Consider the following 60,948-nt stretch of genomic DNA (forward strand, 5'->3'; position numbering starts at 1 on the left):
TATCCTCAAAAAATAGGAAGAGCATCTTGTCTGCATCATGAAACATTTAATAACACGTTTCTCATCTGTGATTAATTATCTGCTATGCAAGTCTGATTGTGTGCAAGACGAAAATGAAAGTAAAAGATTGCCTTCTCAGAAAGTTCCTGGGGTACTCTTTCATTGCTTTGTGGGCTGCCCTTCTCATGGCAGGTGCTTTGCTAGGTATGAAAAATGTGAGGAAGGGGGCATCTGAGTGGCTCAGTCGGTTGAGCATCCAACTTCGGCTCAGGTCATGATCTCGCAGTCCAGGAGTTCGAGCCCCACGTCGGGCTCTGTGCTGACAGCTCGGAGCCTGGAGCCTGCTTCAGATTCTGTGTGTTCCTCTCTCTCTGCTCCTCCCCCACTCGTACTCTGTCTCTCTCTGTATCAAAAATAAATAAAAACATTAAAAATTTTTTTTTAAAAAAAGAAAAATGTGAAGAAGAATTTTTGTCCTCTCAGAACCAGTGGGGAATACAAACCAGTGATGAAGCAGTTGCCATGTTGTTTAAGTACTACGAAAGGTCCCCCCAGGGGAGGGGATCCAGCCCACACAGGGCTTTCTAAAGTTTTCTCCAAACTGATCTGAAGGGTCGGTTGCAGGGCAGGGTGGGGCCCCGGGGTGGGGGGGGGGAGTTGTTGTGGAGCACAGGCAGTTCCCGGATGTGACTGGAAGCATGGAGTTGGAGAGGAGTTGTGGCAAGAGATGAAACCACGGAGGTAAGTAGGAACCAGGGGTCACAAGTTCTGTGAGGGTAGTGGGGAGCCGCTGAGTGTTGTAAGTAGGAAGTGACAAGTGGATTTGTATCTGATGATGGTGACTGACTACTGTGGACTGAAGGGGCATGGCCTGGGCCAGCAGCTGGGAACTACTGTGACAGTCCAGGTGACACATTTGGGCTCCTGAATTAAGAGTGCAGCTAGGGGATCCAGAGGAGTGAGAGCTAGTGGGAGGCTGAGGGGTAGCAGTGGAGCATGAAACCTGCCACCCTTTCCCATCATGTGTAACCTGTTACAGAAATAAAGGTTCTGTGATCACCAGTGTTTGGGAACTCATGTCCCCCTCTGGAGATTCTGCATGCTCCAAAGTGTATTAAGAGCTCCAAGAAGCCCTGCAGTGGGGGCGCCTGGGTGGCTCAGTTAAGCTTCCGACGACTCTTGATTTTGGCCCAGGTCATGATCTCATGGTTTGTGAGTTCAAGCCCCGTGTTGGGCTCCATGCTGAACGTAGAGCCTGCCTGGGATTTCTCTCCCTCCCTCTCTCTCTCTCTTTCTCTCTCTCTCTCCCTCTCCCTCTCTCTCTCCCTCTCTCCCCAAAATAAATAAACTTAAAAAAGCCCAAAAACCTAAAAGCTCCAGGAAGTCCGGCAGTAGAGAAACCTGTTTCCCTGCCATTTTGTGAGCTATTAGTGTTCGCTGTGGATATTGGGGTATTTGTCATGGTTTCTGTCTACCAAGCTCCTATTGAGGACCCTTGCTGGGTTTGGGGAATCCCAGCCAAGTCAGTCCAGCTTCTCCCAGACAGCCCAGAAAACTTCCCTGACTCTGCATTTGGGACGCGGGCACGTGAGGAGGCTGTCGGCTGCGTTTCTGCTGCAGGTGCTCGGCAGTGCTCCTGGGGGGCACCAGTTCCATCAGGCCCGTTTCATGGCAGGAATGTGTGCACTTTTCCCAAAAGTTTAGTCTTAGACTGGTCTCTCTAGGCCTCCCCCAAATTCTCTGAGGTACCCAATGTCCTTTAAAGAATAGGTTTTTTTGTTTCACTACAAATGGAAGTCAGCTTCCATTACTCGCACCTAAGACCCTGACTTACACAGAAGCAGTGTTCCAAGGAGCACACTTTGAGGAGAGTTGATCTGTGCGAGGGACGACAAGGGTGCTGCTTCAAACTAAGCATGACCTCATCTGCCAGGTAAGGGGCTTTGGGCCCTGTGTGGTGGAAGAGACCCTTCTGGCAGACTGACCAGTTTATAGTCCTGGTTCCTCCATTAGCTGTTTGGGCAGGTGACTCATTCTCTCCGAACCTTACTGTCCTCATAGCTATCTTGCAGAACTAAAGGACTAAATGAAATTATTCTGGGTATTTTTGTTACAAACTACTTGTCAAGCCCCTATCTGAGTCTTTGTCAAATGTGTATCTTCAGTACCCAAGAGCACCTGGCAAGATGCTCAGGGACTATCCAAAGAATGAATGAATCTTGACTTTGGTGCTGAAATTGGGTTTGGACATAATTACACTAAATTGTAACTTCTCTTACATAATTTGCTTATCTAGTTTTGGGAGAGGTTCTTAAAATAGAAGACTAAATGCTAAATTTGCCTCTTTTTTTGCTTTTTAATTTTATTTTTTCTAAACATCACTTTAATTTTTTTAGTGTTTATTTATTTTTGAGAAGGTGGAGAGGTGCAGAGAGAGAGACAGGATTTCTAAAGCCGGCTCCGTGCAGACAGCAGCAAGTCCAATTCAGGGCTCAAACTCACAGCAAGATCATGACCTGAGCCAAAGTCGGATGCTCAACCGACTGAGTCACCCAGGTGCCCCTGCCTTTTTATTTTATTTATTGTTTAAAGTAATCTCTACATTCAACATAGAGCTCAGACTCACAACCCAGAATCAAGAGTCACATGCTCCACCAACTAAGCGAGCCCCTAAGATTTGTTATTTAAATAACAGTAGGGGGGCACCTGGGTGGCGCAGTCGGTTAAGCGTCCGACTTCAGCCAGGTCACGATCTCGCAGTCCGTGAGTTCGAGCCCCGCGTCAGGCTCCGGGCTGATGGCTCGGAGCCTGGAGCCTGTTTCCGATTCTGTGTCTCCCTCTCTCTCTGCCCCTCCCCCGTTCATGCTCTGTCTCTCTCTGTCCCAAAAATAAATAAACATTGAAAAAAAAATTTTAAATAACAGTAGGAAAACTAAAATAATTAAGTTGATTATAACTTCATTAACTCAAAAGAGAAATATGTTTTTGTTAGAAGTTGCTTTTTTTTTAAGTTTATTTATTTTGAGAGAAACAGTGCAAGTGGGGGAGGGACAGAGAGAAAGGGAGAGACAGAGAATCTCAAGCAAGCTCTGCACTGTCAGTGTGGAGTCCACTGTGGGCCTCGAACTCATGAAACTGTGAGATCATGACCTGAGCCGAAACCAAGAGCACGACACTTAACCAACTGAGCCACCCAGGTGCCCCAGAAGTTGCTTTTTAAATACTAAGTTTTCAGGGTACCCGGGTGGCTCAGTCGGTTGAGCATTCACCTTCAGCTCAAGTCACAATCTCATGGTTTGTGAGTTCGAGCCCCCGCATCAGGCTCTCCCCTGTCAGCATGGAACCCGCTTCGGATCATCTGTCCCCCTCTCTCCTGCACACACACCCCCCCCCCCCCCGCTCACACTGTCTTTCTCTCAAAAATAAATAAACACTTAAAAAACATTTTAAGGCACCTCAATGGCTCAGTGGGTTGAGGGTCTGACTCTTGATTTCGGCTCAGGTCATGATCTCACAGTTCATAGGTTCAAGCCCTAAACACATGTAAAAGTTAAACACATGTAAAAGTAGTGTAATGAACACCTAGTACCCATCACCTAACTTCAGCAATTTTTTTATGTAATTTTTAAAAAGTTTATTTATTTATTTGGTGTGGGGGTGCAGGCAGAGAAAGGACAGAGAGAATCCTAAGCAGGCTTCGCACTGTCAGTGCGGAGCTTGAACTCACAGAACTGTGAGATCATGACCTGAGCCCAAACCAGGAGTCAGACGCTTAACCAACTGAGCCACCCAGGTGCTCTGTAACTTTAACAATTATCAGCGTTTATGTAGCCCATCTCACCTATGCCCTATTTCTACTTTCTTTCTCACCCCCGCAAAAGATTATTTTAAAGATCCCAAGTACTTTAGTTTTCACATGAAAATACACCATTTCTCTGAAAGAGAAGGATATAACCACAATCCTGTAGCATACCTAAAATATTAATAATTCCATACCATAAAATATTCAGCTCATACCTCCCCAATTGTTACATAAATGTCTCTTTTGTAGTCGGTTCGTTTGAATCAAGATTCAGATAAAATAAACTTGAATAGAAACAGTTTGGAAAAACAATGCAGGAGCTGGGGCTGGGGTTCTGAAACCACTTTATTGATTGATTGATTGACTGATTTCCAGTATAATTAACATACGTGTTATACTAGTTTCAGGTGTACAATATAGTGATTCCACAATCCCATTCATTACTTATCATGATAAGTGTACTTCTAATTTCATTCATTACTTAAGTGCTCATCATGATCAGTGTACTCTTAATTCGCTCTTTACCTATTATATCCATTCCCCCACCAACGTTGCCGTGAGTAACCATCAGTTTGTTCTCTGTAGTTTGACTTTTGGTTTGTCTTTTTTTCCCCTTTGTTTGTTTTGTTTCTTAAATTCCACATATGAGTAAAATCATAGAGTATTTGTCTTTCTCTGACTCATTTTGCTTGGCTTAATACTCTCTAGGTCCATCCACATTGTTGCAAATGGCAAGATTTCATTCTTTTTTATGACTGAATAGTATTCCATTATATGTATATAACACATCTTCTTTATCCATTCATCTATCCATGGACACTTTGGCTGCTTCCATAACTGGGCTATTGTGTTTATCATGCTGCAATAAACATATGGGTCCAAATAAACATATGGGTCCATGTATCCCCTTGAGTTAGTGTTTTTGTATTCTTCAGGTAAATACCTAGCGGTGCGATTACTGGATCATAGGGTCATTCTATTTTTAACTTTTTGAGGAAAAAAGTTCTACACTGGAAACACCATTTCCACAGTGGCTACACCAGTCTGCATTCCTATCAACAGTGCATGAGGGTTCTTCTCTCCACATCCTCACCAACACCTGTTATTTCTTGTGTTTTTGATTTTAGCCATTCTGACAGGTATGAGGTGTTACCTCATTGTAGTCTTTTTTTTTTTTTTTAATTTTTTTTTTTTCAACGTTTATTTATTTTTTTTGGGACAGAGAGAGACAGAGCATGAACGGGGGAGGGGCAGAGAGAGAGGGAGACACAGAATTGGAAACAGGCTCCAGGCTCTGAGCCATCAGCCCAGAGCCCGATGCGGGGCTCGAACTCACGGACCGCGAGATCGTGACCTGGCTGAAGTCAGACGCTTAACCGACTGCGCCACCCAGGCGCCCCAACCTCATTGTAGTCTTAATTTGTATTTCCCTGATGATGAGTGATGTTGAGCATCTTTTCATGTGTCTGTTGGCCATCTGGATGTATTCTTTGGAAAACGTTCATGTCGTCTGCCCATTTTTTAATTGGATTATTTGTTTTGGGAGTGTTCATTTGTATAAATTCTTTATACTTTGGATACTAACCCTTTATTGTATATGTCATTTGCAAATATCTTCTCCCATTCAGCAGCTTGTCTTTTAATTTTGTTGGTTGTTTCCTTTGCTGTTCAGATGCTTTTTATTTTGATGTAGTCCCAATAGCTTATTTTTGCTTTTATTTCCATTGCCTCGGGAGACATACCTAGAAAAATGTTTCTATGGCTGATGTCAGAGAGATTTCTGCCTGTGCTCTTCTAGAATTTTTATGGTGTCAGATGTCACATTCAGATCTTCAATCCATTTTGAGTTTATTTTTGTGTATGTGTATGAAAGTGGTTCAGTTTCATTCTTCCGCATGTTGCTGTCCAGTTTTCCCAACACCGTTTGTTGAAGAGTCAGTCTTTTTCCCATTGTCCATTCTTGCCTCTTTTGCCGAAGATTAATTGACCACGTAATTGTGGGTTTCTGGGCTTTCTATCCTGTTCCATTGATCCATGTGTCTGTTTTTGTGCCAGTACCACCATATTGTTTTGAATACTACAGCTCTGTAATATAACTTGAAATCTGGGATTTTGATACCTCCAGCTTTGTTTTTCTTTTTCAACAAAATCGCTACGTGAAAATTATATCTGATTACATTCGTAAACTTATGCTTATGGAGTATTTTTCCCATAAATACTGTAGAGTGACTCCTGACATGAGCTTTCATAGTAAACGGCATTATCATAGTGACCACCACTACTGTCTCTCCAAGTCCTAACTAACAACCACGTAGGGAAAGGGGAGTCCAACACAGAAGCCACAGTGAAAGTCCAGAAGGACGGCTGTACAGCATCCTTAGCTCCCAGTCCAGATAACAGCAGGAGGATAGGAAGATCACAGGGAAGAAAATTTAATATGTTTGAACACATGGACTCTGTTGTTGATAGACAAAGATGTTGGGATTTGGAAAGAAGTAATGACAGGGTGCCTTAGTGGGTTAAGCATCCAACTCTTAATTTCAGCTCAGGCCGTGATCTCACAGTTGGTGAGATCGAGCCCCGAGTCAGGCTCTGCACTGACATTATGGAGCCTGCTTAGGACTCTCTCTCTTGCTCTCTCTCTGCCCCTCCCCTGCTCACGCTCTCTCTTTATATCTCTATCAAATAAATAAACTTAAAAAATAATAATGACAGATTGCTGGGAAACCAGGATAATGGGGGCAAAAGGCAATTATTCAACGTTTATTTATTTTTGGGACAGAGAGAGACAGAGCATGAACGGGGGAGGGGCAGAGAGAGAGGGAGACACAGAATCGCAAACAGGCTCCAGGCTCTGAGCCAATCAGCCCAGAGCCCCACGCAGGGCTCGAACTCACGGAGCGTGAGATCGTGACCTGGCTGAAGTCGGACGCTTAACCGACTGCGCCACCCAGGCGCCCCAAAAGGCAATTATTAACTCCACAAAAAACGAAGGGGGTTGTCGAAGAAAGGAACTGTGGTTCTCATGTACTTCCTAGTTCAGCAGTGAGCGATATTTGTGTTGTGCTAGCACTTTACACAGCGACTGCTGATTTAATCAAGAATTGTGGTACGGATAGTTTTGTTGAATAAAGGGAGAGAAGTAGGGGAGGGAGTATAGGAGAGCCAAGACCTTACTTATCAGGGCAAGGAGTGAAGAAATAATATGTGATACTGACAAATCAGCATATTAGCTATCATTTGGGATTACGAAGATAATAACAGAAGAAACAGAAGCGTTGAGAGTGTTTGCTTCTTAGAGCGGGTTTGGGGCTGGGAAGAAGTAGGGCAGGGACTGCTGTTCTTTTATGATTTTTCAAATCGTGTGTGCACATGAAATACTTCCTTTCAGTGAGGTAGCTAAGTAAGAGTTTGCTAGATGGAGTAGTTCATTTTACAAGTGGAAAACAGGTATATAGAGAGCTTTTTGCCTAATTTGGGAACCCTTGCTCTGCTCTTAGTAATTTTCTATGTTTCTCCTTTACCTGGTGTTTTCCATTAAAGCTTTGATTTCCTCAATTCACTAGCTCTTCAGTAAATACCAGCAAATTCAGTAGGAGACAGGGGTGCCTGGCTGGCTCAGTCGTTAGAGTTTGTGACTGTTGACTTGGGGTCATGAGTTCAAATCCCACATTGGGCCTAGAGCCATTTAAAAAAAAAAATCAGGGCACTTGAGTGGCTCAGTCAGCTGGGCATCCAACTTCAGCTCAGGTCACGATCTCACACTCCATGAGTTCGAGCCCTGCATCGGGCTCTGTGCTGACAGTTCAGAGCCTGGAGCCTGCTTCTGATTCTGTGTCTGCTCATGCTCTGTCTCTCTCTGTCTCAAAAATAAATAAAAACATTAAAAAAAAATCAATTTTATTAAGGTTAATCTATAGGTAATAATTCTCTTATTAGAAAATACCGTTTTTAGCTATACAGTGGTTTTTTTTAAGTTTATTTATTTTTTGAGAGAGAGAGAGAGAGACAGCACCAGCAGGGGAGGGGCAGAGAGTGGGGGGTGGGGTGGGGGCAGAGGATCCTAAGCGGGCTGTGTGCTGAGAGCAGACAGCCCAATGCAGGGCTCGAACTCACGAGCCATGACATCATGACCTGAGCCAAAATTGGACTCTTAACCGACTGAGCTACTCAGGCACCCCTTGAACTGTACAGTTTGATAAATGTTGATAAATGTAATACCCATGTAACAATTGTCACAAGCAGGATACAGAACATTCTCATCACTCCAAAGGGGTCCCTTGTACCATGTCCCAGTCAATTCCTATCTCCAGCCCCTGGCCTTGGGCAGCTACTGTCTGGCCTGTTATTGTAGATCTATGGTTTCATATAAATGAAATTATACTACAAGCATACAGTACTTGTGTCTGGCTTCTTTCTCAAGATGTTTTTGAGGTTAAAAAAATTAATATTTATTCATTTTTGTGAGAGAGAGCGAGAGCATGCGAGTGGGAAAGAGACAGAGAGAGAGAGAGGGACAGGGGATCTGAAGTGGGCTCTGCGATGAGAGCAGAGAGTCCAATGTGGGGCTCAAACTCATGAACCGAGATCATGACTTGAGCTAAGGTTGGACACTTAACCAACTGAGCCACCCAGGAGCCCTGTTTTTTGAGATGTTAATGTATGTTATTACATGTACCCATAATTTGTTTCCTTTTTGTTTCTTCACTTACCTGTTTATGGGCATTTGAGTTGTTTCCACTTTGGGGCTATTAATAAAGCTGCTATGAATATTCATGTGCAAGTCTGTGTGGATATATTAACTTTTCCTGGGAATATCTTGGAGTGGAATTGCTGGAATATAAACTGAATGCATGACAAGGAGCCACCAAACTGTTTTCTAAAGTAGCTGCCCTGTTTAAGATTTTATTTTATTTTATTTTATTTTATTTTATTTTATTTTATTTTATTTTATTTTATTTTATTTTATTTTATTTTTATTTGAGAGAGGGAGCATGTGCCTGTGTGAGCAGAGGAGAGGGGCACAGGGAGAGAGAGAATCTCAAGCAGGCTCCATACTCAGCATGGAGCCTAACTCGGGGCTCGATCCCAGAACACTGGGATCGTGACCTAAGCAGAAATCAAGGGTCAGATGCTCAACCGACTGAGCCCCTGAAGACTTTATTTATAAGTAATCTCTCCACTCAACAGGGGGCTTAAACTCACAACCCCAAAATCAAGAGTTGCATACTCCTGTGACTGAGCCAGCCAGGTGCCCCAGTGGTTGTCCCTTTTATGTTCTCACCAGCAATGTTTGAGAGTTCTGGTTGCCATACATCCACCAAAATGGCTCAAATGAGAAAGACTGGCAATCCTTGTTGGGGCAAAGATAGGGAGCAATCGGTTCTGTTGATTTGTGATAAATAAGATGCCCTTAAGATGGTTCTCAGCACTCTGGGGCAGGATTGCCCATTTTTGTTTTGTTTTGTCTTGTTTTGAAGTAGACTTCATGCCCAGTGCAGGGCCCAGTGTGGGGCTTGAACTCATGACCCTGAGATCAAGACTGGAGCTAAGATCAAGAGTCAGATGGGCGGGGGCATCTGGGTAGCTAAGTTGGGTAAGCGGCTAACTCTTCATTTTGGCTCGGGTCACTATCTCATGATTGTCAGATCGAGCCCCTCGTTATGCTCTGTGCTGGATGTGAAGTCTGCTTAAGACTCTTTCTCCCTCTCTACTCCTCTCCTGCTCACTCTCTTGCTCTCAAAAAAAAAAAAAAAAAAGTCAGATGCTTAACCGACTGAGCCACGTAGGCTCCCCCGTAAACTTTTTATACTACTTGAGATGCATGAAATAGTTCTCAGTCATCTAAAAGAAAAAAAACAAAACAAAAACCTTACCTCCATTTTTATTGAAAACTGGATAAATTCTGATTTCCTTAAATGTTTGTTTGTTTGTTTATTTATTTATTTATTTATTTATTTATTTTGAGAGACAGAGCACGAGCATGATCAGGGGAAGGGCAGAGAGAGAGAGAGAGAGAGAGAGAGAGAATCCCAAGCAGGCCCCATGCCCAATGCAGGGCTTGATCTCACAACCATGAGATCATGACTGTGAGATCCCAACCTGAGTCCAAATTGAGAATCAGATGCTTAACTGACTGAACCACCCAGGCGCCCCAGATAAATCCTGATTTTGATCTGGCATGGAAGATCCAAAGGCAAAAATGTGTAATTGGTCATGGTTATTTTTTTTTTCATTCTTTAAAATGCTTATTTATTTTTGAGAGAGAGTGCGTGCACAAGCAGGGAAGGGGCAGAGAGAGGAAGACCATCTTTGAAGCAGGCTCCAAGCTGATAGCAGAGAGCCTGATGGTGGGGCTTGAACTTACGAATTGTGAGATCATGACCTGAGCTGAAGTTGGACGCTCAACGGACAGAGCCACCCAGGCGCCCTCACAGTTATGTTTTTTTTAAACCAAAATGATATTAGGTTAAAATAAATATGACAAGTACTTAAATACAGTAGTAATTATTGGATGTCCAATTAAAATCAAATGGGAATGTACCAGCTCTTTGCTCAAGAGCCAAAATACTACCTTCACTGAGTGGGGGTTCACTGAGACCAGAGCAAGGAGAATAAGAAACTAGGGAAGAAATGCTGTCCATCTGGAAACAAAATACTTGGCAGTATTAAATGGGTCTATTTAAGGAAAAAATTTTTTTAATGTTTATTTACTTTTGGAAGAGAGAGAGAGAGAACACAAGCTGGAGAGGGGCAGAGAGAGAGGGAGGCACAAAATCTGAAGCAGGCTCCAGGCTCTGAGCTGTCAGCACAGACCCCGACGCGGGGCTCGAACTCACGAACCACAAGATCATGACCTGAGCCAAAGTCTGATGCTTAACCGACTGAGCCACCCAGGTGCCCCTAGGGGAGAAAAAAATTAAATGGAAAGTTTTATAAGAGCTCTACAAATGTAAGATTGTTTTACCATATGAAACTCTTGTGCTACAAATAACCTACAAACCACATCCAACTATATCCAGATTAATGACACTGACATTAACAATGAAGTATCAACTGCTGATCCAGACCCAAAAATCATGGCAGGAGTCCTAAATCTTAGAGCAGAGTCTTCTGGGCACCAAGGGCAGCCACTGACCAGCCAATAGGTGAGTGTGGGGGTAATAGGATGGAAATGAGGGCCGCATTGAGGACAGGAGAATTATACTCTATTTCCTTAAAAATTTTTTCAGGGTTAAAAAAAATGTGCAATTACCACCTGCTCATTCTAGAAAGCCCAAAAAATAAAAAGGCCCAAAAATCAGAGTAAAAAAAAAAAATTATCTCTTAGGGGCACCTGGGTGGCTCATTCATTTGAGTACTCAACTCTTGATTTGGGCTCAGGTCATGATCTCAAGGTTTGTGAGATTGAGGAGTCCCAAGTCGGGCTCTGCACTGACAGCATAGAGTCTACTAAGGATTCTCTCTCTCTGCCCCACCCCCTGTATGTGCTCTCTCTCTCTCTCTAAAATAAATTTAAAAGAAAAAAGGAAAGAAAATGACCTTTAAAAAATAATTAAAAATTAAAAATTTCTCTTTGAATTCTACCCAGAGACAAATACAGGTGACACTTTGGTATGGATACTTTCTTTTCTTTTAAGTGTTTATTTATTTTTGAGGGAGAGAGAGCATGAGCTGGGGAGGGGCAGAAAGAGAGGGAGACACAGAATAGGAAGCAGGCTCCAGGTTCTGAGCTGCCAGCACAGAGCCTGACTCAGGGCTCGAACCCATGAGCTGTGAGATCATGACCTGACCCGAAGTCGGACACTCAACCAACTCAGCCACCCAGGTGCCCCTGGTGTGGATACTTTCATAGATATTTCCTCTCTGTGTTTTTCCCCAAATGGGATTATATTATACATGCTGCCTTGTAACCTGCCTCTTTACTTCATAGTACCTGGTGAACACATTTTTTACCCTATGGATAAACAAAGGATGATTTTCAACAAGTTCAAAAATTGACTCATATAAATACATAGTAAGGATATGTCAGTTCCTTAATGAAGGAACCAGGAGAATGGCTAAGGTGGTTTAAAGGAGAAACAGAAATGTATATAGTCAGTGAGGAAACATATGCTTAACTAAGATTCCTAGGTTAGATACAAAATTGGTTATGTTCTCCAAGGCAATGGAATTGTATCCTTTGAAGTTATATTTTCTACTGGACAGAAATAATTTGTATCTCGAGTGGGCAAAGTTATTTGCAATTTATTAATCTAAAAATCAATATCAAATTTCAAAGAGTCTAGGCCCATAAATAGGCAGTCACTCAACAAAAGTACATTTCCCTAGCGCAATGATTGTCGACTGAGGGCAATTTTGCTTCCCAGGGGACATTTGGCAATGGGTAAAGCCATGCTTGTTTGTCAGAACTAGGGGATACTACTGGCATCTAGTGGGTAGAAGTCAGAGTTGCTGCTCAACACCCTACAATGTACAGGACAGTCCCCACACTAGCCCAGATGGCAATAGCACCTACCTGTACCCATTAGATGCTAATAGCACCGCCATAGTGATGACCAAAACGCCTCCAAGACATTACCAAATGTCCTCTGAGGAGCAAAATCATCCCCAGTTCAGAACCACTGCTATAGAGTTGTGCTTCACAAAACAGTAGCCAATTAAAATGAGTTAAAATGGAAACTTCAGTTTCTCAGCTGCACTTACACTTGCATCCTTCAAGTGCTTATAACCATGTGTGGCTAGTGGCTCTGAAAGGCCTGAGAAAATTGAAACTTAAAAGCTTAAGTTACGGGAAACTGAAACCTAACCAAGCTTAACCAGCTTGTTCCGCTTCTGTACAATTGCTTGGCGCGCCTGTGTATTTCTGATCAATCATAGTTGCCTGGCACAACCGTATATTCTTGATCAACCATTGTTACTTGGCACATCCGTGTATTTCTGATCAATCATTATTGCTTGGCACATCCGTGTATTCCTGATTTTCCCATGACTTGTTTGTACCTGTCTATAAAAGGGGTGTAAAAACCTCTCTCAGGACCTCTCGGCGTCACCGGCAACGAGGGCGCAGAGGTCCAGGTTCGAACCTGCAATAAATGACCCTTGCTGCTTAGCTTTGACTCTGGATTCTGGTGGTTCGTTTTTGGGGGTCTCTTAGACTCTGGGCGTTTCAGCTCCTGTGCCAGACAGGACAGAGAACACTTTCATCATGGGAGAAAAGTCTACTGATACTGGGCTACTATGAAAAAATATTGAAAAAATATGTAGTCATTCACTTTCTTTCTTCCCAAGTTTTTGGATACGTTTTTTTTAAATTCATTAATTAACTTTTTATTAAAAACATGTTAAGTTTGGGGCGCCTGAGTGGCTTAGTTGGTTGAGCTTTCGACTTTGACTCAGGTCATGATCTCGTGGTTTGTGGGTTCGAGCCCTGTGTTGGGCTCTGCGCTGACAGCTCGGAGCATGGAGCCTGCTTTGGATTCTGTGTCTTCCTTTCTCTCTCTGCCCCTCCCCTGCTCATGCTCTGTCTCTATTTCAAAAATAAATAAACATTAAAAATTTTTACGCATGGTTGAGTGGGGGAGGGGTAGTGAGAAGGAGAGACAGAGGATCCCAAGTGGCCTCTGTACCAATGGCAGACATCCTGATTCAGGGCTCAAAATCATGAACCGTGAGATTATCACCTGAGCCGAGGTCAGATGCTCAAGGGACTGAGCCACCTAGGCTCCCTTCTACAGTAACTTTCTCAGAGGCAGCATAGAGCTCTAGTGTGGATGGAATGTAAACCCCACGACATCAGGGACAGATCTTAGTTATCACATTACCACTAGTACTGGTACAGTGCCTGACGGACAGTAAGGACCCAACAATAGATGTTTGTTGAGTGAGTGAATGAATGAATGAGTGAATGAAGTAGAATTTCTGACGGGCAGCAGATCCCTTTGCCGTGACTTTCTCAGTTTGGCTGTCAGCAGTTACACTCTGATAACACATAACTCAGGAAGATTTTGAGGACCAAATGAGAAATCAGCAGCCAGGGTGCCTCTCCCAGGCTCTGACACCTGTTCATTCAGTTTTCCTTCCAGATCGCCTTTCCTGAACTAATCAATATGGTTCATAGCCCTCTGATATTTTGAAGACCCCTAAAGAGTCTTTGTAAATGGAGAAACTGAGGTCTAGGGAAGGGAAGCAAACTTCCCTTGATCATCTGGTCAGATAGAGGCAGATCTGGAGCTAAGACCCATGTCTGGTTCTCTGCAGATGGTTTTACCAGCAGCCAAATTCCTTGTCGATGACTACTGAGTCACTTTATGTAGGGCCAGCTGAGGCCGAGGGCAGTAACCACACACAGAGGGAGTGGACAGCTCAGGGACTTTAATTCAGCTGAGTGCCAGGCACAAGTAATGCAGAGACTGGCAGTGGCCCCTGCCCTCCAGGGAGGGGCACAGACTAGGGGCGGAAGCACACAGGCATACTTTTGATGGTATTTCATGGACAATCCTAAGAGAGAGATACAGGGCAATCAAAGAACACGTAGAGTGTGCTGGGGCAGGTGGGAGGATGAGGACAGTAGGCTAGGCCCCACGGGACGGCCATCTTTTAGTGTACATCTCCTATCCCACCACGAGTTCCTAAAACTCAGAGGAACTATAAACAGATCTGAGACCATTTACCGGCAAAACTGAGGTGATTAATGCCAGGGCGTGCTATGGAAGCTTGCTAAGCTATACAGTCCCCCAGGCCCAGGTAAAGGAAAGTCCAAGGGAGTGTATGGAAATGACTGAGGAGGCTCCTGGGAAGACATGATGTGTCAGAAGCATGTGGCAGGGTGCTGTGGCCACATGGGATAGGTCATATAAAAGTCTGAACCTCATGCTACATAGTTCAGTTATGTATCCACCTGAGATTGTCAAAGATTTTAAAGGAATATAGATCAGAGTGTTTTCTTCAGGAAAATTATCTTACAAACATATGAATGGGGAGAAACAGGAAGAGCTAGCTCCTATTTAAAATGTGTGTGACCAGGGGCGCCTGGGTGGCTCAGTCAGTTAAGTATCTGACTCTTGACTTCAGCTCAGGTCATGATCTCACAGTTTGTGAGTTCAAGCCCCACATCGGGTTCTGTGCCAATGTGGAGCCTGCTTGGGATTCTCTCTCTCCCTCTCTCTCTGCCCTTCCCCACCCCCCTCTCTCAAAAACAAACAAACAAAAAACCAACCTTAAAATGTGTGTGACCAACAATTGATTATAAGCATTTTTATTGTCTCAAAGGAAGAGGCCTCTAGGCAGCCTAATTCAAAAATTCCTTCTTGACAACAATAACTTGTAGGAAGAAGAGACCTTAGATAATCGTGACTTGCCTGGATTTTTAAAAAGTGACTGGTTACGGATTATTAGACTAGTTAAAGGTCACCGGGCTCCTCCTAAAACTAATACCTTCGTGGTTCCCAGAAGGGATCTTAAGCTCATTAAATAAAGTTTATCATTCATTTGAACAGAAATGTTAATATCTCCCAGGAAAGAGTAACTAATGAAAACAGACCACAAAGTTTTCCCTTAGCTAAGGTTTTTGACCATTTTGTCTTGCTCATCCCCACAGTGAGAGAAACAGCAGGAACCTTTTTTTTTTTTTTCAATCTCCTCCTGTTCTGTCTAGATGACATGACCTACCCTTTCCTCATTATGTGGTCTCTATTCATTCAAGAAATTGCATGCCTATTCTGTGCCAGGCAGGACTTGTTGGGCCAGTGCTGGGAATACAGTGATTTGTGTAAACAGGCAGTCTTGTCCTCACAGGGTTTAGTGTCCAGCTGGAGAGAGCGTGTGTATGTGTCCAAGTATGTATTTAGGTATGTATTATCAGTATTCCCATTTTCACAAACGAGGAAACTGAGGCGGAAGATTAACTTTTTTTTTTAAGATAGGAATTTTATTTTATTTTATTAAAAAAATTTAAATATATATATTTTTTAATTTTTGAGAGAGAGAGAGAGAGAGAGAGAGAGAGAGAGAGAGGAGAAGCCATGTGCAAGCAAGGGAGGGGCGGAGAGAGACGGAGACAGAATCTGAAGCAGGCTCCAGGCCCCTAGAGCTGTCAGCACAGAGCCCTGGGTGAGTGGGGGGGGGTGGGTGGGGGGGGGAGAGCTCGAACTCACGAGCTGCCAGATCACGACCCTAGCCGAAGTCCAAGGCTCAACCAACTGAGCCACCCAGGTGCCCCTAAAAATGTTCTTTAAATGTTTATTTTTGAGAGAGAGAGAGAGAGAGAGAGAGAGAGAGAGAGAGAGAGAGAGAGAGAGAGGCGCGCAGAGGGTGAGTGGGGAAGGGGCAGAGACACCCGGAGACACAGAATCCAAAGCTGGCTCCAGGCTCTGAGCTGTCCGCTTTCCAAGCCCTGAGATCAGGATCTGAGCCAAAGTCAGACAGTAACGGACTGAGCCACCCAGGTGCCCCCAGTAAGATTAATTTAAGGGAATCCGTCTGATCAAACATAGATGTACATTCATTCTAAAACATCTAAAACAAATACTGGGTTGTTTACTTGACGGGAGCTGTGCTATGCCCTGGGGGACACAAAAAGTCGTGGTTAATAATTTTGAGCACCTAAAATAAATATGTCAGGTTTGGTGTTAGGCGCCTTACACAATTTTATGTAAGCCTCACAATAACCTTGCAAGTTAGGTATCCTTAATCGCATTTTGGTTATTATGGAAATAAGAGTGTGGCGACGTTCAGTAACAATAAACGTCACTAGGCTCGTGGGAGGCTGTAATCCCATTAAAGCCCAGCCTCCGTCTTCCCCGGGGGGAAAAACCCCTGACTCCGCTACTAACCCAGGTCTGGCCCCACCCCCACCATTACGCCTGCGCGCTCCCGGAGCCAGCCTCCTCCCCGCCGACACGCGGCGCGCTTGCGCACTGCTTCTCCATGTGGGCTCCGGCAGTCAGCGGGCCCGGCTGAGCAGTGGCGCCGAGAACCCCTCGGCAGCAGGACCCTGACACTAGCTCAGCAGCCTCCGCCGTCCTGCTGTTGCCCTCCTCTCTCGGTCTTTTCTCCCAGCGCACATCGCCATGGGCAAGAGCCGGACGAAGCGCTTCAAGCGGCCTCAGTTCTCTCCTACGGGCGACTGTCAGGCCGAGGCGGCGGCGAACGGGACTGAGGGAGAGGAGGACGACGGGCCGGCGGCGGAGCTGCTAGAAAAGGTGAAGCCGGGGCGCGCGGGGCTGCGAGGGTCGGGCTTCGCGCGGAGTCCTGGGGCAGCGCGGCGCGCCCCTGCCGCGGCCCCCGCGTCTGCGCTCTGCGCTGCGTCTGACACTTGCTCCTGTCCCGCAGCTCCAGCACCCGAGCGCCGAGGTCCGCGAGTGCGCCTGCGCGGGGTTGGCCCGGCTGGTGCAGCAGCGGCCTGCGTTGCCGGGCCTGGCGCGTCGGGACGCCGTGCGCCGCCTCGGGCCGCTGCTGCTGGACCCCAGCCTGGCTGTGAGGGAGACGGCGGCCGGCGCGCTGAGGTGAGCCGGGAGAGAGAGGGGTCGCGGCGGCCGGCCAGCACTGTGTGCGTGCCACGCACCGTCGATTATCTCCATGCCCTTGCCTTCGGCAGCGCGGGAGACCCAGAACTGCCCAGGGTCTCCCATTTGCAGAGAGGGGATTTGAACTCAGTCTGCAGACCCCTGAGGAGCGCACCCCTCTCCCCCAATCGCATTCCATCTGTCCAGCTGGCTGCTCCAGCTGCAAGCAGCCAACTGCCACGTATCCTCCTCCCCGCAAGGCCTAACATACATCGCTCCCTCTCCAGGAACCCCCAGAGTCCCGAGGTTCTGTGAGCTCTTCCAGTGCATGTGGCACGTGTTCTGGGTGCAGGGAGTTTGAGCAGGCAGAACATTGAGCAAGAGAGCTGAGAACCCTGCCTTCACAGAACCCGTGTCGATGAGACAAGAGACTAGTAAACAGGTAAAACAGGAAATACTAGATAGTAAGAAGTGCTATGGAGAGAAACAAGAGGATAATGAGTTGGAGGTGGGAAGTTACTTTAAGTTCTGATCTGTAGATGACACTTGATCTGATGCATCCGAGCCAGACATGAAAATCCAGGGCAAAAGCATTCCCGAAGGAGGGAAACAGCAAAGAAGTGAGGCAGCAAAGGACTTGGCCTGGTTGAAGAACAGGAAGTTTAGTGTGGCTTTGCAGGGCAGGGGTGGGTATTACAGATGAGGTTGGAGAAATGGACAGGGACTCAGTGGTGTAGGGCTAAAGGGCCTATGGTGAGCAGGAGTGGCCTGATCTAATTTACCTTTTGAAAAATCTACTCTGGTGTCTGTGCAGAGAATGGACTGTAGAGGGGGCAAGAGTAGAAGGTAGTGTTTGCGATTCTTGCAGCTCTGTCTATATCATGTTGCATTTGGTGCTTTAGCAGGTATATTTTGTGTATCCACTGTGCTCCAAGCAGTGGGCTAGGCTGTGGGCATGTGTTAGTGAACAAGACAGAAATGACTTCTGTCTTACAGCTTTGAGGCAGGCATTAGCCAAATAATGATTTGGTTATAAATCATTATATATGATAGATAGATAGATAGATAGATAGATAGATAGATAAATAGATAGGTAACTGGGGGGTTCAGAAAAGAAAGCCCTAAGGGAGGGGTGTTTGAGGTGAGCTCTAAGGGATGGATGGGGATTAGCCACATACTGGAGGAAACCACATGGAGGAAGCCCTACTCTTTCCCTGCAGCATATGTACACTGGGAGCTCCTGGAAGGTTGTGGGGGCGTTTTCTGCACACTGAGAGCTCCTGGAAGGTTGTGGGGGCGTCTTCTGATTCATCTCCGTCTTCAGTGCCTGGCACAGTGCTGTGCACTCAGAAGGCAAGCAAGCAGTGGCTTCCCAATTAAAATTCAGTTTAGCCTGGGTTGCTTCAGGGGCTGTCCTTCAGCCTCACCCTTGCTGCCCTTGGAAGTCTTGATCCCAAGAAAAGTTCCTTTCATGTAAGATCATGCTGTGATTTGTTCACATTAAATAGGAAAAGTCTTCTCTCTCTTACTGCCCCTGTAGCCATGTACCTGTGTATTGTTTCAGACTTGAAAATTAAGTTGTCACATGACAATGTCATTTGTTTACATCATATGAAACAAGGATCAGAACAGATGAAATCTTTGGATTGATTCTGTGGCATCTTTTTTTTTTCCTAATGTTTGTTTATTTTTAAGAGAGAGAGAGAGAGACTGAGTGTGTGCAGGGAAGGGATAGAGAGAGCCAGAGGGAAACAAAGAATCCGAAGCAGGCTCCAGGCTCTGAGCTGTCAGCACAGAGCCTGAAGAGAGACTCGAACCCACGGACAGTGAGACCATGACCTGAGCTGAAGTCGGATGCTTAACCAACTGAGCCACCCAGGCACCCCTGGTTCTGTAGCATCTTACAGAAATCATATGCAATGTCATCTGGAAAACCTTAAGTATGGGTAGAAATTACATTTGAGAACTTAAAAGTGTTTTTGTGATGTGTGCTCTGAGAAAGTAAAACCTATTTTAAACTTTTTGTGTAGAAATCTCAGTGCTTGTGGAGGTTTTGAAGTTTGTGATGACATGGTGACTAAGGATATCATGACTCCTCTGGTCGCACTGCTGAAAGAGGTAGGTGGTTTAAAAAGTATCTTCATGGCAATTTTTAATTGTAGCTTTTAGTATACGCACTTAGATTTTTTTTTTTTTTTTAAAGCCCTTTGGTATTAGTTATTTTGTCTTCCCTCAAAACATTCTGTGGGCATTTTATTTCTTTTCCTAGAAACACAGATTTCTTCTCATTATACCAGTCTCCATTATTTTGTCCCCACTATTTTTTATTTATATGCTAGTTGGAAAAGCCCTTTTTTTTTTAATTTATTTTTTATTTTTTTATTATTATTTTTTTAATTTTTTTTAAAGACTTTTAATGTTTTTTACTTTTTTTTTTAATTTTTTCTTTTTTTAACGTTTATTTTTGAGACAGAGAGAGACAGAGCATGAACGGGGAGGGTCAGAGAGAGAGGGAGACACAGAATCTGAAACAGGCTCCAGGCTCTGAGCGGTCAGCACAGAGCCTGACGCGGGGCTCGAACTCACGGACCGTGAGATCATGACCTGAGCCGAAGTCGGACGCTCAACCGACTGAGCCACCCAGGCGCCCCGAAAAGCCCTTTCTAAAACTATAGACTGACTCCTTTAGACCTTAAATTTTGTAAATAAAAGTAGTTTTTACATTTTTGTGTCAGGTGGTGTTTTATGTATTATTTAATCCTTCCAGCAGTCCTATTTGGAAGGTGTTACTCCTGTTTTACAGATGAGAAAACTGAGGCACGGACTAGGAATTTGCCATGAAGACTACATTAAGTTTTCAAATTTAACATCACGCCAACCTTAGTGCATGACGTAGTTGAAGGGAATAAGGCGCTCTCTCTCTCTCTAGGCTGCTTCTAGTCCGCTATTCTGTATTGATACATAACTTTTATTTAAGGCTTTATAAAGAATATCCAATTTTGATGAGAGGCATCTCATCTTATTCTGTTCAGAGCATTGGTTCTGAACTGGTGGTGATTTTCCCCACGGGGACATTTGTCAGTGTCTGGAGACACTTTTGAGGTGTTGGCTAGTGGGTAGAGGCCAAGGATGCTGCTAACATCCTGCAGTGCGCATGTGAACCCCACAACAAACAATCATCCAGTCCAAAATGTCAGCGGTACTGAGACTGAGAAGCTCTGCTTTAGAGGGGGCCATGGGCTGTGCTACAGGGCAGTCCTACCCCGACTTCGGAGCCAGAATACATGGATCTGAATCCCAGCTTTGCCGTGTATTAAGCTACGCTTTCTGCAATCTCGTACCTCAGTTTTCCTTTTGTAGCAGAAGATTGGGGATAGTAGATCCTCTGCCTCACAGGTTATGGTCAGGATTAAATAACCTAATGTAAAAGTGGTTAGAGTAGTGCCTTGTGCACAGAAGGTCCTGTGTAGATGTTAGCTCCTATTGTGTCTTACCTTTCTGTGCCTGATTTACTGTCTTCATTGCATTAGATAAAATACTTTGTATTGATGCTACGTTTTATTTTTTTTATTTTTATTTTTTTCAACGTTTTATTTATTTTTGGGACAGAGAGAGACAGAGCATGAACAGGGGAGGGGCAGAGAGAGAGGGAGACACAGAATCCGAAACAGGCTCCAGGCTCTGAGCCATCAGCCCAGAGCCCGATGCAGGGCTCGAACTCACGGACCGCGAGATCGTGACCTGGCTGAAGTCGGACGCTTAACCGACTGCGCCACCCAGGCGCCCCTTGATGCTACATTTTAAAGTGTTAAATGCTTTGTATCCAGTTTGCACAATGAATCGTGAACTTTTCTCGTCTGTATTTCTTGCCAGAAGGGAACAGGACTATGGGAAGGGTACTGCTTATGAGAATTTGATGAGCTCGTTAACCACTATAATTTCTGATGTTTAGTTTTTGTGGTTCTTCACTATCATTAGCCTTTTTGTTTAATTATTCTTTTGAACCAGGGTACTAATCATGATATTTGGTTGCAGTGTAGTGCCGGACTGGATTCAAATGAGATGTCTCCACAGGAAAAAAAAGATCAGAACAGAAATTCTATTGAGAACATAGCCAATGAGGCCATGAATGTGCTGTGGAATATATGGTAAGGTGCTTTCCGGACACAGCCTCCTGCTTCAACACTACTCAGGCTGCTGCTCATTCTGCAAAACTGTAGAGAGAGCTCTGTTCTCCTTGGTGGGCCTGTGATCTTAGGTGATCTAAGATCAGCCCTGCCTCCCAAGCCCTTTTCCTCATAGCATCGCTGTCTCTGTTTTTGCTTTATGACTTCTCTCCAATCATTGCTGCTGACAGAAATAAGAGGAATCGTGGCCATTACCATGTACTCTACCCCAGTTACCCTCCACTGCCCGCATACCCTTGAGTGGTCATTGTCTTCAAGCTAGTCAAGCCCCTGTGCAGCAGCTGCTTCGGTCTAGCACCTGGAACGAGACGGAGCCACAGACCTTGGCTGGTGCGTCATTCCTCCACCCTAGCAGTTGCCATTTGACAGGACCGCCGACGCCTGAGAAGAGCTCCCTGGGCCCCAGTAGGAAGAAGGCCATGCTCTCCATGATTGCAGCAGTGGCGGGGTGGTGTGGACTTGCTTTTAGGAATGGAAATGGCTAGAAACACTACCTGGACTTATTTTTTCCTACCCTAGTTTATGTCCCACCTTTCTAACCCGATTGTGTCATAGTTCCTTATTTTCTTTTTTTTTTATTTTTATTTTTTATTTTTTTTTATTTAAAAAAAATTTTTTTTTTCCAACGTTTATTTATTTTTGGGACAGAGAGAGACAGAGCATGAACGGGGGAGGGGCAGAGAGAGAGGGAGACACAGAGTCGGAAACAGGCTCCAGGCTCTGAGCCATCAGCCCAGAGCCTGACGCGGGGCTCGAGCTCACGGAGCGCGAGATCGTGACCTGGCTGAAGTCGGACGCTTAACCGACTGCGCCACCCCGGCGCCCCGCATAGTTCCTTATTTTCTAGTCAGCAGCAATGATACCTTCTGACCTAAAAGCACAGATGTATCTCAGAAAACAGGATTAAGTTGGATCCTGAAAAGCTGCCCACACAGCAGTCTGAACGTGCCGATGATTTCATTTCAAACTAGTGGATGCATTCCACCAGAAAATTGGAGAGATCAGATTTGAGGAAATGAGCAAGTGGGTGGTTACAATTTCCTGTACCCAGGAACTTTAGCTTATTTAATTGTTAGAAGTTTTAAAAAATTTTCTTTGGAAAGAGCCTGAAAAAGTAGTCTCCACAGTGTCTCTTCCCTGAATGCCTATGAGCCCTAACAGTACCGTTTCCAGTTGTTATAGCTTTTCACAGTTTTGTCTTATGCTTCATGATTTTAAATCCTATATGTTTAAGTTGTATACGTGTGTATATATTTACAATTATCTTAATGCATGTATGCCTTATATTCGTGACTATATCTGATTCTGCCGTGGCCATCTTGAGGGTAGGCTCATAGCAGTGCTGTAGTAACTAGGTGGGGTAGGTAGGTAGACAGATGGACAGAGAGTCAGGCAGAAAATAGTTTATCTTTAGATAACAAGATTGAATTTCGTAATTTAGTCACCTCTGTTTAACCTCTGATCCGCTGTTTTATTGTATCATGTGTATATGTGGTATGAACAGAGGGATACTTTTCTCTGGAAACAGGGATAAAATTATTAAAATTACCTTTCTTTTATACCCTGTATTTCGTATACTTATTATATTTAGTTATATTTATTAATAACATTCTTAACATTAATTCTGGTTTTTTTATTAAAAGATAGTGTAGCTTCAACTATTTTTATGATAGCAATTTCTCTTCTGCAGACTGCAAATTCTGCTTGCTGATTATAATAGTCTAGAAGGAGTGAATAAAATTCATTTTATTTTCTTTTAAATTTGTGCTTTTTGTTTTATAAGCATAGAGACTTTTTATCCTCACTTTATCTTACTATTACTGTTACACAGTGGAAGGAACAGTAGGCTGGACCCAAGGAACCACCACAAATAAAATGTGTGATCTTTGAATAGATCACTCCATCTTTTGGGGCCTAGGTTTCCTCCTGTATGAAATGAGGATTAGAAGTAAGTGGTAGTGATTTTTAAGATCTCTTCCAGCTCTAGCCTCCTATAAGGAAACTGGCATGCAGGTAAAGAGATTGGTTAAAATGTCCTAGTGTGTTAGACATAAAAATACGGATGGCCAGTTTTGTTTATGTACAGTGTATATCAATGGGCATTGGTTTCTTCATCTATAAAAATGGTGGGTGCTTGACTCCAGTTCTTTAGTTCGTTTATAAAGCCTAATTTATCTTTTCATGAATTTCTGTGGTTGATTTCTTAATGTTAAAATGTGAATAGTAAAACTTTTTTTTCCCCCTTCAATTTAGTGAATGCAGTAGTAGAGCAGTATCTATATTCAACAAAGAAGGGTGTTTGGAGATTGTATTAAAGTATTTAAGTAGGTTTTCCACCAATGTTGACCTGGCTATTTCAGTAGGTAAGTGAAGAAAAGGTGATGATTTATTAAGTATGTATGGCCTTATTCAAAAATTTTTATTCCAACATAGCATGTTTATTCTACAGGAGTGATTTTTTTCTCATTATATATAAATGTGTAACTGAGTTCTGTTTGTTTTGGATCTTTTAAAATCTATGATTAATACTTTACTTACTCATACAGTTTTCCTGCTCTTCACTCTGAAAGGGAGGAAGGCAATTATGTGAGCAGGTGCGGTTTCTAGTGTATTACCATTCTTAGAAGGCTTTATTAAGTCTTGAAGCTTTTATCTCCCATTTACTGAGAAGTAGTAACCCACAACTACCAGGCCTTTGAACCAAAGTTAATTGGAATCTAGACTTATTTAAGTGTCTTGTACCACTATCTCATACTCCCAGCAGAACACTGATAACCTGTGCTTTTTTTGAGAGAGGAAAGTGAGTGATTGAAATTTCACATAGGTCTGCTTCCCTTCTGTGGGACAGAGAAAGCCCAGGCTGGCAGCTTCAGCTGCCTTGGCTCCCTCACTCTCTCTCTGGGGGGTGAGAGAGCCAAAGTGAGGATCCCTTATTCATTTCAGGAGACAGATTGGAGGGTGGGTGGCTCAACAGAACTCTGGGGACAGTGGAGAAATAATTGATGCAAAGCATTTCTTTTCTACCCATTATAATGACCAGGTATCCAGCTGTCCTTTTATTTAATTATGCATTTCTCCTGGCGTGGACTAAGTGTGTTTCCTCTTAGTGATGCTTCTTTTGTCTCTACTGGATACTTTTAAGAGAACAGAAAAAAAAAATAGTGGAATCAATAATACTGGGAAAAATTTTTAAATCAGTTTCTCAAAATGGAATCTTTGGTGGAAGGGTGATTTATGAGTAAATGTGGATCTTAAAAACAGTTGAACTAGGAAATTTGTAGGTGGCTTTTCATTTCAGAAGACAACTTTTCTTACAATGAGGGAAATTGACAAAAGGTAGTTAATAGCTTTTATTTATTTTTTTAATTTTTTTTATATTTATTTATTTTTGAGAGACAGAGTGAGACAAAGTGAGACTGGGGGAGGGGCAGAGAGAGAGGGAGACACAGGAGTGGAAACAGGCTCCAGGCTCTGAGCTGTCAGCACAGAGCCTGACGCGGGGCTCGAACCCACAGACTGTGAGATGATGACCTGAGCTGAAGTCGGACGCTCAACCGACTGAGCCACCCAGGCACCCCTAGTTAATAGCTTTTAAAAGAAAAACTTCACTTCTGTTTTTGTATCTTTTGTAGATTTAGTTATTTAAAAATTTTTTTCTCTAATAAACTTCTATAAGATGGATCAGAATAAAATAATTTTGAATTGTATAATAGTGTTTTATTTCCGCATTTAGCTAGATTCGTGATTTTTTAAACAAATGTCAAGTAACTTTGGTTTGAAAATCAAGCAACGTTCACATAAAAGTAAAGTGAACTTCTGAGACACTTCTTTATGTTAATATGGCTTTCTTTGCTCTTGTATTGTCTTTATGGTAGCAGCCATAGTTTCTCTAGGCTTTTGCTAAAGTGAATTTAGTTAGTCTCTTAGTGAAAAAAATTACATTTGGGCATATGTATATATATATATATATATATACGCACACACACACATGCATATTTATGGATTCGTATACAAATGTGTTTTGGGAACCAAACTAGATCACAGAGGTAGCATATATTTTGACTAATTTGGATGGGTATGGTCAGCTTTGAAATTTTGAGACCTGAAAGAAATGGATTTGTTTGGAACACACTAAGAAAAACAAACTTGGGCTTGCTTCATCTTTGTGCTTCAGAGGTCTCTTCTGCCAAACCCGTCAGGCAATCCCAGTTGCTTTGGTACTTGCAGTTAATTATTTCTAATTTGCAAGTTGTAATCCATTATCTTGTTTTAGTACAAGGTAGGAAGTAAGTGCTAAATGACCATATGTCTATGAATACTGTAGCCATCTCTCAGTTTACTCATATTTTTATGTAAAATATTTTTTTAAGTCTTTTTTAATGTTTGTTTATTTTTGATAGAGAGCGAGCAGGGGGAGGGGCAAAGAGAGAGGGGGACAGAGGATCTGAGGCAGGCTCCAGGCTCTATGCTGACAGTCGAGAGCCTGACGCAGGGCTCAAACTCACAACCTGTGAGATCCTGACCTGAGCCACAGTCAGATGCTCAACCGACTCAACTCAGCCCAGGTGCCCCTAAGATGCTTTTTTTCTTAAAGAAATATTGCTTCGCTAGAAATAAGTGCCCTAAGTTTTAAGGTCATGCTAAATTTAAAGGAAGCCAGAATGACCCCAAACCTGGGGCTTGTTCTTGACAGTGGAGCTGCTAAGAGTGTTGTCTGTGTACTGGTGTTTGGTCCACAGGCTGTTTACTACCAGTCCACTGTAAGTACAGAAATTGAGGAGAAACTTTTGTAAATGTTCATAGCAATTCCATGTTGTCACAACATTTAAGAGCCTTTAAAATTGTATTTTATGAAAGTATATTGTATAAAGAATTAGAAATTAAGAAAAAGAAAAAAGTCTTTCACTGATCTTCGAGGAGCCTCATTTGCATGTATCATGCTTGAAGTAAAGCGTATCTATCTTACAAAAGCTACCTGTGTTTGAAGAAGTTGTAAAGATGCAGATATTTTCTGATGAGTCAGATTGGTATAAATTACCCTAGCAGAATTCATTTGTTTCTTAATTTTTATCTTTATAGCATATTGTTTGCAGACAGTGACTGAAGATAACCCAGAGCTACTGAACTCTTTCACTGCCCCAGCATTGCATGTACTGGAGTCAGCAATGCTTTCTCCTGTCAGTTCCATGGACTACATTCTGTTAAAGACATTGGTGGCAGGTAAAATTTAGCCATTTTGCGACAGTGTCCTTTTTTGGTAATATGTAATGGGTAGAGATGGGGGCCAAAATTCAATCATTCGTTCATTTCACCACATCAGGACTTTCCGGTATATGTCTGTTCTGAAAATTTAATATTTAAGTGGAGATTCAAGAGGTTATGCATAGGGGTGCCTGGGTGGCTCAGTTGGTTGAACATCTGATTCTTGGTTTCAGCTCAGGTCATAATCTCATGGTTCGTGGGCTCCTGATAGCATGGAGCCTGCTTGGAATTCTCTCTCTCTCTCTCTCTCTCTCTCTCTCTCTCTCTCTCTCTTTGTTCCTCTCCTGCTCATGCACTCTCTTTCTTTTTCTCTCTCTCAAAATAAATAAATAAACATTAAAAAAAATCACATGTAAGGTAGAATTTACCATCTTGACCATTTTTAAGTGTGCAGTTTAGTAGTGTTAAGTACATTCAACATTGTTGTGCAACCAATCTCCAGGACTTTTCATCTTGCAGAAGTGAGGCTCTGTACACATTGGACAACTCCCCATCTCCCCCTCCTCCCGGCCCCCAGCAACCACCTGTCTACTTTCTGTTTCTATGAATTTGACTTCTTTAGGTGCCTCATATAAGTAGAATTATACAGTATTTTTCTTTCTGAAGCTGGCTAATTTATTATTTTATTAAAAAAAATTTTTTTAATGTTTATTTTTGAGAGATAGAGAGAGCATGAACACAGGAGGAGCAGAGAGATAGGGAGATGCAGAATTAGAAGCAGGCTCCAGGCTCCGAGCTGTCAGCACAGAGCCCGACACGGGGCTCAAACCCACGAACTGCGAGATCATGACCTGAGCCCAAGTCGGATGCTTAACCGACTGAGCCACCCAGGCCCCCTGTTTTATTATTTTAAAAAAATTAAAAAATTTTTTTTTTAATTTTTTTTTCAACGTTTATTTATTTTTGGGACAGAGAGAGACAGAGCATGAACGGGGGAGGGGCAGAGAGAGAGGGAGACACAGAATCGGAAACAGGCTCCAGGCTCTGAGCCATCAGCCCAGAGCCCGACGTGGGGCTCGAACTCACGGACCGCGAGATCGTGACCTGGCTGAAGTCGGACGCTTAACCGACTGCGCCACCCAGGCCCCCTGTTTTATTATTTAAAAAAAATTAAAAATATTTTTTTAAAGTGAGCTCTCCACCCAACATGGGACTTAAACTCATGACTCCAAGATCAAAAGTCACAAGCTGTACCAACTGTGACTAATTTCATTTAGTATAACGCCCTCTGAGTTCATCCATGTTGTAACATGTGTCAGAATTTCCTTCCTTTTTAAGGCTGACTACTATTCCACTATATGTATTTATCACATTTTGTTTAACCATTCATCCATGGTTGGGCACTTGGGTTTGTGGCTGTTGAGTAATGCTGCTGTGAATATGGGTATATACATATCTGTTCAAGTCCCTGCTTTCACTTCTTTTGGGTAGGTACCAGGAAGTATTTTTATTTTAACTGACTAATGAGTAACAGGTGGCTCCTGTTCTGTAGAACCTGCTCTCTGGTTTGTCCATGAGACCTTGGAATTTTAGTACATTTAATTCTACTCCTGGAGTATAAGAAGCTGCCTAGGAGGGCAGCTCAGGTTAAGATGAAAGAGAGTGGGCAACTTAATTTGTCATTTCAAGTGAAACCTGATCAGCCTTCTCTTGGTCTGTTGCTGTGTGGTGTATCAGAGAAAGGCATTGAGTGCCAAGGAAGGGAGATGATTGTGGAGGATGGTAACAAAGAGAGCTGCCTCTGTGCAAAGCTTTTTTGTGTGTGTGTGGACATTTAATAAAAACTAAACAGAGGTGGAGGAGGGTTTGACATTTTTTGAAATCCCATCTGAGCTTAAAGAACCAATCTCATGGAAACTGGATTTAATAAAAGCTTTCACAGGGGATTCCTTATGTGCATTTCTCCCCCTCCCCTCCCCCCAGGAACAGTTTGGAACCTAAAAGACATTATTCCATCCAAGAGTCAGGCAGAAATCATAAATGCCATACTGAAGATCTTATCGGAAGTGTTGGAAGTGGATGCTGGTGAAATAGTTATTCAAATGAAGGAGGCCGAAACTCAAAGGTTAAAAGCAGCAGCAGAGACGGAGGAGATACGAGAGAATGCCAATGGTGACCATCTGATTGAAGACGATGAAATGGAAGAAATTCCTCATAAAAGAAAAGTCAGAAGGAAAACTTTCATTTCAGATTTACTTCCAGTAAGTCAGATTGATGCTTGCAATCCTGGATTAATACAGCTGTTTTCTTTTAATAGGTCGCCAAAGCTTTGCAGAAAAACGTTACAGCAAAATTAAATATGAAGTGAACTCCAGTAAAAATCAGTCCCTTTCCCCCATTGACTCTCATGGTCACATTATAAATCTACTCCCAAAGGGGGAAAAGAAATCTCCTATCTAAAATTAAACTTTTATATACAGAATATTTCAAAGAGGGGATAGACCCATCCTTTTAGAACACTTTAAATAGCATGCAGACACCTTCCTAACTCCTGTGTCTCCCCTCTTTGTTACATATTCTGCAAGACTGTCTTCAAACTAAAGGAATTTTTACTTTGCTTGGCTCGTCCCCTTGCATTCTTGTCTCTTTTTTAGTATTTATCCTTAAAAATAGCAAGCCCTCGTTTGCCCGCTGCTGCTGGGCAGAGAAGGTTGGGTGCTTATGAGAATTGATGGGTTTTAGGGTTTGCCGAATGGGTGGTTGTGACATGCTTGTGTCGGAGTAAAGGTGAGCAAACTCAGGTGCAGGGAGCATGTCAGCGGAGCCGGTCAGCAGAGATGGAGCCATACCTTGGAAAAACATTTCCCCCAAGGAGGAGAGCGGGGTGGACAGCAGGTTGGCTTTCTTCATTCAGGTGCACATTTTCTGTGCTCCTGCAGTGTGCCAGGCACTGTGCCAGATGCTGATGCTAGAAAGACGAGACATTTTCATCTTAAGGGACCTTCTCCATCTTGGGAGGACAGACCCATAATTAGGATGTATTATAATATGCCGTGCCAGGAGCAGTGATAGGGCTGTGCACAGATTTCTGAGGGAGTAGTGTTTTATAGAGAGGCACACCAGATCTATGGCCCTGATGGGAGAGGAGAGGAAGAGGTAGTCAGAGCAGGCTTTTTGGACAGAACACCTCACTATCTAGGATGGGGTAGGAACAGCATGACGAAAGCAGGTTGGTGTCGTTAGGGGGCCTGGAGGCAGGGGAGATCAGTGAGGCTGCTGGCTTTCTTCATTCCGAAGGAGGATGATGAAGCCTGGGCCGGGAGAGTGCTATTTCCATTCCCTCACACTTTCTGCAGTTCTGCCTGTGGCTTGTCCCGATTTGTATAAAGTGAACTGAAACTGAGAGCTGTCTTTAGTCAGTGTCTTAGAGTTTTGAGAAGTTGGTGCCCAATAAAAATTCTCTAAATGGAATATACCTGAAAAGAAATATAACAGTATCTTACTTTCCTGGGTTCACAAAGTCTTGTAAAGCACAGATCAGTGCTATTTTAGCGAAGTCAAAATGTTGTAGCTGGAGCTACTCTCCCGCCCCTGTGGCTAGCCCTTAGGTACACAGCAGCGCGGTGAGTTGTGGGGCCAATATGAAAGTGAGAAGCCTGGAGCTGCTTGCAAATTATAAAGTCGCTTCAAAATCATGGCACCCCTTTTGGTGCAGGCAGGCACATATTTGAACCCCAGATTTCTTTTTTGTCTGTAGTCTGAGTACAATTTAAAGCCAGTAAAACAAGATAGACAAAGGCATAGCCGTGTGCCTTATCCTCGCAAAGGGGTATTTATAAAGAACCCTAGGAACATTTTTCTGTTCAGTTGTCACGGGAAGGGTCAGTCCTGGATCTGGGACATATGTGGCTTCCATCTGGGGAAAGTGACAGATCAGGGCTTGGAGGCTCTTATGCAGCCGTGGTATTGCGCTGACCTTATCCCAACTGGTGCACACAGACCACGTTTTACCACGACAAATGCCCGTCAGCAGAAGCCGAGATTACAGGTGGGCTGTTGGAACCCTGAAATACCTGAAACCCCTCCCGGGGAGCGGGAGAACAGCAACCTGGAGTTCTGCACCCTCAGCCTTGCTTCCAAGGGACTCCTAGGGGGAGAAGGGGACTGAGATCCATGTCTACCAAGACAAAAGTGCCATGGTGTAAAAAATGTTGATATTTAACTGTTATTTAGGCACTTACTCTCCCAGCTATTATTTAAAAATAGAACAGGGCGCCTGGGTGGCGCAGTCGGTTAAGCGTCCGACTTCAGCCAGGTCACGATCTCGCGGTCCGTGAGTTCGAGCCCCACGTCGGGCTCTGGGCTGATGGCTCAGAGCCTGGAGCCTGTTTCCGATTCTGTGTCTCCCTCTCTCTCTGCCCCTCCCCCGTTCATGCTCTGTCTCTCTCTGTCCCAAAAATAAATAAATGTTGAAAAAAAAAAAAATTAAAAAATAAAAATAAAAAAAAAAAATAAAAATAGAACATTGGTGCTTATAAAATGCAGTGTTTTCTCATAACAAAACTTGTTTCTTAAAGTCTATTAACATAACCGAGTAGACAGGATGGTTAACACGCTGGTCAGCCAGCCAGTGTTTAAGTGCCAGTAGGGTGCTGGGCATCATGCTGGTATGTGCCAGGAATATAAAGTGTGTAATGCTTGTCGGCTCTGGTCTTTCTCACTGCCCGGTGGCTGGTGCGGGAGTCCTTCGGGATCAAAACCTTTAATCACATCATTTAACTTAAGAAGGTATGGCCACAAATATGTAGAGAAGGAACCAGCCCAAGTTGTTGTTTTAGCATAGGCAGAAATAGAGGAGTCCCTCGCCCAGCTTCCACAGTTATCAGTGATCAAATCATAGTCTGTTTTATTTCATCTATTTCCCCACCTTCTCTCCCATCTCAGTGCTGAACATTTTGAAGCAAATCTCAGATGTCATAACATTTCATCTAGATTGGCTCTTTATGTTAGTTTGATGACAGTAAGAAGCAAGGAACTGTTCTGAGCAAGAGAATTACATAAAGAAGTAGAACTTAATTTCAGGATTCTTCTGAGTCAGATCTTCATACATCTCAAGGGAATGGGAGCTCAGCAACAACATATCTTACTTAACTTTGAGTCTACTCTAATAAATGTTTACTTGAACATCATATGCACAGCAGATAGGAATAGTTTTTATGTACATTCTTGCCAGTGATAAAAGGAATACAAATGGAGGGATTCCTAAGGTACATGTTTTAAATTAACACATTCCTTTTAAAATAATTATTAATAAATGTATTATCTTTTATTATTTTAAATTTATTATTTTGTTTTTGTTGTCGATACTTATTTTTAAAATTTTTTTTTATTTTGAGAGAGAGAGCACAAGTTGGGGAGAGGGGCAGAGAGAGAGGGAGACAGAATCCCAAGCAGGCTCTGTACCATCAGTCTGATGCAGGGTCTCAAACCCATGAACCGTGAGGTCATGACCTGAGCCAGAGCTATGAGTTGGATGTCTAACTGACTGGGTCACCCAGGTGCCCCAGATTTCACTTTAAGGAACCTCTGCATCCAGTGTGGGGCTTGAGCTTACAACCCTGAGATCAAGAGCTGTATGCCGTACCGACTGTGCTGGCCAGACACCCCTATTTATTATTCTTTAATAATAATTTTGAACATTGGCTGGCTCAGTCAGAGGCGCATGTGACTCTTGATCTCGGGGTTGTGGGTTTGAGCCCCACATCAGGTGTAAAGATTACATAAATAAAACTTTAAAAAAATAAAAATAAATAATTTTGAACATGGTTCAAAATTACAGTCAAATCACTGTACAAGAAGTTGGTGGAAGATTGTAAATCAGTATGAACCTTTTTGAGGGAAAATAGGAACATGTCACAGGATCTGTAGATGTCCCTTTTGACCCAGTAAATCTGAGGAAATGTCATATCCCAGTAACCTGTAATATTCCAAATTAGTGGAATGCTTAATAAATGATAGTGTATCTGTTAAATAGAATACTGTAGAGGCATTGAGAAGGCAGTTAGAAACCTGTTGAATTTGGGAAGCATTCAGACAATGAAATACACGTTATTTTTAGCTTACGCACTCCTCTGGAATATCAGTGTAGCTATTTCACTTTTCATAGGTAACTTGAGAATTAAGGTCATGTAAATTTATACAGCCCATTTTAAGAATAGTAATTGATAAGTTCATGTTAATTATTTCCAGAGGAAAAAAGTTCTCCCCTTTTTTCAGTCTTAAAGAAATGCTTTATTGCGGTCTTCAAAGAAAGCCAGGAAGCAAGCCTGTCTGCGTATACGGGCTTGTTAGTAATTCTTGTTAATGCAGTCTTTTCCAAGAGGACATGTAAGCATCTAAAAGCAGGTTTGTTGTGGATAAGTGCCTGGTCTCTGAAATGAGCTCTTGTTTTAATCTTAGTGGGCTGAGCTCCTTCTTAACACATTAGATTAAGTTTCAGGGTGAATTCAGTTCAGAATTCCTGAATATTTACCTCTTCTCTGCAGCTAACTAAGCAACACTTAGAGAACAGCCATCCAGAGAGATGGAAGCACAGTTATCAGTGGCCTGCTGCACAGTGCCAAGAGGAATCATAATGCTTATTTGTACTTGAGCACGTTAGGACTTTTCTTCTGGCTGCCCCATCCCCTAAGCGCTCTAGTCCAAGGGTAGAAATCATGTAGTAGGCTTTAACTAAGGACATCCACGTGAAAATATTTTCCCAAACATTGAGAATTGGTTGGTTGATTTTTTTTTTTTTTTTTTTTTTTTTTTTTTTAAAGCCCACTGACAAGGAACTGAGAGAGGCCATAGCATTGTTGACAGCTCAGCAGACTGCTCTGGAAATTATCGTCAACATGTGCTGCAGTGAAGGTTTGTCACCAGTTTAAATTTTTTTTTTTTTTCCAACGTTTATTTATTTTTGGGACAGAGAGAGACAGAGCATGAACGGGGGAGGGGCAGAGAGAGAGGGAGACACAGAATTGGAAACAGGCTCCAGGCTCTGAGCCATCAGCCCAGAGCCCGACGTGGGGCTCGAACTCACGGACCGCGAGATCGTGACCTGGCTGAAGTCGGACGCCTAACCAGCTGCGCCACCCAGGCGCCCCTGTCACCAGTTTACACTGAGACATTCTCCCCCTGGACTGAAAGGGCAGCTTCCATGAGGATTTTCTTAAATATTCCAATTATGTGTGGTTCGCACTCTTCCCAGATCCCTCCGACGATGAGTGGGAAGAGCTTTCTAGCAGCGATGAGAGTGATGCATTTATGGAGAATTCCTTCAGCGAGTGTGGTGGCCAGTTGCTCTCTCCCCTCTGCCTCTCCCATGAGGTTCACACCGCTTTCACCAACTACCTCATCCCAAAGAAGGTAGTCTGTTTTAAGTCTAGCCTCATTCTGGAGCATGGGGAGGGCTAGCTATTCACTGTGTATGGGAAAGAGGTTTGCTCACACTGTAGGTAACTGGCAGGAAGCAAGCTAGGACTAACGGTACCGGGAGTATGAGGAACAGTAAGTAGGTCCTCACCACGTCTGACCATTTCACGTAGAGGTAACATGTTGGGATTTGAAAAAGGGATCTTGTGTAAAATGACACTACTCTTTAACCTTTGCTTTACTGCCTTCTTAAATCTAGATTTTTGAGAAAACTGCCTTTCCAAACAGCATTGCAGTCGACCTATGTTCTAGAAGTCCCACTTGGAAATCTTTGGTTAGAAAGTAAGAACTTTTCTATTTTCAAAACTATTTGTTATTATGTGATTATGTGAAACGATGGGCCTTTAAATAGAAGATGCTGACTCCCCCCAGATTCAAGAGTTCTATTCTTATGTGTATTCCCTAGAAAAAGGGGTGCATATGTGCACTAAGCCATGAGAATGTACATGGCAGTGTGGTTCGTAGTTGCCCCAACCTGCCAACAACCTCAGTGTCTATCAGCAGCAGAATGGATAAATAAATTTTGACATAATCATGCAGCAGAATATGTACAGCACTAAAAAAAAAAAAAAAAAAAAAAAAAGCCGAACTGGAACATTGAGCAAGAAGGCAAGGCACAAAAGAATAATCACACTGTGATTCCACTTTTACAAAGTTCAAAACCTGGTAACACTTAACTGTTTTGTCTCAGGAGACATACGTAGGTGGTAAATCTATAAAGAAGAGCAAGGAAATGTTTACCATAAAAGTCTGGATAGTGGTGACCTTTAGGGGTCAGAGAGGTGGGGCGTGATAGGGAAGGGGTAGATGGGCTGTGGGGGTGCTGGCGGTGTTTATTATCTGGGTGCGCAGTGTTTGCTTTATAAAATATGAATAAACTATTAAACTCTATATATGTGTTGAACACTTTACGTATGTCATATTTCACAATTAAAAATAGTTGAGATGCTGCTGTGCATAAAAATTTTTCTAAAGCAGATTCCCTGTGACTCGTAAGTGAGTAATTGTGCCGCGAGCCCTGAGTGCTCAAGCAATTTGATTAGGTAGATAAACAGTTCACCTTAAGATTCTTTGTTAATAGCCATATACCTTCTGCTTGCAGATATTCCCAGCCAGAGCCTGAAGCTTAGGTGGAAAGTTAATACTGGATTCTGTTGGATAACAGACCGCATTAGGGAAACAGACCGCATTTTTTTCGCTTCCTTTCCAGGATGAACACTATTCAGTGCAGAGCCCTCGTGTGTCTCCAGAGTCTCGTATCCCTCCTGGATGTGGACCATCTGGGGGGAGCCGCAGCTCTTCAGACACTTGCACAACATCTGTCACAGCTGCTTTTTTCGCAGCCAGGTAAATATTTAGGCCTCATTGCAAAAGACTGTTTGGATCAAGCAGAATTTTGAAGGGCCAGGAACTTGGACTTTGGCATTGTACTGTGTTTGTCATCCAACCTGAAGAAACCTTTCCCAAGCACTAAGAGTCATATTTATAGTTGCCAGAGGTATAGGGTCCAGCCCATATGCTGGTCTATGGGTTGTATTTGTTTTATTATTAAGATTTCTTGCATCCAGTTATGTCAGGCCAATAAGGGTGAATCACAAATACCGTAAATATTAAGCCCCATTAAGATATTCAGGTAATTCTCTAGTCTTTCTTTTTCTTTTTTTTAAGCATTCTTTTTTTTTCTTTTTTAGATTTTTTTTCTTTGTTTATTTTTATTTGAGAGAGAAAGAGCAAGAGGGAGAGAGGGGCAGGGAGAGAGAGAGAGAGAGAGAGCAAGAGTGAGTGAGAGAGAATCCCAAGCGGGTCCATATTGTCTGCGCAGAGCCCGACCCAGGGCTTGATCCCACAATCCTGGGATCATGACCTGAGCCAAAATCAGGAGTCGGACGCTTAACTGACTGAGCCACCTGGCCACCCTATTTAGTCTTTATTTTTCTTCTTAAACATAAAATCATTGATTTATATTTGATTGGGTAATCTATACATGTATCACAGAATTCACAAGTTACTACAGGACATAAAGCAGAGAGCCTCCCTCCTTTTCCTCACACCACCCAGTTCCTCTCCCAGAGTCCATCACTGTTACCAGTTTCTTGTGTGTTCTTCCAGAGAAATTCTCAATATCAAATATGTATATGATTTGAAAAAAAAGTATATACATGTGTTCTTAAGGCAAATGGTAGACTACCAGATACACAATACTGTACCCTGCTTTTTTCTAACACATTTCTATTTTCAAACACCTTTGCATGGTAAGAGGTATTACCAAGGTCTCTAATATGGATCAATTTCATTTGTACATAGAGACCTAGGGAGATGCCATATGTAGTTAACTATTTTTTCTAAGTGACCTAGCTGTATAAGGGTTAACGCATGTTCTTCTAACAGATTTTCATAGTTTGTGGTAGTAGAATCTCATTTGACTTGGTCACATGACACTATAGCAGCTCAAGCCAAACAAACAATGAGAGACTGAGAGGGAGGGAAAAATAGTACTTTATGTAGCAAAGGAAAATTCTCCACATTGCCCTACTTAACATGTATGTCTGCAGTGAGAGTAATTTGGGAGATGAGAATCTGCTGCTCTCAGATCCTCAATTTCAGAGTGTCTTTAGGGAGTTTTTGAGGGTAAACTTGAAGATATATAATATTTGCTTTCTGTACTAACCTTAGAATTTAACCACCAAATAAGATGTAACCTCGCTGTGTTACCATTGGTGTATTACTCACAAATCTCATTGTAAAGTATTTATTTGACGTATCTCTCCTCTTCTTAGACACATCATTAAGTCAAGAGCTGAAACTCTTAGGGGAACCAGGCTGGCTCAGAGGAGCATGTGTCTCTTGATTTGGGGTCATGAGTTTGAGCCCCATGTTGGGGGTAGAGATCACTTATATAAATAAGACTTCAAAAAAAAAAGTTGAAACTCTTAAAAGATCAAAACATGGTCGATTTTGACTAAATGCAAGTGTCTGTATAAACATTCATTCGAGAGTTGCTCCCCAGTTCTTTGTTTTAAAGATTTTTAAATTATCATTATTTTTAAATATTTTATTTTTAAGTAATCTCTCCACCCAACATAGGGCTCAAACTCAACCCCGAGATAAGAGTCATTTGCAACTCTGATTGAGCCAGCCAGGCACCCGATTCCCAGTTCTTTTAGACATCTATTTTGCACTCCATCAAGTTAATATGAGGTGCTGTGCTTTTAATAGTGCATGTTTCAGAAGTTCTGCGTCATTTTTAAAAATTGAGTAAATGTTCAGAAACCCGTATATAGTTATTCTGTCTCTCCTGACCTTCCAACATTTGCTAGTCAGCAGATGTAATTTTCCAGTGATCTCAGGCTGTGCATTCTTTCACCGGTGCGATCATGTGAAAACTGTGCCCAGCCACACCTAACACACGATATGGACAGGACTGGGCAAGCTCTGGCTACAGAAGTGACTTGTCAGCGTGAGGTGGTCAGATAACTGTAGCTTTTTTTTTTTTTCCCCCAATGTTTGTTTATTTTTGAGAGACAGACACTGAAAATCCTGAGCAGGCTCCATGCTGTCAGTGCAGAGCCTAATGTGGGGCTCGAACTCACGAGCCGTGAGAGTCATGACCTGAGCCAAAATCAGGAGTGGGAAGCTTAACCGAATGAGCCACCCAGGCGCCCCCGCTGTAGCTTTGTGTTTGTCTCCCAGCCTTATGAACCAGGCGGAGATTTGGATGGTGTTGGGGGGGGTGGTCACTGGAGAGGGGGATATTTTATCTGACTTTTGCTGACATTGCGGCTCCTGTCAGCCCAGCTGAATGTCCCATGGTAGGGGAGGGAGGGGGCTACTGTTGCTCGGGCCCTCTCCCATCCACCCATTCACATGGGTGCCCTGTAGGGAGCTGGGCCAAATGGGATTGTGCACAGCCATGCTCCCAGGGGAGCATGACCTATCCAAGCCTATCACTGCTTCTAAGACCTGCCTAACCGGAGGGGATCCTGTCTGCCTCACTGGCAGAACAAACTGTCATGTGTTGCCTCTGAGCCATTTTTTCGGTGAGAGTCCAGTCAAGGTACTGGAAGCCCCATCTCCAACTAGCAGAAAGAGTTTGTTTCACTTGAGTAAGTGCACATATGCTGTGCCTCTGCTGTGCAGAAAACAGGTATGCTTCTCCCAGTTCAGCTGGCTATTTGTGGTCCCTGATGCTTGCACATTTATTACCTGGAAGATCACAGGAAAATGAGACTAAGTTCAGCCTTGGAAAAATAATGGAAAGTTTCTGAACTGTAGGAAACTAGAATTAAACGCTTTAAGTAAATTCCAAGTTCAGGGGTATTGTTGACATAACCTTTTCTTATCAGAATGAAATTTTTGATAAAGGATAATTGCTTATATTTAGAGATGGTATTCTAAAATTCCTTTTAAACAGAGATTTATTAAGTTACATAACCTTGTGGGTTTTAGGTGGGTGGTTTAAACTGTTATTGGAGAATTTTGTGGAGGATGGGGCTAAATGTCTCTAACTTCTTGTGTTATTATCTCTGAACATTAAATATATGAGGATCATACAACTCTGCCTAACTTATTTTACTTTTTTAAAAATTTTAAATGTTTTTACTTATTTTTGAGAGAGAGAGAGAGTGTGTGCAAGCGGGGGAAGGGCAGAGAGAGAGGGAGACACAGAATCCAAAGTAGGTCTCAAGCTCTGAGCTGTCAGTACAGAGCCTGATGTGGGGCTTGAACTCATGAACCGCAAGATTGTGACCTGGGCCGAAGTCACTCACTCAACTGACTGAGTCACCCAGGTGCCCTTAACTTACTTTACTTCTAATGCTGAACTACGGTTCTGGGGGGTGCCTGGGTGGCTTAGTCAGTTAAGCGTCCAACTTCAGCTCTGGTCATGATTTCACGGTTCATGAGTTCAAGCCCCACATGAGGCTGTGTGCTGACAGCACAGGGCCTGCTTGGGATTCTCTCTCCCTCTCTTTCTGCCCCTCCCCCGCACTCTCTCAAATAAACTTTCAAGGAAGGAAGACAGGGAGGGAGGGAAAGAAGGCAATTGAAAATCAGTCTGAACAATTGACCTAAATAAAATTTGCTGCTTAATTACTTGTGAGTTGATTATTTACCTGCATTAAGATGTGCTACAAATTCTTACATGCCGAACAAAGTTGAGGGGAAAGACATTTTAGTCACCTCTTTTGTTTAACTTCTATTGACCTTTACTTAATTTCTTCAACAATACCATATGTGTTGACCTTTTACTGGGAATTTCTCAGAAAGGCAGGGTAGTTTGAAATTCCTTTCCCAAAATGGATAAATGACCAGAAATGTGAATTAAATAAAAGTCATCCAAATAATAATCCTTAATTTAGGGAAAGTATAAATTGCACATAATGTAAAATAGTAGTGTGGTTTAGATTAGTGTTTTGAATCTAAAGTAATGGTTATTTTTCTTAGAATGGAAGATAGAAAAAATTGTTTCGAGTGTGTTCTAGTTTGTATTGAGTTATTTCTTCATGATGTTGTTTAATTGTTTTATGTGCAGTTCATGAGTGTCTAGGGCTACACTTAATAGCTGTAATCAAATATAAATATAACTTACTTTTCAGAGCCAGTATGGCAACTTTTTGAATTTTATTAGTAACGACCTTACACCGATTTTTGAGTGCCTTTTAGGTGCTAGGCTGTATGAGCGAGGCCTTATTACCCCACCCTCCTGATAAGGAAGCTGAGATTTAGAGAGGTTGAGGAACTCCTTCTGGGGCATTCATTTCTTTAGCTATATTTATTGAACGCTTTATGCCATGTTCCACTCTCCAGGTCTGAGGGATCCAGGCGTGGATGAGATAAGCAAGACCACTGTGCTCACAGAACTTACAATCTCAGAGATTTAATGTAATTTTATCTAGGAAGAAAAAATGACAGCATAATTGGTTCAGGTGCCGTATTAGATGGGTTTACGTTGAAAGGCCTCTCCGAGGAGGTAACATTTGACCAGAGGCCAACATGAGAGGTCATATAAAGTCAAAGGCAGGATTCCATCCCAGGTCTGTCTGATCCTAAAGCTTAGTGTATGTTCTGTGAAACTTACAGGAACTCCCTACTTCAGTACGTAACATATATCTGAAAAGGATGGTCAAAAAAATAAAATACGCAGATTTGATTCAAATCTGTGCAGAAGCTGGCACGTTCTCATGCAGGCAGTCCAGAAAAGGGCATTGGAACCTTCCTAGGGCCCCAGGCAGCAGGAGGCAGAAAGCCAAGGTATCTGTTACCATATAACAAAGCACCTCAAAACTTTGTGGCTTAAAACAATACTCATGAGTTTTTCTCAGGGTTTCTATAGGTCAGAGATGGTTTGTCTCTACTCCACAATGTCTAGGCCAGGGGTTCTCAACTAGGGGCAGTTTTTCCCCACAGGGAACATTTGGCAATGTCTGGAGGTATTTTTTGTTCTTATAACTTGGGGGTTGCTGCTGTTATCTAGAGGGGAGAAGCCAGGGATGCTGCTCTTATACCCTACAGTGTAGAAGGGACCCCAAAGAATTGTTTGGTCCAAAATGTCCATGGTGCTAGGGTTGAGAAACTCTAGGGTTTCTGCCAGAAAACTGGAAGGCAGAACTTCTGAAGTCTTGTTCACTCATACGTTGATAGTTGGCTCAGGGGCTGTCAGCCGGAACACCCATAGGTGACCTCTTCATATGACCTAGGCTTCCTTATAACATAGTGGCTGGGTTCCAAGGGTAAGAGTTGAAAGAGAAAAAAGAGCAAACACATGTGAGTCAGGTGCAAGCCGTGGTGCCTTTCACGACCTAGCCTGTCATGTTCATGTGTCCTGTTGCTTATAGAAGTCACAAAGTCCCCCCCAGATTCAAGGAGAGGGGAAATAGATTTTACATCTTTATGGGATGTGGCAAGGCTTGGGAAGATCATGCAGAAATGGAAGTACCATTGTGGCTATTTAATATATAATCTACCACAGCAGGGGCTCCTGGGTGGCTCAGTCGGTTGAGCGTCCGACTTCAGCTCAGGTCATGATCTTGCGGTTTGTGGGTTTGAGCCCTGCGTCAGGCTCTGTGCTGACAGCTCAGAGCCTAGAGCCTGCTTCGGATTCTGTGTCTCCTCGCTCTGTCCCTCGCCCATTTGTGCTCTGTCTCTCTCTGTCTCTCAAAAATAAATAAATGTAAAAAAAAAAAATGTATAATCTACCACAGCAAATCCATCACTTTCCCTTCCCACCTAAGACGTTAGAGAGCTAGCCTGCCTGGGTGACCCACACCCTTCTGTATAACTGTAAACATAATTGTTTGTTGCTGTTGTTCCATTTGTCCTGTGTCGGAAGAAGGGACAGTAAGAAAAGAGTAAAAGTGAGCAGGAATGGGAAGGGGAAGTTGGGTCAGTCAAAACCATAGAAACCATTGAAGCCATGGAGGTGTAGTGGCCTAGCCCTGTGCAAACAACAGTTGTTGACTACGTAGTGGACTTAGGTCGGTGAGGAAGTACTCTGATTTGGGAGACATCTCCATGCTGGTTCTGCCTAGCACCATGATGGCAACCTGTGAAAGGCTGAATTCCGTCTACGAAGGCTAGCTCAGGCTTAGCATGTGCTAAAGAAGGAGATCAAATGAAAATCCAGTGTCTGGAAGGCAAGGACTATCCGTAGAATGCTCCCTTGTTATGATTATTTCAATTGTGGACGTCTTTTCAAACTCAAGTATGTAGCTCACAAGGAACTGTGGAAATTCAGGCTCAATATCAAAAGTGTTAATTATAATAGCATATATTAAGATTTAACATGCGGTGTTTTGATTGTTTCTTTTCCTACAAGGTAACTTGTCTTAGAGAAAGACAAATGTGTATTTCACTTTTGTGTTTTAGATTTTGCTAAGCATGTTGACTTTCTAGAAGCCATAAGTAGTGCCTTGAGGGCCCTTTTGCAAACAATGGCCTCCAAGAACATTTCTCAGGTAAGATTCTTAAAAATTTTTATATGAAACCAGCAAAGATTCTGCATTATGGAGGCAAAGTTAATAACTTTTTTTTTTTAAGTATTTATTTTGGGGGGGCGCCTAGGTGGCTCAGTTGGTTAAGTGTCTGACTTTGGCTCAGCTCATGGTCTCACGGTTCATGAGTTCAAGCTCCATGTCGGGTTTTCTGCTGTCAGCGCAGAGCCCACTTTGGATCCTCTATCTCTCTCTCTCTGCCCCTTCCCCACTTGCGCCCACTCTTTCTCTCAAAAAAAAAAAAAAAAATTAAAAAAACATATTAAAAGTATTTGTTTGAAGAGTAATGTATGATCCTTGTAAAGAGAAATCATATGTGCTTAAAATAAAAAGTAAAATATTTTCCTTCTTCCCGCCAGTGCCACCAACACACACAATCTTTTTTATCGATGTAACTTGGTTGACGTACAGGTCACAAATATGTTCTCTGAAAGCCATCAGTCTTCTGTAACAGTTTACAGAAATTTTCAAGCATGCCTCCTGACCCTCCACAGTGATCCACAGGCATCTCTGTGATAGGTGCTTTCTCACTTTTATTTTTTGCTTTTTATTAAGGAAATTTTCAAACATCTCTAAAAGCAAAGATAATAGTATCACCAACCACAGGTGTCACTGAGTTGGCAACATCCTGGCCTTCTTGTTCTCTTTATCTCCCTTACGCTTTGTTTTTGTTACCTGGACTGCTTTAAAGCAAATTGTGTTTATTTCACCCATAAGTATTTTATTATGTGCTTCATTACGTGTCTGTGACAGAAAATGGACTTTTAAAAAACATGACCACGGTACCATTACCCCCAAATTAACAGACATTGCTTTATCATCATTTGATATATGCAGTCTGAGTTCAGTGTTTTCTGATTGCCATGAAAATGTCTTGCTTTTGTTTAGATCAGAACCCAAACAAGATCTACACATTGCTTTTGGTTGATACTTCCGTTTCAATTTTTTTTTTTAACGGCTTTAGTGAGATTTAATTCACATACCATACGATTCACCCATTTGAAGTGTACCATTCAGTGGTTTTTAGTATATTCACAGGTTCTTAAATCTCTTAATTTAAAACATTTCCCCTACCAACCCCCCTCTCCCTTTTCTATTTATTGATTGAAGAACCTGTTATTTGTCTTGAAGAATTTTTCTCATTCTGAGATTTGGCTGGTTGCTAACAATGGTAATGTTAATGTGTCCCTCTGGGGTCCATATATCCTAGGAAGCTAGGTCTAGAGCCTTAATTAGATTTGGGATCAAATTTTTTGGCAAGAATAATTCATAGTGTTGTCTGTATTTTCTACTTTCCTATCACAAATTATGTATTTTCATAAATAGTGATGTTAAGATTAATCAGTGGATTCCTTAGTGGTTGTAGCCAGCAGGGATTACTGTTGTCTAGATCCGTTATTTTATCAGTGGTTGCAAAATGGACACATTCTAATCTTGTCATTTTTTTTACATTTATTAGCTGTGATTCTACTATAGAGAAACTTTCTGTCTCCTCCGTTATTTGGTAACTTTGAAATAAAGTCCATACCAGAAAGATGGGATAAGTGTATATGATCCTGCACCCCTACACTTTTCTCCAGAATAATATGTTAGTGCCCTCAGCAATCTCAGAAAGTGATCAGTGAGGTGTTTTTTTGTTTTGTTTTTAAATTTTTTTTACATTTATTTATTTTTGAGAGAGAGAGAGAGAGACAGACAGAGACAGAGCACAAGTGGGGGAGGGCAGAGAGAAAGGGAGACAGAATCCAAAGCAGGCTCCAGGCTTTCAGCTGTCAGCACAGAGCCCGATGCGGGGCTTGAACTCAAAAACTGTGAGATCATGACCTGAGCCGAAGTTGGACGCTTAACCGACTGAGCCACCCAGGCGCCCCCAGTGAGGTTTTTTAAATATCATTATGAACTCGTGGTTTTTAATAGATTTGTATTTCATTCCAGTATAAGCTTTTTTTCTTTGATGCAGAAACTGTCCCATCTGTCGGGACACTTGAGTGGCTTAGTCGATTAAGTGTCTGATTATTGATTTCGAGTCAGGTCATGATCCCAGGGTCATGGGATTAAGCCCCATGTGCTGAGTGTGAAGCCTGCTTAGGATTCTGTCTCCTTCTGTCCCTCTTGCTCGCCCACACTGTCCCTCTCTCTCTCTCTCTCTCTCTCCCTCTCCCTCTCCCTCTCTCCCTCTAAAAAAAAAAAAAAGAAAGAGAAGAAATCCCATCTGTCGGTAGTAGAAGTCTCTTCTCTGTGGCTCCTGAGCCCACTAGATTTGAGAGCTTCTTGAGTACAAGCAGCTGTCCCAGACTCATCTTGTACTTTTCCTGCTTGAAACCTGGAGTCATTTTCCCCAGCAGCCCTAATATCTTTAGTGGGAAATTAAGTTTTGGAATACTTTTGCTATGTTGTTGTTGCTTCTGGACTTTTTTTAGTGGAAATAGCTAGGAAATAAGAATTTCATGGGAAGAGAAAAAATAAATCACAATGTCATGCTGATATTTCCAGTTTAAGTAAAAAGGCTAAAGTATTTTTACTTAACTTTAGATATATATTTGTATCTTTTTTGTACTGCAAATCTTGCTTCTTAGTGATGTTGAAATTATTTGCTTTATCCTACAGAATGTATTTAATAGTTTCAAGATAACAATGCTGTTATTACTAACAGTAACACAACTGAATGTAGTTTAAGATTTCTTTGTGATTCTTCTTGTCCTTAGGAAAAATTCCTCCAAGACTGTACAAATTGCTGTGTTTTAAAGTTGCTTGAAAAAATTCTCTTTGTGGCTTGTTATAAAGTTAGTTTCAATTGTTTTAGCTTTCCTTTTTTTAAGAGTCCTTTTCTCATTTTGCCTTAATTTTTATTTTACACAGTTTCAGTAACAAAACTGAAACAGGTTGGAACGGCTGGTTCAGTCGGTAGAGCATGAGACTCTTAATCTCAGGGTTGTGAGTTTGAGGCCCATGTTGGGCATGGAGCCTAGTTCAAAAACACACACACACACACAAACTGAAACAAGATATATTCAGAGGAAAATATAATATATACATACGATGGGATATTTTTCAGCTTTAAAAAGGAACGCAGTTGTAATACTATCACCTAGGTGAACCTTGAAGACATTACATTAAGTGAAATAAACCAAACACAAAGGACAAATATTGTATGATTCCATTTATGAAGCACCTAGAACAGTTAAATTCATAAGGACAGAATGTAGAACAATGGCTGTCAGGGGTTAGGGGAAGGAGAGAGTAGGGGCGTCCTGTTTAAGGGGATGGAGTTCTGGGGGTGGATGGGTGATGGCTGGTTGCACAGCAGTGTGAAAGTACTTCCTGCCACTGAGCTGTACACTTCAAAGTGTATCCCTTTGGCCCTGTTCTTCCCTTTCTGGTAACCATCCATTTTGGTTTTTGATTTATCATTCTATCGTTCTTATTTTAAAAACATAAGCAAATATGTAGGCATTTGTATTTCAGCCCTTTCTTCAAAGTAGTGCTTCTGCCCCTTGCTGTTTTTCCCTCCTTTATTAATCATCATAGTACATAGGTATCTTTCTCATTTCTTTTTTTTTTTTTTTTAATTTACTATTTCTTTTGAGAGAGAGATTGTGCGCAAGAGAGAGCATGTGCGCAAGTTGGGGAGGGTTGGAGGGAGAGGGGGAGAGAGAATCCCAAGCAGGCTCTAGGCTGTCAGCACAGAGCTTGACACAGGGCTCGATCCCACAAACCATGAGACCATGACCTGAGCTGAAATCAAGAGTCAGATGCTTAACAAACTGAGCCACCCAGGCTCCCCTCTTACATCTTTTTTTACAGCTTCATATTATTTACTCCGTCGTGTAGGTGTTCCTTATTCATTCAACCTGTCTGCTATTGGTGGGTATTTTACTTTCCAGTCAGTCTTTGCTATTATAAATAGAACCGCAGCAAATAACTTTTTTACAGATGTTATTTTGTGTTTTTGCCATTGAGTCTTGGGGATAGATGCCTAGAAGTGGGCTTGCTGGGTCAGAGAAGAGATGGAGTTCTAATTTTGCTAATTACTGCTGTAGTCCCCTCCTTAGACTTTGAGCCATCTTGAATCTCCACCAGCAGTGAGAGTGCCTATTTTGCTGTAGCCACACCAGGAGAGTACATTGTCAGAATGTTGGATTTTAACCAGTTTGATAGCTGAGAAGTTATATCTCATTCTAATTTGCATTTCTCTTCTTCTGGGGAGATTGGATGTCTCTTTATGTATTTTCAGGGCCTTTGGTTTTGTTTTGTTTTGTTTTTCTGTAACTGTTCCTGTGTTTTCTCAGTTTTGCTATTTTGGTGGTGGTCTTTTTCTTCTTCATATATAAGGCCAAATCTTAGGGCCTCGCCCCCAGTCGACTTAAGCAGAAACTTTGGGGAGGGGCCCAGTGGTCTATATTTGAAGAAGTTCTCCAGCGGATTGGCATGCACACTAAGTTTGGGTGTGCTGTAGTAAGTGTGCTATACCATCCTTGCTCCTTCCTTTCTAAAATCTTCCAGTTTTGATTAATATGTCATTAGACCATACCACCCACTTCTCTTGGTTATAGCCATCCATAGGGTGCCCAAGGCACCCTTTGTTCCTTAAAGATTCCTGCTGTTGGGCTTTATTACTCTTCAATAGTCCTGTCATGATTCTAGGTGACTTCAGGATCCACATAGATGCTCCCCCAAGTGACCTGGCTTTGAAGTTCCTGGACCTCCCTTTCTCTGGCCATCTTGTCTTCCTTCCTACTTCTACTCCATGGCCACACCCTAGAGCAGAGCTTCCCACACTTTATCTTGGTCCACAGCATAGTGAGAATGTCTCTGGTGCTTTTCTGTCAAATACAGTATGCGCTGTTGGTCTTTAATATATAAACCTTAAATTTTTTTTCTTTGTATATTTGAGAATTTTCTTTCAAGAACATAACTTTTGACCCATAGTTTCTTCGAAATGGGAATGGTAATAATGGAGAGAGGATTAGAAGACCCTATACTGTAGGGCCTATAGAAATATAAAGTATTTTTATTGATTTTGCATGATCTTCAGCAGTAGCTTACTGGGTCAGTCTGATGTTTAAAGAGAATTACTCCCAGCTCATGCCCAGTTAATGTCTAGGCATTCATATATATTCAGGCCATAGATTTTCAGATGGGCTATGTATTGGGCATGAGCATGGAATTTGAGAACTAGAAGGACCCTGGCTCTCTAATGCTTTACAAAAAAAGGAAACCAGGGACTAGAGGTGCTGAATGACGGCACTAAGACTGGAGTGCGACTGTCCTGCTCCCCTGTCTAGTTCTCTACCTTGTAGGTTTGTGCACACTGGGCAACTTAACGTTTGTGAGTCATGCTGGTAGTAAAGCAGCCTGCCTTCATCATTCATAGCAGCCTTGTTCTGGCTGTGAACAATCCTGTGGTTGGTGGGATTGTTTCCAGTAGAGTGTTTTCTAAGAAACCTGAGCCTATTAGCTATTTTCCTTTAGATTTGGCAGAAGCAGTGCAGATGATTCAGATATGAGCTTGTTTAGAATTGTTGAGTATCTTGGGGCACTTGGGTCAGTCAGTTGGGCATTTTACTCTTCATTTCAGCTCAAGTCATGATGTCACAGTTTGTGAGGTCAGGACCCATGTCAGGCTCTGCACTGACAAGGCAGAGCCTGGTTGGGATTCTCTCTGGATTCTCTCTCTTCCCCTCCAACTCTCAAAATAAATAAATAAACATTAAAAAAACTGTTCAGTATTTTATATGTGTGTGTGTATATACATATGTGCATTTTTGTGTGCATTACTTAATCCTCTTAGCCCCTCTGCATGTGATCACTGTCCCTGCATTACTCATGGAGAAATGGAGAACTTAGTGGGGTCAAGTATTTTGCACAGGATTGCTAAGTGGTAAGGAGTAGAGCCAGGTTGTGAATTCAGGATGTCAGATTCCAAATCCAAAGCCCTTAGTTACCATGCTGGGCTGCTCCTCACAGGTGATAGCCTGGCAACATGATATTCGAATTCTCTTGTGATACCTGCGTCCACATATGTGTTCAGATTATCTTAAAATGAAAATTGTCACTACACGGCAGAAGCACTATATAATTTCGTGGTTTTTACAATCTCTAATAATTTACCATACCACACACATCTCAGGGTAAGTTCTTGCATAGATTCAGCCAATTTTTATTAAAGCTACAGGATTTTATTTACATTTTCAAAACGTTCTTATGATTAATGTTAAAAAGAAATTTGAATCTCTTTAGTCTGCGTACATCTGACCAAAAGTCTTCTTCAAATGAAACTAATAGGAAATGAAGCCCCTCTTACAGGCCTACAGCTGTGGTAGATTGAGTAATAACAGTGACATGAACAGGCCTCATCTTAGTTCAAGAATACCAGCTGTATTTAGGAGCAATTAGAGTAAGTAATAACTTTTCTTAGTGACATTCCTGTCAGTCCTGTTGTGCGTACTATTGGAACTGGTCGAGTTTAACACCGTAAATACTCTCTTCTTCCTTTTCAACAGTGCATGACTCCCGATCAGTTGATGACATTGTGCACAGCCGGCATTCATAGTAGTAATACAGGGGTGAGAGTAAACGTTGTTAGTATTTTAGGAATCACTGGCAGCGTCCTTGCCAAAGAAGATGGAACACTGGAAACTCTTAAGGTAAAACTATATGCTTCTAATGTAAAATGTTAAATCATTAGAAACAGGGTAATTGTTGGTGTGGGATTTTTTTTTTATTTTTCTGAGAGAGGGGGAGGGAGGGAAGGAGGGAACATGAGTGAGCGAGGGATAGGCAAAGGGAGAGGGAGAGAGAATCCCAAGCAGGCTTCATGCCCAGTGCAGAGCCTGACGAGTGGCTCAATCTCATGAGGGTAAGATCATGACCTGAGCCAAAGTCAAGAGTCGGACACTCAACCAACTAAGCCACTCAAGCACCCCAGTGTGGGATTTTTAAAAACTTCTGTGGACATCATGAGAAGAAATCCTATCAAGAATTTGCTTACTAAAGTACATTATTAAAATATGCCCTTTGAATTTGGCTTGATCTGCCTACATGAATTAGATAGGTACTTGAAAAGTTGAGTTGCATTTTGCCGTTTAACTTTATTCCAGAGATACTTTTTCAAAAATGAACTTGTCTGCAGTGAAAGACGAGTTCAGCATTGTCTCAGGTACCTCTGCTTTTGCTGTTACATAAAATATGAGCATGTTCCATTCTCCTAGTGATGAAGGAACCGCTCGCCAGTTCTCTTAGCACGCCCGGCCAACGTGCATTCTGAACAGTACCACACAGTCCCCTCTGAGGCCACTTCGTAAATTTGAAGCCGCAAGCTTCAACATAACTTGCTTCCAGCACTTCATCGAGGCACAGTCGCTCAGGAACTAATCTGCTCGAGACACAGCATCACTAGTAACTAAAAGGACAGTGATAGTAAAGTTACCTTTCATTGTGGTAATAATTGCTGAAGTATTAATTACTAATTCATGGGTAGTAAACCATTTGTTAGGAAGTACTTAAGTTGCTAACAACTTTACAACAATGACTCATTTTTTTTAACGTTTATTTATTTTGGGAGAGAGAGACAAAGCATGAATGGGTGAGGAGCAGAGAGAAAGGGAGACACAGAATCCGAAGCAGTCTCCAGGTTCTGAGCTGTCAGCACAGAGCCTGATATGGGGCTTGGACTCACCAACCATGAGGTCATGACCTGAGCCGAAGTTGGACGTTCAACCAACTGAGCCACCCAGGCACCCGAACCATGACTCATTTTTAAGAACCTTATTTTGAAAAGATACCTGCACGTAACAAAACAGACAAGTAAAAAGAATATTAATGAAAAAACTCCTCTCCCTTTATAACTTTCCCCCAGTTTAACTGTAGAGAGGCAGCCACTGTTACCCCTTTCTTCTGTGTTATTCTAGATATATAGACACATAAACGAGAGAGAATGTAGCTGTGTGGTTGTGTGTGTGTGTACAGCCATGTGCATGTTTAATCACTTCCTGCCCCTTAACACTGTAATTCCCAAGGTCCACTTGAGCGGAGCAACAAGTTTTCCTCAGCTATAACATGAGATTTTTTTGAATGTTTGTATTTAGTCACATTTCCAAACATGAAGCAAAGCAGAGGGGCACCTGAGTGGCTCAATCGGTTAAGCGTCCGACTTCGGCTCAGGTCATGATCTCATGGTTCGTGGGTTCAAGCGCTACATCGGGCTCTGTGCTGACAGCTCGGAGCCTGGAGCCTGCTTCCGATTCTGTGTCTCTCCCTCTGTCTGCCCCTCCCCCACTCACACTCTGTCTCTCTGTCTCTCTGTCTCTCTCTCTCTCTCTCTCTCTGTCTCTCTCTCTCTCAAAAATAAATAAACATTAAACATTTTTTAAAAAATGTTTTAAAGCTCGGTATTAAAGGCATCATGGTATTTTGCCCCTGTTGGTTCAGTATGCATGTCTTAAAAATAGGGACAGTTTGTGACATAACCACCATTATCACACCTTACACAGTCAGCAATCACGTCTCATACATGGTCCATATTCAGATGTTTTCAGTTTCAAAAACATTTATTTATGGATAGTTCGTTTAAACCAGGATTTAAGTCAAGTCTATGTGTTGTGTTTGGTTGTGGATCTTCTAAGCCTCTCTCAATCTGGAAACTTCTCCCTGGCAGTGCCTACCACTACCTGTTTGTTTGTTTGTTTCTTCCTTTCTTTTTGAGTAAGCTCTATGCCCATCGTGGGGCTTGAACTCAAAACCCTGAGATCACGAGTCACACCAGCTGAGTCAGCCAAGCACCCCTACCACCACCTGTTTTTTTCCTCAATTCCTAGGGTTGTCTCATAGTGTCCAACCTTCTGGATTTGTCTGATTGCTTCCTTGTGTTGTTAAGCTTGTTCTTTTATTGTCTGTATTTTCTGCAAACTGGAGGTTAGATCTAAAGGCTAGGTTAGATTCAGATTCAGGCTAATCTTTTTAATAAGACTACTTCCTATGTGATACTGTGTGTTTCATATTTTATTATAGAATATTGAATCTAAACACTATCCTAGAGGTTGTCTGTATTACTTAAATTTAGATAAGGAAATTGGGGCCCAGAGTGGGTAATGAACTGTCCAAGAGTCAGGCTGTTATTTACGTCACAGCTGGAGCTTGGACTCGCTATTCTTAGCATTTCCACTCTCCCACTGATAGTACCAGATGTGCACATCACCCTTAAGACATAAAGGATGAAGGAGAACAGCCAAAACAAAGTAAGTTTACTTTTGAACAATTCTTCGCAGATTGGGAATGGCCTGTTCATTAGCCAGCTAATTGTCAAAGTATGGATGGGTGTTAAAGGTCATTACAGGGAAGCACTTTTTTTTAACATATATTTATTTGCATCTTGACATGACAGGGAAAGACTTTTTGAGGGAGATGGGAAAAATTTAATTTCCAAAGTCAATCTCTCATAGATCATTTATGGATTTTAATTTAGTTTATTTAGGAATGTAAACTTAATTTATCTAGTTTATATTATACATGGTGTATTTATTTATTTATTTATTTATTTTTTTTAAAGTTTTTTAACGTTTATTCATTTTTGAGACAGAGAGAGACAGAGCATGAACAGGGGAGGGGCAGAGAGAGAGGGAGACACAGAATCGGAAGCAGGCTCCAGGCTCTGAGCCATCAGCCCAGAGCCCGACGCGGGGCTCGAACTCGCGGACCGCGAGATCGTGACCTGAGCCGAAGTCGGACGCCCAACCGACTGAGCCACCCAGGCGCCCCTATATGGTGTATTTATAAATACATGTGAAGTCTTTAATTTTTAGTTTTTCAAAGTTTAAAAAAAATTTTTTTTAAGTGTATTTATTTTGAGAGAGACAGAGCATGAGCAGGGGAGGGGCAGAGAGAGACAGAAAGAGAGAGAGAGAGAATCCCAAGCAGGCTCTGCACTGTCAGCACAGAGCCCAACACGGGGCTCAAACTCACAAAACCATGAGATCATGATTAGAGCTGAAATCAAGAGTTGGGCGCTCAACTGACTGAGCCACCCAGGTGCCTCAGTTCTTTCAAAAAAATTTGTCTCTGGCATTTCTAAGTTTTAAAAGACCATGTGTGAATCGTTGCCACATTCAAAGTTAGTATGGATTTTGGAAACTGAGGTTAGAATATTGGACAATAACAGTGTGTTTTGTTGTCTCCAGACCATCGGGTGCTTTCTGCTTGAGGTTGCCACTAAAGATCCCTCCCTCGTGGTGGCAGGGGAAGCCTTGGATGCCCTCTTCGATGTTTTTGCAGACGGGAAAGAAGCTGAAAGGGCCTCAGTTCAAATTAAACTGTTGTCTGCTCTGAAAGAATTCCAGCCAGTCTTCAAAACGAAGGTATGTAGCTGTTCTGTTTAGAAATGCTTAGGTCGGGGCGCCTGGGTGGCGCAGTCGGTTGAGCGTCCGACTTCAGCCAGGTCACGATCTCGCGGTCCGTGAGTTTGAGCCCCGCGTCGGGCTCTGGGCTGATGGCTCAGAGCCTGGAGCCTGTTTCCGATTCTGTGTCTCCCTCTCTCTCTGCCCCTCCCCCGTTCATGCTCTGTCTCTCTCTGTCCCAAAAATAAATAAACGTTGAAAAAAAAAATTAAAAAAAAAAAAAAAAAGAATCTCTCTCTAAAAAAAAAAAAAAAAAAAAAAAGAAATGCTTAGGTCTAGGGGCGCCTGGGTGGCGCAGTCGGTTAAGCGTCCAACTTCAGCCAGGTCACGATCTCGCGGTCCGTGAGTTCGAGCCCCACGTCGGGCTCTGGGCTGATGGCTCAGAGCCTGGAGCCTGTTTCCGATTCTGTGTCTTCCTCTCTCTCTGCCCCTCCTCCGTTCATGCTCTGTCTCTCTCTGTCCCAAAAATAAATTAAAAAAAACGTTGAAAAAAAAGAAATGCTTAGGTCTCAGGGAGCCTGGGTGGCTCAGTCAGTTGGGCGTCTGACTTCAGCTCAGGTCACGATCTCACACTTCGTGAGTTCGAGCACCACATCGGGCTCTGTGCTGACAGCTCAGAGCCTGGAGCCTGCTTCGGATTCTGCCTCTCCCTCTCCCTCTGTCTCTGCCCCTCTCTTGCTCACTCTCTGTCACTCTCTCTCTCTCTCTCAAGAATAAATAAACATTAAAAAAATATTAAAAAAAAAAAAGAAATGCTTAGGTCTCAACGTCCTACAAGAAGGGGGTGTGTGTAGTTCCCTTCATGCAATTGCAGTGATTCACAGAGCACTTCATCCCCAGAACTGAAGAATGCTTGTTGGCTGAGTCAGAGCTCCGTCCTTTCTGTTGAATCACTGTGATGTGGGCGGAAAAGGGGTAGACGAGGTCCCCCCCTTGCCACAACAGTTCAGTCGTGCTAACAGTGCTCCTGTAGAAGCACTGAAGTCTGTTGCCTACAAAGCACTTTCGTATACATTGTAAACTTATTTTATATCATTAGAGGTAATTTATTACAGCTGGATTTCCACATTATGAGTATTTCCCTTTGATGCTCTGAAAAAAGGGCAAAGTCCAGGCTGATCTCTGTTGGGGAATGTAGCTACCTTCATTGGCCCATTTATTTACTTATTAGTTTGTTTATGTTTATTTATTTATTTTGAGATAAAGACAGAGCACATGAGCAGGGGAGGGGCAGAGAGAGAGAATCCCAAGCAGGCTCTGCACTGTCAGCACAGAGCCCGACGCAGAGCTCAAACCCACAAACTGTGAGATCATGACTTGAGCCGGATGCTTAACTGACTGAGCCACCCAGGCTTCCCCTTTTTATTTATTTTTTGTTTCAATAGAAACATCAAAACTAACTTTCAGTTAAAAAGTAATTTTCAAATACTTGGTGGCTGGGGGAAAGCAACCAGTAATTTAAAAAAAATTTTTTTTAAGTTTTATTTGTGTGAGAGAGAGGGCAGGGAAGGGGCAGAGAGAGAGAATCCCAAGCATGCTCTGCACTTACAATGAACTGTGAGATCATGACCTGAGCTGAAATGAAGAATTGGGTGCTCAACCTACTGAGCCACCCAGGCGCCCTGCAACTAGGAATTTTAAAAACAGCCTTGAATCACATGTCTACAAGTTTAAGTTTACCATTCTCCACTTACCTAAGTCTCCATTTCTGGGAGTACCCAGCTATCTCAGTCTGTGGAGCATGCAACTCTTGATCTCAGGGTTGTGGGTTCAAGCCCCATGTCGGGTACAGGGTTACTTAAAAATAAATAAATAATAATGATAATAAAAATAAATAAATACAAAATCTCCATTTCTAAATTATGTCATTTTGAGAAATAAAAATACTTGTATTTTTTGCTTTTAGATTTTAAATTAAACAGTTGCTTTAAAATCTTTGTCAAAAGAATAGAGGTTTTGGTGAAAAATTAGCCTACTTCTGTTGTTTTCCAGTATATTTCTTTTATCTAACAGGCTTTTAATGCAGATTTCAGTTCTCGAGGAGAGAACTCTGTGATAACTTTTTAGGAGAATGTGACTGTATGTCTAATAATTTAATAACTGTGAAGTAACTGCTTGAGCTAAAGCCAACCTTATATGTCTAATACCTTAAATTTTCTTAAGTTCTTTTGAGGCATAAAGAGTTTTCCAGAAGAAAAGAAAAACAGCAATGCACACCATGCACATTCTATGTCATAGTTACATCTGAAGTCAGTGTTGGTTTAAGAACGTCAGTATTGGGGGGGTGCCTGGGTGGCTCAGTTGGTTAAGTGACCAACTTCGGCTCAGGTCATGCTCTCACGGTTTGTTTGTTCAAGCCCCAGCTGTGCTGACAGCTCAGAGCCTGGAGCCTGCTTTGGATTCTCTTTCTCCCTCTCTCTCTGCCCCTTCCCTGCTCACACTCTGTCTCTCTCTCTCAAAAATAAATAAGCATTAAAGAAAAAATTAAAAAAAAAAAGAACATCAGTATTGGTTTGTTTTTAACATTTTTATGTTTCAGCATCATGTATTTAAAAACGTAGTAATAGTGGCTGACATTTATTAAGATTCACCAGTGTGTAATTTAAGTTGAACGGTTTATCCCTAGTTGAGGCCTGTAGGCTTTTTTGTTTCCTGGGTTGTTGGGGTTTTTTTTAATTGAGATACATTTGACCTATAGCTTTGTATTAGATTTAGGTGTTCAGCATAATGATTTGATATGTGTACATATAGGGAAATAATTACTACAATAAGTTTGGTTAACATCCATCACCACACACAATTGCAATTTATTTTTTCTTGTGATGAGAACTTTTAAGAACTTTTAAGCTTCTACGCTCATAGTAACTTCCAAATGTATGATCATAGCTGCCAACTACAGTCACCATGCTGAACATGACATCTCCATGACTTATTTATCTTGTAACTGCAAGTTTGTGCCTTTTGACCCACTTTGCCCATGTTTGTCTGTTTTTTAAGCAGTGATGTTTTATTCTCCCCTGTTTTCTGCCTCACTGGTAACCACATTGAATGATGTTTCTCCACATAAAGACGGATGTGCATTAGTGTTTCCCCCTTTGTTATCCAAACCGTAGACTAACATATTCCCAATCCAGTACTCTGTGTGTTTTCACGTAACACTGTCTCCTAGAGATATTTCCATACCAATATTAGTGGGTGTGTCCAATTGTTCTTAGAGGGTACGGGGCCTTGAAACTTCTGAAAGAGGAGTCTGCAAGGCAAGGAGAAAATATCCCCTGTTTCCCTGCAGCTGCAAGGAAAGCAGATGTGGTTGAGCCTTCAAACTACAGAAACCAGTGTGTAGGGAGGAGTTATGTAAACTATGAACCAGCAAAATAACCCCTAACCTCTGTTCCGATTGATTTTCCTACTTAATATGCATTGCTCTGGTAATGATGTTTAATTGTTTTTCTTTTCTCAAAGGTATAAAGCCCTAGTGAAGTTTCTTTGTTAGCCAGAAAGGCAGCCTGTAGTTTTTCATATGAAGCTCCTCTGTGAATGAAGCCACAATTGCATTAAAGACTGTTTGGTATATATTTAGCCCCGAGTTGCATTTAAACACTATATAAGGGGTGCCTGGGTGGCTCTGTTGGTTGAACATTCGACTCTTTTCAAGTATATATATATTTTAAGTTTATTTTGGGGGGGGGAGGGGCAGAGAGAGAGAGAGAGAAAGAGAGAGAATCCCAAGTAGGCTCACCACTCGGCACAGAGCCTGATGTGGGGCTTGAACTCCCAAATCATGAGGTCTTGACCTGAGCCAACGTCAGATGCTTAACCCAGTGAGCCGCCCAGCCTCCCCTAAAGATATTTTCTTTATTTTTTTATTTTTATTTTGAGAGAGAGGGGGTGCGCCAGCATGGGGAGAGGCAGAGAGAGAAGAGAGACAGAGAATTCCAAGCAGGCTCTGTGCTGTCAGCTCAGAACCCAGTGCAGCTTGGTGTCAGGAACCAGGAGATCACGACCTGAGGCAAAATCAAGAATTGAATGCTCAGGGGCGCCTGGGTGGCTCCTTCAGTTAAGTGCATCTGACTTGAATTTTGGCTCAGGTCACGATCTCACATGGGATCATGGGATCGATCTCTGCATTGGGCTGTGTGCTGACAGTGTAGAGTCCGCTTGGGATTCTCTGTTTCCCTCTCTCTCTGCCCCTCTCCTGTGCATCTGCACGTGTTCTCTCTCTCTCTCTCTCCCTCCCTCTCTCTCTCTCTCTCTCTCTCTCAAGTAAACATTAAAAAAAGAAGAACCCACTTATACAATGCATTTTAACTGAAGAACTTCTCTAGAGCGGTGCCTCTCGAAATTGCCCTGTGATCAGCAGCATCGTAATCACCTGGTGTTTTGTTACAAATGCAAATTTCCAGACCCAAGTCCAGACATGCTGAAAATCAGACACTGTGGATGGGCCCACCCATCTGTTTTTGTTTTTGTTTTTGTTTTTATGTATGTATGTATGTATGTATTTGTAGAGAATGCTCCTGAGTTGGGGAGGAGCAGAAAGAATCCCAAGCAGACCCCAGTGTGGGGCTTGAACTCTTGAACCATGAGATTACGACCTGAGCCTAAGTCAAACGTTTAACCGACTGAGCCACCCAGGTGCCCTATGTTTTTTTAACAAGCTTCCAGATGATACTGTTGCATGCTAAAATTTCAGAACCACTGCTCTAGACTGGAGGCGAGGTCTAGTTTACATACCATAAACCTTATTCTTTGGAACGCTACAATTCAGTCGTTCTTGTAACTGTTGTTTACAAGGTGCATAATCTTACTTTATCTTTATGGCTCACATACTATATTCTTTTACCTTGGAAAGTGAGAATCTTTCACCATATTCTAGCAGCTCTTTTTTTCTGAAAATAAATACACCCAAAATCAAATGCTATCTTATCTAAAGGAATTAGTAATATATGTCAAATCACATATGATTTTTTGGCAGATACGAAAAGAAGGGAGAGGTAAATACAGTCCAGATCAGCTGTGTGTTCTCGACAATGTGAAGATGAATTTGAGAAGGTTTGTCGCTTACCAAGAAACTGTTGAGAAAAGACTGACTACTTGAACTACTGAAAGACCAGTTCTTGCCCCAAGTGTTCAATGCTAAAAAGTACCGAAGGGTTTCCTTTGAGTGTATGTGTTTCTAAAAGTCATTTTTTAAATCCCCATATCCTGTACATTAATTTGAGGTTTGCAAAAACTTCAAAACCTGTCGGAAACTCTCTTTTGAGCTCTGGGATCTCTGTGGCATTTCTAGTTTCTGTAAGTGATGTTTCCTGCATGTTTTAATCACTGGAAACACGAAGAGGAGAAGAGTAGAAACACAAAGGAATCTCAGGTGGCTCTTCATCAGCAGCAAAGAAACTTTCAAACAATCATGTTTTCCTTGAATTTTGCAGGAAGAGAAAATCCAAAGCATTGCTTGGATGCTCTTTAAAGCAAGTATCATTTTATATGTGCTGCCAGAGTGAGCAAGCCAAGTATCATTTTATATTAGAGGAATCTTTAACTAAATATGAAGACAAGCTTTTAAAAAGGATTTTGGTATGAAGTAAAGCAATTACATTTACCTTTTCTGAAGAAGTGAGTGGATTGAGTGTGTATTCCAGCTATTTAGTAGAATATACTAATGAATTAATGAGACCATTGTCATCCTCTACAAATGGAGCTGATCAGTTACTGCTGTGTAACATCACTCCTTGTTTAATTTGATATGGAATCAATTAGGAGAGAATATTTTTCAATAAATAACTTGGTAATTGAAAACTTTGTGTCTTACAAAGTCTTTTTTTAAGATACCAGATAATCCTGTTCCTGGGTTGTTTGCTTGCTAATGGATATTGCTTTGACTGTATGTGAGACATTAAAAAGACTTACAGCAGGAATCCCCAGCATTACTCTTCAATGTCCTTGCATTAATAGGGTGACAGCTGGAGCAGGGGATGGGGGAGTTTCAGTGACATCATTGTCTGAGGGCGGAGGGGGGTGGGGGGTGGTGGTTCTGGACCAGCTCCATTGTCCATTCATTTGCCTGATCAGAAGAGTTGTTGATGAAGATTTGGAAATTTCCCCACAATTGATCTCAGTTGTCCTGTTAAAAGGCCCAGTACCTAGTGTAGGGCTTACCTTTCTCATCTAGGTAACATCTGTCACTTCACACACTTCAATTTTTTTCCTTGTGATGAGAACCTTTAAGATTTACTCTCTTAGTAACTTTCTAATACACAATACAGTGTAGCTATTGTCACCGTCACATTACATCCCCATGACTTATAACTGAAAGTTTGTACCTTTTGTCTCCCTTCACCCATATTGCCATCCCCCCCCCCCACACACACACACACACTTCAGGCAACCACCAATATGTTCTCTGTATCTATGAGCTTAGGTTTTTTTGTTGATTCCTCATATATGTGAGATCATACACTAATTTTCTCTAACTTAATTTCACTTAGCATAATGTCCTCAAGGTCCATACATATTGTTGCAAATGACAGGATTGCTTTCCTTGTGGCTGAGTAGTATTCCATTGTGTGTGTGTCGGGGTGAACACACACACACACACACACACACATGCACACACTTTTTCTTTATTCATTGATGGACACTTAGCTTGTTTCTATGTTGTCTTGGCTATCATAAATTATGCTGCAGTGAACATGAGATGTACAGATATATTTTTGAGGTAGTGTTTTAGTTTCCTTTGGATATATACTCAGAAGCAGAATTGCTGGGTCATATGGTAGTTTGTTTTCAGTTTTTTGAGGAATGTCTGTACCTTTCCACAGTGGTTGCACCAACTTACATTCCCACCAACAGTGCATAAGGGTTTCCTTTTCTGCACATCCTCACCAACACTTGTTTTCTTTTGGATACTAGTCGTTCTCACAGTTGTGAAGTGGTATCTCATTGTGGTTTTGAGAGGATTCTTTCAATGAAGAACAGCCTCAGACTTCTCTCTGCTTCAGATATTTACAGACTATAATTATTTTCAAGGAAAATAAAATGTCTAATTCTAGCACAGGCCCTAATACCTAGTAGGGTCTTGATGAATATTTGTTGAATGAATAAATGTTAGTGAGTTTCTGTTTATTAAGCAACCTCTAAAGCAGTCGTCCCATAGAATACTAGAAGGGGAGGTCTTACATAGAAAACATGCCATCCAGAAATTTCAGAGTCTAAGGCATTGGTAGTTTGGCTTGTATCGTTACATTTAATTTTGCTATTTGAACAACAGGGAAAGATGGGAAAAGATTAAATATACTTTGTGGCTCTGTTTACATAATAGCTCAGTAGAGCATGCAAAATTATTCATGGCACAGTATAATAGAAACTATCGTTTTCTCCTGTATGACTATAGGGAAAAAAATCTTTATTTTTATTTTTAATATTTATTTGTTTCGAGAGAGAGAGAGGAGAGAGAGTGCACATGCACACACACACAAGCAGGGGAGGGAAAAATAGAGAATCCCAAACAGGCCCCGTGCTGTCAGCGCAGAGTCCAACATGGGGTCCATCCCACGACTGTGAGATCACAACCTGAGCCAAAATCAAGACTCAGATGCTTAACTGACTGAGCCACCCAGCCACCTCAAACAATCTACTTAAAACTATATTTATTTGTAAGTCATCCAGAATAGTCCAGTAGAAATGAGCACTATTTTAAGTGTTGAAGTACAAACTCAGGTGAGATCCGTTGTTTTAGGAGATATTTTTAAGTGTTCAACCTACCATGGCATGTTTGCCCAAAGGAAATGAAAATCACTGCTTTACTTCTCATTTTTTTAACTTTTTTTTGGGGGGGGGACCTTTAAGATGGAAATTATTTTATTTTATTTTATTTTAACTTTTTTAATGTTTTTATTTATTTTTAAAGGAGAGAGAGAGACAGGGCATGATCAGGGGAGGAGCAGAGAGAGAGGGAGACATAGAATCTGAAGCAGGCTCCAGGCTCTAAGCTGTCAGCACAGAGCCCGATGCAGGGCTTAAACTCATGAACTGTGAGATCATGACCTGAGCCGAAGTCGGATGCTTAACTGACTGAGCCACCAGGCGCCCTATTTTATTTTAAAATAGAATTGATTTTGAAATAACAGTCCTTTAATTACATTTCTTTATTTGCAATTTTATCTCTTGCTTTTATTTAGCCTTTTGAAGAAGTACCTTTGAGTTGTCAGGATAGGGAAGGGCCCTTATCTTTTCGGCATTCCTGTTCACCCAGTTCTGCTGGAGGCTTGCTTCCTGCCTTTTCGAAATTGCATGGATCAATATTTGATTGTATTTAGCCAATAGATAGGACATGAGCAATTTTACAACTCACTTCACAATATCCAGAAATTCTTTATTTTCAGGAACAATAATAAA

The 60,948-nt window shown here is 42.2% G+C and overlaps 1 protein-coding gene across 2 annotated transcripts; it reads left to right on the top strand.

Annotated features, from left to right (window-relative positions):
- The first annotated feature begins 16,721 nt into the window (after nucleotides 1–16,721).
- On the top strand, nucleotides 16,722–58,350 carry HEATR3 (HEAT repeat containing 3). 2 transcript variants are annotated; one of them, XM_047078370.1, is made up of 15 exons: nucleotides 16,722–17,004; nucleotides 17,135–17,307; nucleotides 19,338–19,425; nucleotides 21,343–21,455; nucleotides 23,748–23,857; nucleotides 26,574–26,714; nucleotides 28,680–28,957; nucleotides 33,518–33,608; nucleotides 33,949–34,106; nucleotides 34,372–34,454; nucleotides 35,383–35,519; nucleotides 42,036–42,124; nucleotides 48,664–48,807; nucleotides 52,336–52,512; nucleotides 57,527–58,350. In XM_047078370.1, exons 1-15 carry the CDS (start codon nucleotides 16,873–16,875, stop codon nucleotides 57,647–57,649), a joined length of 2,037 nt encoding a protein of 678 aa, XP_046934326.1. In that variant the 5' UTR covers nucleotides 16,722–16,872; the 3' UTR covers nucleotides 57,650–58,350. The 2 variants fall into 2 exon arrangements, with proteins under 2 accessions (XP_046934326.1, XP_046934328.1); XM_047078372.1 differs by lacking the exons at nucleotides 16,722–17,004; nucleotides 17,135–17,307; nucleotides 19,338–19,425; nucleotides 23,748–23,857 and having other exon boundaries at nucleotides 21,349–21,455.
- Nucleotides 58,351–60,948: the final 2,598 nt, after the last annotated feature.

This window comes from Lynx rufus, unplaced genomic scaffold (genome assembly GCF_022079265.1).
Source record: "Lynx rufus isolate CCGP_SWC_20201006 ecotype Redwood Valley unplaced genomic scaffold, mLynRuf1.p SCAF_16, whole genome shotgun sequence".
Taxonomy (NCBI): domain Eukaryota; kingdom Metazoa; phylum Chordata; class Mammalia; order Carnivora; family Felidae; genus Lynx; species Lynx rufus.

Coding starts and splice junctions, on each gene's coding strand:
- HEATR3 (XM_047078370.1), top strand. CDS start 16,873: ATGGGCAAGAGCCGGACGAAGCGCTTCAAGCGGCCTCAGTTCTCTCCT. Junction 17,005..17,134: donor CGGCGGAGCTGCTAGAAAAG/GTGAAGCCGGGG, acceptor CCTGTCCCGCAG/CTCCAGCACCCGAGCGCCGA. Junction 34,455..35,382: donor TGGAAATCTTTGGTTAGAAA/GTAAGAACTTTT, acceptor CTTCCTTTCCAG/GATGAACACTATTCAGTGCA.